General features: G+C 42.6%; 1 protein-coding gene across 1 annotated transcript; it reads left to right on the top strand.

The window, feature by feature from the left end:
* Positions 1-11,650: 11,650 nt before the first annotated feature.
* On the top strand, positions 11,651-67,048 carry GNA15 (G protein subunit alpha 15). The gene is made up of 7 exons (XM_069964438.1): positions 11,651-12,336; positions 30,333-30,517; positions 34,665-34,819; positions 35,521-35,649; positions 37,124-37,253; positions 51,653-51,806; positions 66,694-67,048. The coding sequence occupies exons 1-7, from the start codon at positions 12,192-12,194 to the stop codon at positions 66,921-66,923; spliced, it is 1,128 nt and encodes a 375-aa protein (XP_069820539.1). The 5' UTR covers positions 11,651-12,191; the 3' UTR covers positions 66,924-67,048.
* Positions 67,049-72,089: the final 5,041 nt, after the last annotated feature.

Raw genomic sequence — 72,089 nt, 5'->3', positions numbered from 1 at the left:
GTTTACAAGAAGCAATAAAATCTAAAATCAGATATATGTACCCTTTATTTATATGTACCCTTTATTTATTACTGGGACAAAGGACTCATCTCTGCACAGGGAACAGGAATCAGGATATTTGACGAATATTTGAACTGAATGCTACACTTGGCTATATCCATTTTTATCTAATAGCCATAGTGTGGTATGCAGCTTCTTCAGTAACAGGCTGGAAAACTACTACTCCCATCATGTACAGTCACTTGAGCATCATGGGGATGTAGTTCTGCAACAAATGTAGTTCTGAGAGCCAATATAGGCTATGTGTCCCTCTGTTAATTATATTCATACTGCCTTCTCCCGCTACCCCACTAATACCATGATTACTTTTGTAATGCAATAAACTGATGACAAAGATTTTAAAAACTATGAACTTTTATTAACATAAAGATTTTTTTTATAAACAATGCCAAAAAATATCAAATAAAACTCTGTAATAAATCCCTGGAAAAGGGAGGTATACATGACTTCTCTTCATGCTGGCTAGGTTGTGGGAGTGTGGCTGATGCCGGTGTTGATAGTGTAAATCCTCTCCATTGCCACTTGTGGCTGGGTCCAGAAGAATACCATTCATGGCAACGTACTGACTTGGTGGAGAGGGTATAGTGAGGGGTTGGGAGATTTTGATAGAAGGGAGGGGTGTGTTGGGCTAGTGTCGCAGTGGGAAACACAAAAGTTGGGGTACACAGCAGTTGGGGTGTCACCATATTTGTAGATATCAATGATTCTTGATAGCTGGTTGAGGTCATGATGTTTGGCAAATGTCTCCACCATGGCCGCATAGTTTTTGGCACATTATTTAGCTCAATAGCAAGACTCTGGTGGAAAATCTAATTCAGGGTCTTTCTCCAGAACCTGTAGGTAAGATAACAAGAACAAGATCATCACAAAATAATTTTTCAAATATGCTCTAAAAAACAATTGACATGTCTTATATATAAGACATGTCAAAATATTTTGTCGTTCAAAATTGAAGGGCTCATGCAATGAAACACAGAGAGTACAATTTTTGTGAAAGAACAATATAATGACAATCTATAGGCTTACCCCACATTCTATCTATGTTGTGGTGGACATGCCAGCCCCGCTACAGCATCAATGTCTAGGAGTCAGTGTCAGGTTTGGCAGTTGAGGTGTCTAGGCTGTCATCTGCTTCGCACTCTTCCACCTGTTTTGGCCCCTCACTGGACATAGTTGAAGCCCCCTCTTCTAGCTTTTCATAATCTGGTTGTAGATTATCAGAAATTCTAGAAAAGAGAAAAATTGGTTGAAAAAAAAAATGCAAAAAATAGGGGATGGATTTGACCATGCTAGGCAGCAGATGCTTGCCTGCTGCCTATCATAGTCCCAGTGGCATAGCTACCATGGAGGCAGACCATGCAGCTGCTATGGGGTGCAGGGGGGACCCCCTCAGCAACAACATGTGGCCTGCCTCCTTGTACTATGATACTAGTTACAAGTGGCCCTCTGCAGCACCGCCCCCTAACGTTCCCTCTTCCCCCAGGAAAGAGACAGCATTTTGGTCCACATACTCACATGACCCGTCACAGAGCCTCAGCGTTCCCTGCTCCCAGAATTGAACGTTAAGGGACTGCGATGGGTCATGTGAGTATGAGGGGCCTTGAATAGGATTTATGAGGCCCCATGAATCCTTGCTATGCCCCTGCATAGTCCCATATGCCACAAACAGCCCCTTTGCTTCATCCCATCTATAAACTGATTGTGGTGGATGGGTGCATGCTACTTGGTGCCTATCATGGTCCCATATGCCACAAACAGTTCCTACTCTCCATCCAATCTAAAAAAAAAAATTATTGTGACGGATGAGGCCATGCTACTATCATGTACACAGGATGGATGGATAGATATACAGCAACAACAAAGGAAATTCTCAGCACTCACTTGGCATAACTTGCAATTAAGCTTTATTCCATATGGAGGTGCACGTAACAAACAACATGACGCGTTTCGGCATGGTCCACCTTTCTCAACTGTCTAATACAGTGTTTCTCAACTCCAGTCCTCAAGACCCACCAACAGGTCATGTTTTGCGGATATCCCATACAACAAACAGCTGCGGCAGTTACTGGTGCACTGACTAGAATTATATCACCTGTAAAATCCTCAAAACATGACCTGTTGGTGGGTCTTGAGGACTGGGGTTGAGAAACACTGGTCTAATACAATCTGAACACTTTCTTACTCCTGTACATAGGGATACGGCAAACAATGATGATGTATCACGCGCAGACGTGCGGCGATCTCACTGGGCGTCAGCATCGTCATGGACACAGTAAACAAGTCCCGGACGTCAACGTAGATAGTGTTATGTGCATAGTATCCAGCTGAACCTACATGCAAATGACAAACAGACACAATATAAGTTATTTACAAACAATACAATCAACATTTACAGTGTTAGTAATACATATATAATTAAATATAAACCCACCACCCTTCATGTTTAGTCTATTATGGTAATCTAGACCACATGATACTATAATAAAACATTGAAATATCAAAAGTATCAAAATAATACATATAAATAATCCCTATAAATTAACTACATAGTACTGCATAAACAACGATATGATGATGCTGACACCCAGTGAGAGCGCCGCACGTGTGCGCATAATACATCATCATTGTTTGCCGTATCCCTATGTATATGAGTAAGAAAGTGTTCACATTGTATTAGACAGTTGAGAAAGGTGGACTATCATGGTCACATGCAGCAAGAATAATTAAAAAACATTTTTAAACTTATGTGCTCACATCTATAACTTCTTTCAAAGGGAAATTCAGATAAGGGAAACCTTTTTTCTATTAAAACTTTATATAAATGTGCCTTTATAATGTATTACCATATCTGTGCGGTTCTGCCACACTGGTAGCTGATTGACATCCAGGAAGTGAAGAAAACTGGCTTCTGTGCCGATCTACGTTGTCTCCTGCTCCCACTGCTCTCCCCCTTGGGAGACAAAGATGCCATGCCTCTGTCTGTGTTTGCTGAACACAGAATGATGATGCAGACAGAGGGCAAGGTGTGATGTCACAGGAGGCTTGGCTGGATTCTTCAATCCCGAGTGATTCACCATCTCCGACCAGCCAGAAGCAGCTGCTGCAACTTCACTGATTGTACAAAAGTCTGCAGTGAAACTAGGACTATGTTCACACATGCTGGAGTTTCATTGCAGTACTGCAGCATCTTCACAAAAATGATGCAGTAACACAATTAAAGGGATAGTGCGGTGTTTAACTTTAATTCACTAAATAACACACATTACAAAGTTATACAACTTTGTAATGTGTGTTATTTATTTCCCCGTGTTCCCCCCACCCCGGAAGTTTTGGTGCATTATACTTATGTGTTCGCTGTCGACCCCGGCCGACATCTTGTGTTGACGACATCATCTTCGGGAGGCCCGCCGAACCGCTCCAGCCGTCCCTCATGCCCGGCGCTCCTCTGCCGCGTCATAAGCTGCTAAACCACGATTGGCTGAGCATAACTGCTCAGTGGTCACTACCGTACACTAGTGTCATCATAATTAATCCCAGGTCCAGTCCGCAAAACACTGACCGTGTACGGACGGAATTCTACAGATGTGTGCATGACCCCTTAGTAACTATGTAGTGGTAATGGTGGTGGACACGGTGAGGTAATAATATATGTTTCTTATAAACAGGTATTATTGGTAATATTATTCTTGGTGTACTGAATTTGGTTACAGTGTGACTGTATGGTCAAAATATGGTAACAGCGTAACGGTATTGTGATAATATGGTAACAGTATGACAGTATGGTGATAATATGTTAGTGGTATGTGTTTTTGTTCTATCCCTATTAGTGCTGTTCTGGGGTCACTTCCACCCACTGAGCCCCACCAGAACTGATCTTCCACAAAACATCCAGTGTACTATGCACCTAGGACCCAACTACAACAGCTGCATGTGCTACAACTCCCAGCATTTACCGACAGTATTCAGCTCTCATGATATGCTGGGAGTTGTAGTACAGTGAACACAGATTAACAGACAAACTACAACTCCCAGCATACCCTGAGAGCTTTATAAATGTAGGATGTTCTGAGAGTGTGACTAAAAATGTTGTTCACAAGGGATTTCTCACAGATACAGATGAATCCAGGAAAGGAGCGGGTCAGCATGTCATGTCTCACTTGTTCTATATTGGTGGGCCCAAGGTAGCCCAGTCCGACATTGACTTTAAGCCCCATGATAACATTTTATAATGTCTGAATTCCACTATGTATCTATACAGTATGATGACTGGCTGCATTCCTTGGTAGCTACTATATTGTCTCTAAATATTTAAGGTAGAACAGGCTATTCATAGCATGGCATGATATTGTATAATTGGCAACACCCATATTATGACATAACTGTGATAAAGACATGTATCATAGTTAGATTAGATCGCTGCTGGTGGGAGGATCTGCAGTGTATTTGATGGGTAAATACATGAATTAGCTGTCAGTTTACATATAAATAATTAAGATATCATATTAAAGGAAAACCAGTGGCATAGCTACAGCGGTTGCAAACGCTAACCAGGGCCCCTTGCCACTTCGCTGACTTGTTTCCTGACTTGTTTGTCACAGCTACTTGCATCCATAGGTCAAACAGACCCAAGGGAGAACACAGATTGCATAGGACCTCTGTGCAAAAAAGTGCCTGGGCCCCCATAACCAAAACACACCATCACACTCCTCCCCTACCTCACATTTGAGAGTACTGTTCAAAATGTCCGTTGTTTAAACACTGGTTATCTTCACTTGTATCACACAGCATGGCTTAGATATACTAGTATTACACAGGGTGGCTTACATACACTAGTGCTCCAAATGTTTACTGACTATGGTGGGGACCAACTCCCGAACACACACACACCACTGACACACATAGAGGCTTCATTAACATCTATACAGATACACAACTGACACCCACACATTTACACTGGAATGTGATTACACTAGTGCAGATAGACAGACCATGAATAGATAGCACACAGAGAACCCATCTTCCATGTATATTAAGGACTATTAAACTAGAAACAATATCATCTGCTGCAGAACATCTTTATAATCACATCTGTCAATCACTAGATTATTGGAATGTATAGGCCCCAGACCAAAAGGAGGGGGCTGCATGGGATGACAAGTAAGCTACATTTGACCTCTGCCTCATGGGAGGGAGGAAGAGGAACTTCCCGCTGTTTACTTTTGGGGAGCAGCCCGGGAGAGGAACACTGCTCATTGGTCAGGGCAGCACCAATGAGGAGTGTTAGTAAGGAACCTGGGCCTAGTTTTTACCCAGCAACAGGGTTTTGTTTTGGTTCTGGGGGTCTTGTGACCATGTTGAGGCTTATTTTAGTAAGGGGGCGAGAGGACCAGAGGCAGTCTGAGGGGGCATCTAAAAAAGAAGGATACCTGTTAGTGGAGATGCTCCCTCCTGCCCGCCCATTGGGTTGTTCTTATTTGTGTGTTAAGCCAGCCCTTGGGATTAATGTCACTCCATAGTGGAGGGGACAGTACATGTCAGCTATATCTTTTCCCTGATGGTTATAACTGGTTCTTTTAAGACCAGTAAGGTTGATTTTATTCACCCCTTCAAGAACCAGCACTTTGATGCAAGCATGTCTGAGTAAAATTATTGCAATGCCATGGCGTTTTTATTCTTCCACCTACAGGGCTGGTTGGGGTGTCACTTTTTGCGTCACTTTTTTTTTTTTTTTTTTTTTTTCTGACATATAATTTATAAAATCAGCAATCTTGCTTTTTTTTTTGTTTATGTCATTCACCGTGCGGGAACAATAATGTTATATTCTAATAGATCGTACATTTCCACACGCTACAATATATATGTTTATTTATTTTTATAACAGACAAGGATAGCATAGCATAGATCAGTGTTTTTGGCGATCTATGCATAGAGCCTGCCTGAGAGCAGACTCTTTGCATGGATGGCTGATCCAACAAGCTTGTTCTGTCACTGAGTACCTTAAACGTGCAACTGCTATAGGTCGTGACGTTTAAGGGGTTATGGGCAAGCAGCTGCGGGATCGTACATTCCTACTACACGGAGTATGTGCAGTAGGAATGTATATATACATGTTACTGACGTGAAGGGGTTAATGACATTATTATAAAAAAAAAATTAATAAAGCCTGGGCTGGGCTATTGAATTCACCACCATTCAGGTCACCACCACTGTTTGAGGGTTCCTTTGTAGTACCCATGACAATTGACAACAAGAGAGAAGATATGCGGGGAAGCATTTTCTTTTAGTGGTGGAGCTAAGCATTATTAGATAGAAGCTGCTGCAGAACATTTTTGGGAGCAAGCTTGTCAATCACTTGAGACACCACTGACAGGGACTGGGGAAACTAGAGAATGTGTATACTGGGGAAGGGGGCAGTCTTTGGGGGGTTAGTGGGTGCTGGTGTGTGGGAGGAGGACCAAGGCGGGGTCCAAGTTGACCTCTTACACCAGGGATCATGAGACATTAGCTCGAACCCTGAGTAACCCTATCAGAAGTCAAAAAAATGTTTTATAAATTATAGGGAATGACAGAAAGAAGAATCATGGCAGTGGCGTCTTGCTGGATTATGCTGTACGTGTGTACTTTGATTTAACCTTCCTTTCTGTATGTGTCACTTGAGTCACACATGATTCATTCAGCTATGTACAGTAGGATAATTAAACTCAATCATGAGATTCCAGCCATCTCCTAGTAGAATGCATTAACCATATGGCCTTTTAGAAGATGACAATCATGTCATCTTCAGGAGGCCGGCCGGACCACTCCAGCCCTCCCTTATGCCGGCCCCACTCCAGCGTATCATGAGCTGCTTAGCCGTGATTGACTGAGCATAACAGAGCTCAGCCAATAGACAGTGATTCCGTAAGTATAGTGCATCACACTTCCGGGTCCGCGGTCAGTGGGGGGTGGTTGTGGGACATGGGGAAGGGGGCCATTCACTTAAATAACACACATTACAATGTTGTGTAACTTTGTAATGTGTGTTATTTAGTGAAAAAAATCCTTTAGACCGCACTACCCCTTTAAGATTGGCAGGCAACTTGTTTGGCTGCTGGCTTTGAAGTCCATGCCGTTCCTCCCCGGGTGCTTGAAAAAGCTGGATCCAGTCCCCTGAGAAGTTTACCAGGAATGGAAAGTCTCCCAAACATAGTGGGAGACAAACAAATGTAGCAGGGGTGTTCCACAGGCATTGTATTGTTCCACAGGCATTGTGTATTGATCTTTTTATATTTAGGCACTGTGCTAGTTTTCTATTGAAGGATATACCTTTAGTGTGCTGACTGTGAAGAAAATAACAGTAATGCCATCTTGTTGCATTAGTGACACAAAGAAGAAGAAAAACTGCAGCATTACTAAGAAAAGTAATGGGGAGAATACATTTTATTGTTAGAGATAAGGCAGTAGCTGATCATTTGAATTGCAACTTTTTCTGCTCAGTGTTTTCAGTATGCTAAGCTGTATAGCTAGAGGTATAACCAGTAGGAAGAGAGAGATTATGATCCCGCTGTATAGAGAGCTAGTGAGACCACATCTGTAATACTGGAGACCTCACCTACAAAAAGAGATTGATAAACTATAACGGGTTGAAAGATCAGCGATCCTCCCAAAGAATTGACATGTTTTAAAAAATAACACAAATTTAATTATTGTAAAGTAATTCCTTAGTGTTATTTGTTTATTTACTTAAAGTAGAAGTCCGGCTATTTTTATTTTTGGGCAGCTGGAAGGGGCAGGGGGAACTTACTACAGAACGCTTGCTAAATTCTCCTTGTACCCGCTCCACGCCGCTACAGCAGATCTGGGACCCCCGTCGAAATGCCTTCCTGGCTAATGGATTGCCCACTCCATCAGTGGGCAATTAACTGGGTTGTGACATTGGCTGGGAGAAGATCCCGAAACCCAATGGGGGGGGGAGGGGGGGCATCCGATGCTGGAGAGGCACAAGGAGAGTTAACCCCTTAAAGACAGAGCCAATTTTGATTTTTACATTTCCGTTTTTTTCCTTCTTGTGCCTAAAAGGACATAGCTGTTTTTTACACTTATGCCGCTTACCGTGCAAGATCAGGAATGTGATAAGTTTATAGTTCGGGCGATTACGCACGCGGCGATACCAAACATGTTTATTTAATTTATTTATTTATTTTTATAACATGGGAAAAGGGGGGTGATTCTAACTTTTATTAGGGGAGGGGGCTTTTTATTAATAACACTTTATTTATTTATTTTACACATATACTAGAAGCCCCCTGGGGGACTTTTAGTATATGCACACTGATCTCTCATTGAGATCTATGCTGTATAGTTATACAGCATAGATCAATGAGATAGGCACTGGATTGCTTCCGGCTGCCGGAAGCAATCGAGTGCCGAGCCAGGATCAGGGCCATTATGGCGCAGACCCTGGCCCAAGACAGATGTATGGATCACTCCTCCGGGACAACATTCCGGGGGGCGATCCACTCCACTAGACACCAGGGATGAGGCTGCATAAAGGATTCAGATGCAGCTGTTAAGTTAAGCTTGTTTATTATGTTCCCCCTGCCCGTTTTTTTTGTTTTGTTTATTTAAAAAGTCCCCTCGCCTTTAAAGCGGCAATATCAGCAGGTTCTTCCCAGAACAGTACTTGTATACCTCAGTAGTACACAGCCACTACTTTAACCCCTGCCCTTGTTTAATCGCTAAATTCTCTTCAATCGCTGTAAATCTCTAGCGTAAGAGCATTTAGGGCATTGCTTTGGACCAGAGAGCAACGCTGCGCCCCCTACCGTTCCGCCCACTATGCATATCCATAACTGCATAGTGGACTCTATACGGACGGCTGCGCAGGGATGCATTCTTGCTGGAAAGGTTGCTTCCTGCGCAAGCCCAAACCCGCCGAGCCGCCCTCGATCCTCCCGGAGGTCCCTCAAGACATAAGTATAAAGTTTATCTTATACTTACGTCCTGAGGGACCTCCGGGAGGATTGGTGGTGGCCCAGGGGGTTCGCGCATGCACGGGAAGCAACATGTCTCCGACGGGACTGCTTCCCTGAGCTGCTGTCCTGTATAGAGCCCACTATGCAGTTATGAATATGCATAGTGGGTGGGACGGGAGGGGACGGGCGAGGCGCGGCAATGCTCTCTGGCCCCTAGCAATGCTCTAAATGCTCTTATGCTAGTAATTTGCATAAGAGCATTTAGTGATTTAACAAACAATGCGGGGGAGGACGGGGTTAAAATAGTGGCCGTGTACTACTGAGGTAATCAGCTACTGCGGCATATCAGCAGGTTCTCTGGGAAGAACCTGCAGATACTGCTGATTTAACAATAAAGGATTTTTTTTTTTTAATAAAAAAAAAAAAAAAATGCTTAGGCAGGTGGCAAACCATATAACAAACTTGGGGTATGATTATTTTTCCACGCATGGATGGATTTATCAAATGAATTTAAGATACAGACATGTGTATTCACAGAGGACTAGCCTGCTAGCCTGTCACCATGGAGAAGTATACAGTATATCAGCATAGGAGATTTAAATAGGCACTGTCATGAAAAAACATCTTTTCACATGTCAGAGACAGAACAACAAGAGTAGGAACTCCAACAGCACTGTAGAAATAGTCTAATGGTAGTGTAGCATGGTGGATGCACACTGAATAGCTGACAATCGCAAGTGTGAGCATAATGACATAGAAAAACAAAGAAGTCTCACAATTCAGCAAAAATCATCCAGAGGTGTAACTGCATGTCCAATTAATCCATTGTTGGTCAACATGTTGTTGTCCTTACCCAGATATGCATTAAAACCTTTGGATTTTTGCTGAATTTTGGATGCTTCAGCTTGCCTAGCCAATCAGAGCAATGAGTTGAGTATAAAACATAAAATGGCTGATTTATTGGATAAAATCAGTAAAAATGTACATAAAAGCTTGTTTATATGAGCTGAAAAAAGGTGCCAGTGCCGCCTAGGGGGTGGGGCTAAGCAACAGTAAACAGTGAACAATAGTAACATAATGCATCAGAAGGTCCGAGGTATGGATGGACCAAGAGAAAAAAGAATGTGGTTTACAATATAAATCATGAGTTGTTAGAAATGTATTCATTCATAAACAGGCAGGAAAAGGGGGTTAAAACATAATTAAATAAATGAATGAATGAATGTTTATAGCAGTAACAGTGTAATCAAGCCATATGCAGCTGCAGGCTCCTGCTAGCTGCTAGAGAGAGAGAGAGCGCCCAGTATCCTAGTAACAGGAGGCGGCCCTGAGTGGTGTGCACATAGGTATGGTCACATGATGTGGGCACACCACTCGGGGCCCGCCTCCTGTTACTAGGATACTGAATGCTCACTCTCTCTAGCAGCCAGCAGGAGCCTGCAGCTGCACATGACTTACACTGTTATTACTATAAACATTTATTCATTTTTATTTATGTTTCAAACCCCCTTTTCCTGCCTTTTTATGAATGAATACATCTCTAACAACTCATACTTTACATTGTAAACCACATTCTTTGTTCTTTTGGTCCATCCATACCTCGGACCTTCTGATGCATTATGTTACTATTGTTCACTGTTTACTATTGCTTAGCCCCGCCCCCAAGGCAGACCTGGCGCCTTTTTTCAGCTCATATAAACAAGCTGTTTGGCACATGGCATACATGCAATTTGATGAAGGGAGATGCAACTCCTGAAACGCGTAAATGCTTATTTTATGTACATTTTTATTCATTTTATCCAATAAATCAGCCATTTTATGTTTTATACTTCCTTTGTTGTGAAGGAATTTATGGCAGCGCCAGGATACTTACCCAGGTCCTTTTTCTTTCTCTCCACTGCATGAAACCATGGGTCCCAACACTGGGAGAGTCCCGTTACCTGGATTCTTCGGCCGGCAGCCATCATCCGACGCTACGAGCTATCCCAAAGTGAGGTGATACACATAAAGCCTAAGGGACTAAAAGTTGAGAGACCACCTATACTTTTATTTCACACATTTTCACGTAACAGGATTACATGAGGCGCCATCCTCCCGGATCCTTTTTTTCTCTTGTCTTATTGTCACAAAATGGCTGCCACAGAGCAGCCTGGGGTCAACAGTCATTAGGTAAGAATGAGTTTACTTCACTTCCTGGTGGGGGAAAAACATAGGGAAGGCGGCAGATAGGTGATTAAAGCATATTACAAAGTTATATAACTTTGTAATGCGTTTCAATTACTTGGAAAAAGCTTTTCTACGGAGTTGTCCTTTAAACACAAAGACTATATTTATCAATGACAACTATATTTACCATTTACTATTTGCAAGTGACAACTGTATGAAAAGTTAAAGAATGTTAAAAGACAATGTAGTATTCTTGATCTTTGGTCGTACGTGTTTTATGTTGAATGCTACACCTGCCTAACTAACCACTTAAGGGCACTGAGCATTGTCATCAGTATCACTGGATTGGAAGGTGTAAACTCCCAAATATTGTCCCTGTTTTGTCTTTTATACTCTATTCGTAATAATATCCTCAGTCTACCAGCAGGGAGGGAGGTAGTTATGTGCTCATAACCTGTTTGGCTGGCTTATATGAAGGGGAATACATAGCACAGGTGCGGTCGAGAACTGTCAGCTCGAAAAACTAGTTTCTCTATCCAGTCTCCACTTTTTTCTGGCTTCAGTCTCTGAAACACTTCAAGTATCTCTCTTGTAGGCAGCCAACTGGTCATAAGGACAAGTTTAAGTGGATTACTGGGTAAACAGCAACTGTACCTTTCCTCAACTATGCAATGATCTATCCATACATTTGTTCCTGAGCCTTTCTAAGAAAACAACATGTCTGGATTCTTCTTTGGATAGAACCTGAACTCAGCAACAATCTGGGATACTCATCATTCTATTCACTTTTGAATTTAAAGAGAAAAGGTATAAGCTATGTAATTCTGGCTTTGGAAACCCAGTGTGGACCCTAAGGCTCATTTATCGTAACAGGTCAAAGAAAACTTGAAATCCTAATGATGACACAGAAATAACAGAAAAATAACCTTAGTAAGAAATGGACATGTGATGAGGTTGACTGAGTCTTGACGTGGAGTCCTGGGATAAGAATTTTCAAGTGTTGGTACTGATATGCCGTGGTGGTGTGGCTGGTGCCTCTGTCCTCCCTGCTTGTCTGAGGATGACAAAATGGCATTGGCTGTCAACAGAGAGATTGATAGAATGCTTAAAATACACAAAAGAACAGACAGGAAAGAGCTGAAACTCCTGCTTTTAGGTAAGTGATACTAGTGGTGATATTTATTTGTCAATAGCACAATGAAATCCAAACATAGTTCTTCTTACATAAAATTGCACACATTGGAGATCTATGCTTGGGGGATATGCAGGGAGTGTATATGCTGAACATACATCCTGAGTGGGGTGTGACCAGAGTCTAAAAAACAAATACACAGATTTTGGTAGAGGGCTTCAAAATCACCAGTACCAAAGACAAAAATGTATGTCTTTTAGGGAAAGTGTCAAAAGAACCTTTCAAACATTGCATAATAGTATCACCACCACTTATTGTTACCATAAAATATAAGGATAAAATCTGAATCCCCACAAAGGAGAAATGAATGGTTGCAGCAGCACTCACTAACTTGATAGATGTGATTTAACTTCTTCTAGGCCAGACACACATTGTGAGCCCCACTCCCCTTAAATAGCCTTAGTACAACTTTATTAGAACATACAATTATATCCCCATTATTAAAAAAACAAAAAAAAAAAAACAATAATAATAATAATAATAATAATAATAAAAAAAAAGTCTTCCAGAAGGTGTAATACCTATTTACATGCAACAATGAAATAGACATGTATAATTACCAGAACTATGTCTGGTACAGTACAGTACAGAATTCAAGTTGCTATGCTTTTGTGCCTAATAGTCCTTGCTCCTCTATCTAAAGAATATAGTATGTCGCCCTTCCCATGAGTTTGCTGTTTCTGTTCCTACCATATCTGGCAACCCAAATATGCTGCACTCTCACAAAATGCCTAGATCTCACATCTCCTTCACATGTTGAATTAAATGGGGGACCCCATGCCTATTCATGTGGAGCGCACATGCTCCTTGAATCTCTGATACACCACTCTTCCCTATATAATAATGTCCACAGCTGCATTTTACTGGGTATACCACATAGGGTGTATAGCAAGTCATGAAATCCTTGATTCATATATCATAACCACCTAATTTAACAATACAGGTTGGAATGTATGAATCACACCACTCGCAATGGCCACATTTATGTGTGCTTTCTGGTTATGATCCTACTAACCAATTCACAGAATCTGTCCCTTCTCAGTATATCTCTTCACTAGCAAATCCCTCAGGTTTTTACAACCATACCAGTGGGCTTTCCTATGCACTTGTTTGTTAGATAAAATCCTTGAATCCTTTGATAGCATCTGACAGTTTTTTTTTTAAATTGCAGACTTTATAATTTCACCCATATGGCTATGTGTAAATGTAAAAACATAGCAGTGATTTTTTTATTTATTCTTCTCCTGTCCCTTACATTATACATCATATGTTCATTTCTTGTAGATTGTAAGCCCTCACTGGCTTACAGTTCTCTATCCCTATGTACCAGTCTGCCATTTAGATTATTCATGGAACAGGTTCTGTTTGTCACCCCCTATCACTTGTACAGCGCTCTGGAATCAAGGGCACTTTAAAAATAAATAATAATAATAATTATAATAATCTCTCTGCTGTTTTGGCCACTCCTTCAACTACTCCTTCTGGTTAACTGCATTAAACATACTATTAATGCTTCAGCCTGTGTTCAATATGTATCCCTATCTGAATTAAGCCTTCTCAATCATATGCCTTATACATAAGTTCTGTGTTTCATGGACATGTTGTACGTGGAAGCCCTGAACCTGTGTATGAGGCTTAACAATTGACCAAAAGCGAAAATTTCTTTTACATATTTGGAGTGATAGCTGTTGTATCTAAGGAAAGAAATAGTTGCCCTTGACTTTTTATACACTGCTGTCACAACTATTGGGTATATTTAATTCCACATCTAAAAAGATAAAGACTTTGTCACTACAAATGCTGGTAAAACACATGTTGTAAATAGAGATGAGCGAACCTCGAGCATGCTCAAGTCCATCCGAACCCGATCGTTCGGCATTTGATTAGCGGTGGCTGCTGAAGTTGGATAAGCCCTAAGGCTTTTATTCCATTTATTCCTTCAGCTCTACTAAGAATAAATATGCAAAATTTGGTGCGTCAGGTATACCCATCTCGTTGCCCACTGTCTACTGGTACCAGCAATCAGTGAACTTAAAGGAATTATGGTTAAGTACAAAATGTTAAGCCTGGCTGATATATTCAATAAAACTTTTGTCCTACGTATTTCTGCAACATCTCTCATAGTAGCTTGTGGTGAATTTACTTCTAAACTATATATCAGATATGTCAGCCATCAATGTGAAATTTATAATCACATGATTTATTAGTTTTTTTTTTGTCAAATCTCTTTTTATTAGAAAAGAAATAATATACATACAATGCTATGAAGGGTAAAAACTTTTTCAGATTATTTTCGGGATAAGGTAATACAAACATGTGTCTCGTACAAGTACAGGTATCAAAACAGAAAAGAGAAGGATGAATGTAAAATCTCCAGTTAAGGCCCTATTCCACCGAACGATTAACGTTCATTAACTCGCTCCAACGACCGCTCATTAACCATAATCGTTCCGTGGAATAGCTGTAGAGCGAATGACAACTGCAAAATCATTGGTGAGTTGTTCAAAATTGTTTTTCAGCATGTCGAAAAAAAAATCATTGGTCTTTGAAAGATAAATCGCTAATCGGTTCGTAAAATTAGAAATCTTTCAGTCGTTCATAAAAACGTTTAGTCGAACAATGCATAACTTTGAAACCAGGAACCGAGGGAGAGACACGGATGGGAGGGTATGGGCGGGGGGGCGGGGGGGAGGGTATTGTCTTTGGAATACCAGCTATTAGTAGAGTAATTAAAGTAACAGAGCTTACTAAGTATCCATTGACCTCTTATGACTGGCTATTCTACTGAATAGCGCTCCAGGGAGACCATACTTTCAGGTGTGCCTTGTGTATCATGTTTTGCCAATTTAGGATTTCTTCTAGCCCCTAGACGACCCTGGGCGTACATCTAGCGATCGCCTAGGAGGGTTCAGAGCGGGGCCGCGCTGGTCCCAGGTGCTGCATGTAGCCCAGGACCGCGGCTATTAGCGGGCACGGTCCGATCACCATGCCCGCTAATTAAGTAATCAGATGCAGTTGTCAAAGTTGACAGCTGCATCTGAATACTTGCAGTAAGCCAATTCCCTGGTGTCTAGTGGGTTGGATGCCCCCCCGCCCCCCCCTTCCCCCCCCCCCCCCCCCCCCCCCCGGGCGACATAGTCATGGAGGAGCGATCCCCGTGTCCGGTACCTGCCGGGGTCTGTGCCATTATGGCGCTGATCCCGGCTCGACACTTGATTGCTTTCGGCTGCAGCAGCCAAAAGCAATCCAGTGCCTATCTCATTGATCTATGTAGTATAACTATACTGCATAGATCTCAATGAGAGATCAATGTGGCTATACTAGGGGGACTTCTAGTATAAGGGTAAAAAAATGAAAAAAATAAAAAAAGGGTTATTATTAATAAAAAGCCCCTCCCCTAATAAAAGTTTGAATCACCCCCCCCTTTTCCGATGTCATAAATAAAAATAAATAACTAAACAAACATGTTTGGTATCGCCGCGTGCATAATTGCCCAAACTATTACATTCCTGATCTCACACGGTAAATGGCGTAAGCGCAAAAAAATCCCAAAGTGCATTTTTGGTCGCACCAAATCCAGAAAAATTGTAATAAAAACCGATCAAAAAGTTGCATATGCGCAATCAAGGAACCGATAGAAAGAACACATCATGGCGAAAAAAATGACACCTCACACAGCCCCATAGACCAAAGGATAAAAGCGCTATAAGCACAGGAATAGAGCGATTTTAAGGAACATATATTTGTTAACAATGGTTTGAATTTTTTACAAGCCATCACATAAAATAAAAGTTATACATGTTACATATTGTTGTAATCATAACATATATAACAAGTCAGTTTAACCCGAGGGCAAATGGCGTAAAAACAAAAACGGTGTTGTTTTTTTTCAATTTCACCACACATTTAATTTTTCCTGGTTATGCAGTGTACTTTATGCAAAAAATTCATCCTGTCATTGCAAAGTACAATTAGTGGTGCAAAAAATAAGGGCTCATGTGGGTTTCTAGGTGAAAAAATGCAAGTGCTATGGCCTTTTAAGCACAAGGAGGGAAAAACGGAAGTGCAAAAATGCAAATTGGCCCGGTCCTCTAAGGGCTAGTCTGCAAATTTCTTCTACCTTATCTTTCTACTGTGTTATAGTTAGTGGATTGCCAGCACAGGGGAATGAGTTGTTTTGCAGCAGTTTTAAGATCCATGCTCAGTGAGCCCTTATCAGGGTAGTAGGGGGAAGAAAGGGCCCATAGTAGGTAGTGGTTTGGAAAGCTGCTGTATTGTCCTAATAATTTTTTTCCTAGTAAGGGCGAATTATGAGACAGGTCCACCAGATATCATATAGTGTGCCCCTTTCCTTCCTGCAACGCCAACATTCATCTGTTGATATTGTTTGATAAAAAGCAATGCTGGTTTCCTGTACCATTTTGAGTAAAGTTTTAACGAAGACTCTTGAGTGTAAACATATAAATCTATTTTGCTCTTCTAAGAAAGTGGTATTCAGCTCTAGTTCCCATAGGTGGAGGCAATGGAGATTTTTTTGGGAAGGAGGGGAAGACAGATAATTTTTCAAGCCAGTTAGTAATGCGTACTTCTTTATGTGTTTTGAGAAATGACTGGCATAGATTGTGGATATGTTGGGCATTAAATTCTGTGGGGTATTAACAAATTTAAATCAGGTAAATTTTAGGGGTTAAGCATATCTCTGAGTTTTAGGTGCGAGAGTGCCAATCAGGAGGGAGGGGTTGAGAGAGGTTTCCCCACCATGAGGGTTGGCAGCAAGTGGACTGGTTGGATAAGAGAGGGTACCGAAAACTTAGAGTCACTATTGACCAGCTCTTTCAAAACAGATATGGTAGCCTAGAGCATGGGTCTCCGAACTGCTGCCCTTCCAGCTGTTGCGAAACCACAACTCCCATCATGCCTGGACAGCTAAAGCTTGGGATTTGGCTGCCCAGGCATAATGGGAAATGTAGTTTTGCAACAGCTGGAGGGCCGCAGTTTGGAGACCCATGGCCTAGAGTAATGAACCCTTAGAGTAGGGTTACATAAGAGTATTTCATGTGATTTCTGAAGTGTCGCTAATTAAATTTTCACATGCAGCAGCATTGTTAAAGGGCCAGCTCTAATCAAAGAAAGCCATCTAGTAAGATGAACAGCTTTGTAGTAAGAAGCTAAGTCTGGAAGACGGAATCCTCCATACAATTTTGGTAATGTAAGCTGCTTGAAAGAAATGCGCGGCTTTTTGTCCCGCCAGAGGAATTTTGAAAATGCTTTTTGAGCTAGCCTGAAAAAATGCTTGGGCACATGGATAGTGGCACATTGCAGTAGATATAGATATTGGGACAGGGTTTATGGTTTGATATAATTCTTCCTACCTACCCAAGACATATATGGTAATTTAAATCTAGCAAAATGGGAGTTGGTATTGGATAATAGGGGAGTAAAGTTTGCCTTAAAAAATTAGGGGTTAGGGAGAGTGGAGTACCCAGGTACTTTATTCCCTGGCCAGACCAAAGAGAAGAGTAGCTGGCTTTTAGATGAGAGACCAAATTGGCAGGGGCTGTTAATAGTTTTTTTTTTCAGTGGAATGAGAGGAAAGTACTTGATTCCAACACAGTGCAAGAAAACAGTTCCCTAAAGGAACATGTCTTAAAGCTAGTCTTATATTGGTCTGAAGCTAAACAGCAAGATAATTACTCACTTTGCTATTACTGTGAATAACCAGTTCTCCTCGGCTGTTTCTTAGATTTCCACAGTGGCCTCTTGGTACTGCAATGAAGATGACCTTATAGCATCTTAAAAAAAAAAAAAAAAACTGCCTAATTAGTCAATGTGATTCGCCTATCATCTCATGAGTATAGTGGCCAGCTGACTATCCCCCAATGCCAGATGATGAAAAACAAAATAATTATTGGGCAAGTTTCATTCTTTGTTCCAGTCAAAGGGTCCTAGGAAGTGTCTAAGTGCCTTCTCCCTAGTGTTCATTCTTGTAGTGGGATCAGCAGAAATAGCTCATAAATGTTTAGCCACCTCTAAACCATAAGAAGTCATACTTTCAGTAGTGAAACCTAGTGTGCATTCTTCTTCTTCTTTTTTTAATACTGAAAATCAAAACAAAAATCCTTTTCAGGCTGGATTCACACTAGCCTTATATGAAAGTATTTTTATGTTGGTATTATAACTGCAGGTCATGGTTGGACAGTTTGGGTCTTAATACTCACTAAAACAACACGGTTGTTAATGTTTTACATTTACAACCTGCTTTACTGGCAGATCAATTCAACTTCTGTTGATCTCCAGTGTCTAGTGCTGCTGCTCCATTCCTGGAGCTAATGTGCCCGTATACGCTGTAGTCAATTACTGGCCCCAGCAGTAGAGGGCACAATCCTTGAAGCCAGTGACTGGGCAGGGAATCTCTGCTGGGAAGTAAACAAGTGGGGCATGGAATACCACAGCAGCAGCTTTGGTGATAAAATTGGTGGGGACTGTCCCCTCTAATGTACTGCACAGCTGTCCTTTCCAATGTACTGTGCAACTATCCACTAATCATTGTTTCCCAATCTTGGCATTCAAGCGGTTGCAGAACTACAGCTCCCACCATTAACTGTCAGTAGGATATGATGGGGTTGTAGTTGTGCAACGTGAAGAGCCACAGGCTGCAAAACTATAACTCCCATCATGAACTGTCATCAGAACATGATTGGGGGTTGTAGTTCTGCAACCTGGAGAGCCACAGGTTGGTGAACACTGCCCATATTGCCCCCTCCCCAACCCGGTAAGACTAACCTCTACAGGCTCCTGTTATGCTCTGGTGTTCTGACCTTCTGGTCTGACTGCTGTGTAATGCAGGTTGAACTTATCATACTGTTCTTCATTACACAGGAGGAAGTGCTGAGTGGCAGGACAAGGAGCACGCTAGTGAATGGGCCTGGTCACAGTGACGACTATTAATTAGTGAACATGTTTGTAAATGTTCGTATGTTGGTACGAACATGCCGCTAAAAATACAGAAGGTGCAACTGCAAGCCACAGGTGCAAGGGCTTATCTTATATACTCCTCCTAGTGTATGCACAGTAAACACCTGCTCTGTAGGTTGCTGTTGCACCTTCTGTTTTTTTGTCTGTACTTAAGCCACAAGCAGCGTGCAACCTGCAGTGTGAACAGAGTCATAGATGTGCTGCCAATTTTTCCTTTTTTTTCTGTTGAATGTGGGGGATGTGGCTACCTCCTGTTGGCTTGTACTCCACCCATGTCCCAAGGGTGTTATAAAAGAGAATATTTGGCTCCTATCTGCCCAGTTGTAGGCTTATTCAGCCCAGGAGAGGCCATTGCTAGTGTGAAAATGCTAGAGTAGGGACCATGTCTCGAGGAAGCCTTAACGTGGCGACATGGTACACTCTGTTTGATCAAATAGTTTGCTAAGATCCTCACTTTTTAATATCTACAGAGCAGGTGTTTACCGTGTGTACGCTGGGAGGAGTATATATGGTAAGCCCTTGCACCTGTGGGTTGCTGTTGCACCTTCTGTTTTTTTGACTGTTCCAAAACATGTCAGAAGTTATTTGTTCATCTTTAGTACCTATCTACTAACAGTGAGATCATTCCAACTACAAGCAGAAGTGTGGTGTGTGCTACTGGCCGGAGTCTGTGCCCACATCTCCAGACTTCCTGGCAATTCAGCTGCATTGACTGCCTTCACCTACAGTTTGGTGAAGCAGCTGGGACTTGTGTAATATTAGAAGTAATTTCTTGTTTTTTTATTGATTCATAAACTAATACACTTTGGATCTGACTCGGACTAACTTAGCAGCTGCAGGCCATCTCCACTCACTCAGTCTTCAGGACTACTACCCTATTTACCCAGGAATTAGGCTTTCAATGTACACTGGCTTTCATCATCGTTTCATCATGTTTTTTAGTTATTTTTCCATTCATAGACAGATAATGCTTTAATTGATACCCAATTTCTCAGAAATGTTAACCGGGCAGCAAATGTTATCTTATATAGCACTCCAGTTTTAGTTTTATCTACCTGGGTTGTCCCATGGCCCCCAATAATGCACAAATATATTTTTGCTCAACCATCAGGCCATTTATTTTTTCCACCACATCAAATATTTGTATCCAAAACTCCTGGGTCCCTACACCCCCCCCCCCACCACCAGTAGTGGTCTAGATCCACCTTTTCTGCCCCACATCTTCCACATGCCTGTGTTAACTCTTTCGCCATCTTCCAATATCTACTATGGTGTAATAAAACCTATGTGTGACAAAAGAAATTGAATCATCTTATGTCTACCTACTGTGAGATTGTCATTCGACAGTTTATACACTATCTCCCAAAAACATTGCTGCTGTACCCCAATAACTTTTTCCCATTTCTTCTGTGACTTTATGTATTTTTTATATCTAACAGCAATTTATATATTTTTTTTATCTCCCCGCTATGATTTCCATTCAACTCTACTATTTGTGTGATTATTTTTGGGTGCTCTGCGCTCAACTTCGTGCTACCCCTAACTTCTAATTCCTTAATAGCACTATAAATTTGATTACTATAGGCTGACCTGGCTGACAGGTTTTCTTTAGATGCCTATAGTCAGTATAAGGCTATACTCCCATAAGGGGAAAATGATGGTTGCCTTCCTGGACACAAGATTGCTTGGCAGTGCCAAATGCCTCTGTATGGGGAGGATGGGAGCCAGTCGGGAGAGATAACTGATGGCCGAACTTATTTAGCTATCAGTTGTTGAAGATGTATGGAAAAAAAGAAACCTAGAGTCCACCCTAACTTCAAAGTTACACATATTTAGTCCCCATTCCTTTAAAGGGGTACTCCAGCGGGGGGCACTTTTTCGCTGGGACCGGGTCCCACATCGCGGCGCTCCGGTGCCCGGTTCCCGGCCGCTTCCTGGTGTCTGACGCGGGCCCGAGACTTGACGTCTCAGGTCCGCTCAGCCAGTCAGTGAAGGAGGCGGGATCTGAGCGGACTTGAAACGGATCCCGCCTCCTTCACTGACTGGCTGAGCGGACCTGAGACGTCACGTCTCGGGCCTGCGTCAGACACCAGGAAGCAGCCAGGAACCGGGGACCGGAGCGCCGCGAAAAAGTGCCCCCCCCCCCCCGCTGGAGTACCCCTTTAAAGTTTCACTAAACCACTTCTGCAGTCTGGTGAAGTTCTCGGAAAACCCTAGAATGATGTGTCTGGCAATCTGTTCATGAAGGTTACTTTTCCCAAATGTTTCTGGATAAACAGGCATCTTAGTATTACTTTAAAGTGAGTCATTTCACTTCAGGCAAAATCTAGATTTTACGTTTATGACCAGACAGATAATCACATTTGTGAATCCAGTGTAAATCCAGTTTCACACAACACACAGTGCTGTTTTATGTTGCTGTAATTGTAAATGGTAAAAGGTGACCATATCAAGCTTGTGTGAAAGTATGTGTAACAGCATCATTTTTACATGATAAAGTCAGGGGACTTGTCTATAGTGTGGCATATAATTTATGACATAATCCAGTTGGTGGGAAAACCCTTTAAATTTCCTCACCTCATCCATCTTATAATCAACAAGGAAGTGCCATTGGGGATTTTTTCAGTGACAGTTAAGAAACTGTCAAAAGTGAAACAAGAGTAAGATGTTCTATGAGGAAATGGAGAAATGGAATGTAAAAAGACACTTATAAAATCAGACTGCATAATAGAACAAGGAGGATACAGTGTCTCTTGTACAAGAACAATGCAAGTTTGGAGGCCCTAAGCTCACAGGTTCTCCTACAGTATGTCCAGTGGCTTTGCACAGCAGACCTTAGTGGCCAGTGGTTGAGAGTGTTAGGACTTGGGCCGTGTGTTCGGCTCAGTGTCCATAGCAACCAGAATACTTTGGTTTTTGCTATACTCTGCTCTGCTGCTCCTGGTTGTAGCAGTGTCCAGTGTTGCACGCCACCTGCTGATCAGCACTAGCTGTTTGCTATCACAGTCAGCTGTCAGTATCTGGGTTGGGCTGGGACTTCTAGTCCTATAAATCTTCCAGTCTGTCTCATGTTCTCTGCCTGTGATAGCGCCTAGTTCCTAGTGCCTTAACCTAGTATCTCCTGACCGTGTGTATTCTCTTTTTCTGACCTTTGGATTTTGTGACCTCGCCCTCGCTTTTTGGATTCTGATTTTGTACCTTGCTGCCCGTTTGTTGCCAACCCTGACTGCTGACTATCCTATTATTGTGTGAGTTTGTCTTGTCTTGTTTTGTGTTGCACTTGTTACAGCATAGGGAACGTCGCTCAGTTGTCCGCAGTTGTTTAGAGCTGTTGAGGCAAGTAGGTAAGGCCAGCTGGGGGCGGGTGCCAGTTTCAGGGCTGCACTCATCTTTTTTTCCTAGACCCCTACCTGACAGAGAGCTTCTGTTTCTAGTATTCAATCAGTCCTCTAAATCTTGTACAGTAGTTTACACTCCTGTCCTTTCCTAGAACCAACTGTTAGCTTTTAAAACTTTTTACTTTCTAGTTTATTTATCTCTGTGAACTGAGTGTCACTGTCGCTATAACTCTCAAGTAGGGTGGAGAAATTCCATGAGAATAATATTAAGCCCCTGTTGAAAAACTTGAAGCAAAAGGATGAGATATGGAGTGATTTAGTCTATGTTAGAGCAGATAGATTTATGTTGGTCAAATTTGTAATACTCCCGAAATTGTTATATTTATTCAACGCTTCCCCGTTATGGATTGATAAGAAGTACATTCAAAAGGATAGAGGGGATTATAAATAGACTTATTTGGGGAAGGAAAAGGGTGAGAATAAGGTTGGAATATTTTTGCCAGACGGCTAGTAAAGGAGGGATGGCTCTTCCGGATGTTGGTCTTTATTTTTTGGCAACACAGATGGAATTATTAGTGAAAAGAGAAGTGGATTTCTTTAAGTTTATAATGGGAAATGTGGAGGGGAGATTTGAGTCATTTTTGGAAGTATTGGAATCAGGCCAATTAAGGGGGAAAAATGGGAGAAAAAAATTGTGGAAGTGAGGAGAAGTTGAAATAGAATTGTGCCAAAAAATTTGTGGAAGTGAGGAGAAAGTTAAAGGTGATGGGAAAAGTGGACACTGCAGTAGAGTTTACTCCAGTATGGAACAACAGAGGGTTGGTTAAGTTTAATAAGTTAGATTATGTGCAAGAGCAGGTATAAGGAGAGTGACCTCTTCCAAGACGGAGAGATTGATATTGAAGTTGGCAATGTTTAAAAACAGAAGATGATGAGAATGATAAAAATGGAGAGCCAAAAAAGAATAGTATCAAGATTATATATTAAGTTAAAAGAAGAGAAATATAAGGAGTTGCTGCCAGGAGGTAGAAGAGGGTGGGAGCAAGAACTGGGAGAGTTTACAGAAGAGAAGTGGGGTAAAATATTAGGGAATATAAGCAAAATCTCACCTAACATGAGTCATAGATTAGTACAGTTTAATATTATACATAGACTATGCTATACAAAATTTCTCCATAAAATAAATGGCGGGAGACAGCAGAATGTGCAAGATGCGGAACAGGCAGGTTGGCTCCATATGATCTGGGCATGTAATAAAAGAAGGGAATATTGGGATAAAGTAATTGAGGGGATAGAAGTAGATACGGGAGTAAAAGTACCAAATGATCCGAAGGTGTTGATATTGGTAGAACTTTTTGAGTTGAGAACAAAGAAGAAATGGAGGTCGGTTAACAATCTTTTGTTTACAGCAAGGCTCCAAATAGTAACAAAATGGATATCAGTTGAGGGCCCAAGTATAGTGGGGTGGAAAGAGCAGGTATGTCTCTATAATATAAGGTATAGATAGACGGGGGAGGAGATTAAGCTAAGTTAATTTATAATAGGTTTTTTTTTGTTCTTTTTTCCTCGCTAGCCTTGGGGAAAGGGTGAGAGGGTAGAGGGGTAGATATGGGTTTTGAAATTATGCTAAAAATTGTTGTTGGAAAATATGTGAAGGAATTTGAAGGTTGCTTTTTCTGTATTTGCTAAATGGAAAAAAAGAAGAGAAAAAAAAAAAAGATGGCACCAGCTGGTAAACTACATTTCCCAGCATGCATTGCACCTTAGAGCCAACTGCCAAGTATCCACCTCATCTTGTAGTATCTGCCTATCGCTGGCTTGATCTGCTTCTGCCTTACACTGTAAACAAAATATCAATCTATCTATCCATCCATCCACAGTATGAATTTGATCTTATTACCAACATATACTTTGTATCTATATGGCTGCCGGATATGCAACATTTTACAAGCGGTCAATAATTTTAATTATCACAGACACTGTAATTCACGAAATGTTTTCACAGTGGGCGTCACTGCATTTAGTCACATGACTGAACTGCACCTATATGGATCTACACGCCTGCCTTTGGGCAGTGATTGTTGTGCCAACCAATGATTTTGATATTGTCACGTGTGTTAAATTGCAATCACTATGTACCTATCATTTTGTTACACGTATATATTTAAACTCTGTATGGGTTTCACTTGTTGCGCTTGAAAATGGTAGTGTGAGGCTGCCAAAACATTGTGCCTTATGATGTGCTGCACTATGTTGTCTGAATAAACCTACGATTATTTCACTGTTAACCCTTCGAGTGCCGTGGACTGTTTACTATATGAATATGGTTGGAGTCGAAACCTTGGCCCGCTGGCACCAACCCTTTGCCACCGCAGTGCTGCTTTTTCTCTTATTACCATCCATCCACATAAATAGAGTAGAAAGAGTGAGAGAGAGATTAAACAACTGTGTTTTCCCCCTATACTGCTCTGAAGGCTGTCACTGTTTTGTTGTTTTCCTGCCCCTTGGCCAGGTGCTCACTGATTGGTGTGATGTCAGTTATGGGTGGGGTTACAGATTAGGTATTACAGCTTGCCTGGCAACAGAAGACATAGAGATCATGTGACTTTGGTCTCAGGAGGGAGGGGAGGATAGAGAAGCTGAGACAGAGTGAACCAGGAAGTTAGGATTTTCTACAGCTTCAGCATGTGAGTCAAGATGTCTCAACTAGAGATGAGCAAACCTCGAGCATGCTCGAGTCCATCCGAACCTGAACATTCGGCATTTGATGCTGCAGAAGTTGGATAAAGCCCTAAGGCTATGTGGAAAAGATGGATATAGTCATTGGCTGTATCCATGTTTTTCAGACAACCTTACAGCTTTATCCAACTTCAGCAGCCACCGCTAATCAGATGCCGAACGATCGGGTTCGGATGGACTGGAGCATGCTCGATCTTGGCTCATTTCTAGTCTCAATTCATGTAATAGAAACCTATTACAAAAAAGCTTAGATTATAGGTGGGGATTTAACGGGGTAATTATTTCTTAAAGCGACACTGTATCCACCAACCATAAACAGCTGGTACCATCCTTTTAATGAGAGTCCTTGCCGACCGTGTCTTTCAAAATGTGCTTGGTGCCTTGGTTAGGGGAAAAAAAATGATCTTTTAATCTGAAGCAGTCAAGTCATTAGGCACTCCCCTGGGCATTTCTCCTATTTATCACTTGTCTAAACAGTGCACATGTGCACCAATCCAGAGCAGCACATGTGCACTGTTTAGACAAGCAATGAATAAGAGTAATCCTCCCAGGTGCATTCCCAATGATGAAGAGGGTGGATAGGAAGAAAGAAGAGGCATTGCAGGCCCAGGGCACAGACACTCTAGGCCATGCCACATTGACTTGGCTGCTGCAGATTAAAAGATAATTTTTTACCCTAAAGCAAGAAACACTCCGGTCTGTGAAAAAGTGACAGCAATCAGCTGAAGACAGGCAAAACACCTGATCTTTGGCTGATTGTATATTTAGGGCAGGCTTTAAAATTTATCCGCATCAGCCACACATCTCCCTGTGTGAACAGGCAATGTGAGGCTGATGGGTGGTGTCCCACCACTGGTGTTTTTTCCTCTTCTTCTGTGCACCTGTCAAAAAGCTTTTTTCTCTCAGGTTAGGTGGTGGATGAGGTATTTGTAGTTTCCTTACTAGGTGTCAGTATTTCTTATGTACTTATTTATACGCACAGCTGAAGTAAGTCATGGGTTAATGTTTTATGTGCACCACAAAAGCAACCAGTCCCTGCAGAAGTTAAGCCAGAGCCTGGCTGATGCTAGGACCCCTGTCAGGGACAGGAGTTGAGTCTAATCACGAGTGCACAGATACAGTTAGAGACCAGCGCTTCTTTTACTAAAACCACTATATCTACTATGCAGTGCTAAGCACACAACAAGGGAGAGTAGTCACCAAGGGACACCCTGACCCATGCCAGGAACACGTCAGAAAAGAGCAGGGCAGTATCCTGAACGAGATAGAAACTAGCCTCAGTAGTACAATGCAACCGGTATAAAGGTCTACGTATCCTACTGCCCAGTGCAGGTAACTGGGACACCCAGCTACACCCAGAAAACCCTGGCTGGAGCACATACTACTCTACTGGGATGGGTTCTACGCTACCAGAGAACAGAAGGCGGTCAGACATTGTCTATACGTGAGTAAGAGTAACACTTTACTATTGAAGATACATCTACTAAAGGTTCCAGCAGAGTACACAGCTACAGTAAGTTGGGGCTCCTCTGGCAAACTCCTTTCCGCTGCTCTACTCTTCACTCTACAAGCACCACTACAACTACCTCTCTTGCTTCTATCAAGCACCTCCTCCAAGCACTAAGGTCAAGCACTCCAGTGTTTCAAGATTATTCTCTGAAAATGTGTACTGTTATACTAAAAAGTTTTATAGTAAAGCTGTTATATTTTTATACTAACGGCACTCTGTCATCCTCTGTTTGCACCAGAACCTGTACACACACAACCACACACCTTGGGTTATTTTTCCCCCTCCTGTGGGTGGCAATACTAACAGGCCAGTTGGGTCAGTTGCCACTCAGGACTGCCATGACAAGAGCCCAAGGGACCTGCAACAACTCAGCAGGTTACCGACCATTTGGGGAACACGGCCAGCCATACTATAAAAAGCAGGTATTAACATCACACCTTGGTGCTGGACTATCACTGCCGTCACGGCACTTACATCACTGGCTGAGCTGACACAAACACCAGACCAACCACCACAGATGACAATAAAGGGGAACTGAAAGCACAGATATACAGTATATATATCCATATTGTCAGTTTCCATATCAGACAGCCATACATACTTACTGCTGTTGCAGTGATTAAAGGAGAAGGCGAAAATTTTTATTAATGTATTGTATTGCCCTCCCCAAAAGTTAAACAAATCACCTATATACACTTATTACGGGAAATGCTCATAAAGTGCTTTTTTCCCTGCACTTACTACTGCATCAAGGTTTCACTTCCTGGATAAAATGGTGATGTCACGACCCGACTTCCAGAGCTGTGCGGGCTGTGGCTGCTGGAGAGGATGATGGCAGAGGGATGCTCAGTGTCCCTCCAGTGCCCTGTGTCCCTCAGTGTCCCTCTGCCATCATCCTCTCCAGCAGCCACAGCCCGCACATCTCTGGGAGTCGGGTTGTGACATCACCATGTTATCCAGGAAGTGACATCACCATTTTATCCAGGAAGTGACATCTCCATGTTATCCAGGAAGTGAAGCCTTGATGCAGTAGTAAGTGCAGGGAAAAAAGCACTTTATAAGCATTTCCCATAATAAGTGTATATTGGTAATTTGTATAACTTTTGGGGGGCAATACAATACTAAATAAAAATTTTGCCGGACTTCTCCTTTAAAGGGGTTATCCAGCACTAGAAAAACATGGCCACTTTCTTCCAGAGACAGCCCCACTCTTGTCTCCAGCATGGACGGGGTTTTTGCTGCTTAGTTCCAGTAAAGTGAATGGAGCTTAATTGCAAACCGCACCTAAACTGGGGACAAGAGTCCTGTTGTCTCTGTCTATGTTGTGATAACATAATTAGAAGAAACATTTGATATTTTAATTAAAGTAAAGTGATGATTAGTACAGAATGCTCTATTGCTGGCAATATGAATTAACGGCTTACTGGAGCTTCCTGTACTAATTAATATTTAATTAATAAAACACATTTTCGTTGAAATAAAATCAGTTTAGTTGTTCAATAATTTAATTTAAACGAATCCATCATTGTGCAATTAAATATACTGTACAAAAATAAATATATATATAAATATACATTTATTTATATATATATTTATTTTAACAGTATATTTAATTGCACAATGATGGATTCGTTAGAATTAAATTATTGAACAACGAAAGGGACTTTATTATAAAGAAAATGTGTTTTATTAATTTAATATATTAACTATTAGAGGCATCGACATTTGGCATCATTGCCGGCTATTTTTGAAGTACTCCATACGGACCGCCTGTCAATCCACGGCCGCATTTCCAGCCGCAAACAATGGTCTTGTTCATTTTTTACAGGTCCGTTTACAATCGGGCCGTAGATTCATACATAGTGTGCACTGTGCAGCCGTATATCGTATACTTTCCAGCGTACGCATGAACCGGAAAAATCCGGCCGATGATTTACCGCCCGCAATACAGCCGCACAGATACAGAGTGTGAACCTAGCCTCAAGGTAGACCTGGACTTCCATGAGTACGGTTGAGCAGACTTGCCGAACTGTTTGGGCATGTGAATCTAGGGAGTCTTGAAAGACATGGATACACCTGAATGCTCGGCATTTGACTCCAGGTGACTGTAGAAGTTGAATGCCACCTAGGCTGTATGCATGTTCCTGGCAACTCTAGGGCGGCATCCAACTTCTCTAGCAGCCGGGAGTCAAATGAGAAACATTTAGGTTTGGAGAATGCTGCTGAACCTGAAAAGTTTGGCAAGTCTGCCCACCACTATCCTTGAGTAGTTGTTCCTCCGCCCACTGCCTGTTGATTGACACGTATAGTGTGTATAAATTGAAAGTTATCAACAAGCAGCAGATAAACAGAGTGCAGAGCTTTGATTCAGAAAGACCAATTTAAAAGAACTTCTAATGGTCCGTTTACACGGAGCGATTAAAGTTCTAATTTCCGATAACGATCGCATTTGAGCGATAAACTGCTCGTGTAAACACAGCAAACGATCAAGCGACGAGCGAGAAATCTTTCATCGTGATCTTTCAACATATTCCCAAATTGTTGTTGATCGTTCGCTAAAAATTTGCAGATCGCTTCGTCTTTCACAGATTCAACCTATTGTGTGAGAAGGGCTTAAGCAATCTTAAAACGATCGCAAGAACGATTTTTTCAAACGATTTATCTCTTCATCTAAACGCTGATTGTTATAAAAATCGAATTGTTGCTTTAAAATCGTTAAACGATCGATTGGGTGAATTGTCGCTCCGTGTAATCGGACCATAAAATGAATACATTTCTGTAACCAGCACCTCTGTGCCTAGATTAAGCATCCCAAAAATAGGCCTGCCTAAACCTAGTGATGTGTCGCATTATCACTTGTACATTCTATAGAACAGATCAAGACAACAATAAAGAATGGGTTGCTATGTACAGTATAGTCATAGTTTGTTTCAGAATTTCACCATGCTATGCACATTGCATCAACATTGTTTTTAGCCCTCCATTTAGCAGTTAATTTTCTCCCGTCTATATACTATGGGTGTGATCTAGTTACTTTTATATTTCTGAAGTTATTGGCATTGTTTTTCTACGTGCTGGCTATGGTATTGGCCTTTCCTGTAGTTGTTAGCTCATATATTTTGGGTTGCTCAATCAATAATACCTACTAAATTACAGTTCATGGAAAGTCTGAAAGGCTCTGTTTACAATACCATTATGTTTTCTGTTCTTAACAGAACCAAGATGATGGATTATGATGGATCCATTGCAATTGCTAGTATATTTCTTGGCAAAGGCATTGTAACTGCAATAGAATGGAACCCTGCACAATTGTAAACAAAATCTCAAGTTTGCTTTCTAGTAAGGAAAATATGAAATTTAGAAAAAGACATATTTATCACATGTGTGTATCCTTACAGGAACAGGAGAAAGTGGGAAAAGCACATTTATTAAGCAGATGAAAATCATCCACGGATCTGGTTTCTCAGAACAAGACCGTAAAATTTATGCAAGTCTTATACATCAGAATATTGTAACCTGTGCCCAGTCTCTGGTGGGAGCTATGGAGACCCTCAGGGTACCTTATGTTTGGGAAGAAAATAAGGTAACCGTGTTTTAAATACTAATCTGTCTAAATACAAATGCAATCTTAATAGTCAATACATTTGTCTTTCTCAACTATGACAAGATATCATCAAGTCTTTACTGTGCTCCAGTGGCTCAAACCTGGTTATCTCATGCATTTCAATGTAGAAACCTGTTATGTCATTTAGCGACACACAATGCATGTACATACTCTGCGTTTTAACCTTTCACACTGCATAGCATGGGTGTCAAGCATGAGTCAAGCATGAGTCAACCAAAGTCACTAAGAAAAAAATCTGGAAGTTAAATTTAAAAAATAAATAAATCCCAGAATACAATCAAATTAGCAAATTACACATTAGTTTGAAAGAAGACACTCAAATGTGTGTGTTGAGTACAACCCTCCACCCTCAAAGAGCATGTTTATCCAAATTAAAATTATGTTACTAATGAATTATCGGGGTTAAAGGGGTACTTTTAAAAAAAAAACCTAAACCTCAAGACTTCCAGTACTTATCAGCTGCTGTATGCCCTAAAGCAAGTGGTATATTCTTTTCAGTCTGACACAGTTCTCTCTGTTGCCACTTCCATCCATGACACAAGCAACTCCTCATAGAAAACATCTACTGCTCTTGACAGTTCCTGAGAGCACCATGTCATACAGAAAAAGTAAACCACTTTCAGCAGGACATCAAGCAACTGATCCGCATACCTTCCTGACACCAGCTGCTTTAAAAACTATTTTTCTTCTCCAGAGTACGCCTGTACGCAAAGTCTTCTAGGAGTCATGAGTGCCCTAAATGGAAAAAAAAAAACATTGGCTATAGAATAATCATTGCAAAACATTTTTTGCAACATCACTGGGGGACCCTGTTTAATCGATTATATTTTAGGGGCCTCCAAAATGAAAAGAAGTTGTCCTAAGTAGTTATCCCCTTTCAATAAATATTAGCTTATCGTGTGGCAAGTAACTAGTATTGTGTTCTTCAGACGTTTGGATAATAAAAATATGATATGCAACACTTGATTGGTGCTCCTTGGGCCCAGAAAAGGAAATTATTTTCGGCGCCTCTTACAGGGTGGCCAGACTTATTTAGATTCACTAGGGGTTATCTAGTTTCCCTCTCTTCCACTCTACTATTGCCTTGCAACTACCCTTTACTATATCAAGATGTATGCAGTGATCTATAACACTTTGTATATGACAAAGTTATCAACTAACAATTCTATACACAGTAAATTACTAACAAGGTGTCAGGGACGGGAAGGCAGGGACAAGACACGACAGTGAGCCCTGATGCTGAACTACCTGCCTCAAACGGCCCTAGATGGCCGTGGACAACCACAAAGATGTTCCCTGTGCTAGATACGTGCACACAGAACAAGACAGACAAACAAACACAATATGGGATAGTCAAACAGGCATGGTCAGAACCAAATGGGCATTGTAGTACAGAATCAAATCGGATAGTCAAAGGTCAAGCCAGAGGTCAGGTAACAAAGTCGAGCAAGCAAAGGGAGTTAGGACGCGGATCGCAGGAATAGACAGGGGGAGCTGGGACCAGGGTATGAAACCTAATAGCCAGCCCTGGGGGACTGCCTTAGCTTTCTTCTTTAATGCTGACGAAGAGCCCGGTCCGTATCCCCATTGGACCGGCGCTTTGATCATCCAGGTTCCAGATAGGCAGAGAAACCAGTCAGTCTAAAGACCTACTCAGCTGCATAAATCAAGTCCCGCAGTGATCAGCTTAACTCCTGCATTGCCAGGAAGCTGAAAAGCAAGTGGGCGTGTCACAAAAAAGTAAAAACAAGCCCAGTTCACACCAGGCTACTGCACATTCCTGACACAAAAAATGTCAATCAGCCAGTCAATCATCCATTTTCCGCCATTCCTATTCCTATATAACTCTGTTAGTCTCTCCCTGCTCTGCTCTAACTGCCTGCTGTGATCCTGCTCTCTCCTCCACACACAGCTGACTGGCCACCTCCGTTAACGAACCACCTTATATGAAGGGTGAGGTGCTGACATCACCCACAATCAGCCCTCCTATCCTCTCCTCTCTTTTCCTAAATCGCTGTTAGTCTCTCCTAGCTCTGCTGTAACTGCCTGCTGCGATCCTGCTGTCTCCTCCACACACAGCCGACTGGCCACCGCCTTAACAAACCTCCTTAAGGAACTGCCTTATATAGAATGTGAGGGGGAGGTGCTGACACCACAGAGGGGCCTGCAGCTGATTGGTTAACCCCTTTCTCCCGCCCATTGACAGCATGTGCGGCTGCCATATATATATTTTTTTTTCCGAATTTCCCTAATAAATGCAATTGACAGAGCGATTCACAGCGAAACTTGATTTGCTTCGCTCATCTCTAATCAAGACCAACTCACCCAACCATGTGTTTATTGAATGTTCTTTGTGCACTGCAGCACCATCATGCTGGAATAGAAAAGGGCTAAACCCAAACTGTTTCCACAAAGTTGGAAGCATACAATTGTCCAAAATATCTTGGAATGCTGAAGCATTCATTTTAAAGGAGAAGTCCGGCCATTTGAAAAAATTTCCGTCAGAGTCAGGGAGAACATAACAAACTCACCTCTCCCCGTGCCTCTCTAGCGCTGGATTGCCACTTCGAGACCCCTGCCAGGCTCTGGGATCTCCTGCAGAGCTGACATCATGACCCAGTTGATTAACTTCCCACTTAGTCAGTTACTGGGGTGGGACACCGCTGCAGTCACTGATTGGATGAGTGTGGAGTCCATCAGCCAGGACAGGCATTTTCCCTTGAGTCATGACGTTATTAGGACTTGGGTTGAAAATGCCTTCCGGCAGGGGTCCCAGGCCTGTGAACCGGCGCTTTGCAGGCACAGGGAGAGGTAAGTTATGATTGATATGTTCTCCCCTGCCCTTGCCGACTGTGAGATTTTTCAAATGGCCGGAGTTCTCCTGTAAGATGTGCTTTCTGTGTACTTCCTCTGCCAACTACATTCTGCGTTTGTGCTACTCTTGAGTCTCCTATCTGGTCCAGTCCTTTAGACTTGCTCACAATAGAATCTCTGTTCTGGTATGTGCTTTGATTAAATCATAAACATCATATGTTCCTATACTAACCAGTTGTTTGAGATGGGAATAAATAGGTAGGACAGGCCCACGGTGTTCACTCTCCTTGACTAAGCTGGGTTTAGAGCTAAATGTACATTTGCAATCGGAGCTGCAGTGTGGGTATTTTATTTGGTATGATTTGTACTGTTGAGGGAATCTTGTACATTCTTGTATTTGTACCAGTATTAAAATTATTTCAAGTTTTGCATATAGCCTATAATACTAATGATCATTTGTTTGTAATACTAATTATCAGCACATCAGCCCTTACCAAAGTTTTTGTACCCATTGCATATATGATTTAGTGTAGTTTTTTTATTCCACACAATTTTATTGATCTTCAAAATGGACTAATAAAACAGAAATATTGTATGCTCTTGTGCTCAATTGTTTATTGTGGATGTCCTATTTTAATTGGTCAGGGTGTGGGTATTCAGACCACTCCAGCCGAGTTGGGGAGAAGCTCTCATTAAGCACTTTACTCCCCAGCTCACTACTATTTCTGTCTTGCTGCAGAAGATGGTCTCTATTGTAAATCTATAGAGTCTCCTGCAGTGAGAGGTATATCGCAGTGAGCCTGGGAAAGAAGCTCTCAGCCCAGTGCTTCTCCCAACTATAACTGAAGACCCAGAGCCAACGGATCCAAACATTTTACCTGTCTCTAGGATATAGGAAAGATTTTTTAAAGTGACAGTTAACATTGCTAAAACGTCTGTAAATGTTCTATTGATGCAAATATTGTTGAAAATTTAGCAACAAAACTGCCATGTTTGAACATATACATAAGAAAGTCATTGGAATATGCATACCCATAGGTAATACTCTTATTTGATATCTTGCAAGAAATGTTGGTAATATCACAAGAGAAATAGCAGGACATGCATTATTCATTCATACACTTGAATAAAGGGACAGAAATAACCCTTTGGTTGTGTCTGAAACCCTTATGTATAATACAACATCTATTTTCAATGCCCCAGTTCAATGCTGAGGATGAACTCCCACCAAACAGTACAATGTAAATAATTTTAAGGTTATTAAAATGCATACCATATGTCCTCCTTTTAGGTGAATGGGAAAATGATCAGCTCCTTGGATGCATATAGTATACAGCACCTAGAAAGGTATCAAGCTTTAGCCATCAAGAAATTATGGAGTGATCCAGGAATTCGTAAATGTTATGAGAAGAGAAGAGAATTCCAGCTTCTTGACTCAGCCAACTAGTAAGTGTATGAGAAACTGTAGCGTGGCTCAGGTCTTCTACAGCAGGCCGCGCGCAATGACGTAATTTAATCACTCCAGTTGAGCAGACCCAGAGCACAGGAGGGATAAGAAGAAGGCTGCGCTCAGCACTGGAGCAGAGGGAGATGAGGGGATTTTTTTTAATTGCTGGTACCTTCTGGGGATATCTACTTAACTGAATGGATTAACTACCTACTAGGGGCATCTACTTAATTAGGGGGGTTAACTACCTAGTGGGGGCATCTACATAATTGGGGGGTAAACTAAATACTGGGGGCAACTGTTTAATTTGGAAGTTAAAGGGGTACTCTGGTCATGGAAAGCTTTTAATATATTGCTGTCCTTGCTATTTTTACTTAACCAATGTTCTGCAATGACCTTTTGCTCTGTTTTTGGGTCTTGTCTTGTCTAATTAAGACAGGATAGCTGATTTTATGACAAAGTTGTGAATTTGCCAAATTGCTTATATCTTCAGAAAAAAAAATCAAAAAGGTTTATTTATCTGGAGATATAGTGAAGATGTCCTTCTTTTTTGAGCATATTCCAGTGGTGGATGACAAGTGGGACTCTTATCTTCCTGCACAGCTCTGTACTACTAGGGTTGATGCACAGCGGGGCATGTGGTGCTAGATTAAATCATAGTTTTCTTTTTCACTGTTGACAATACTTTCCTTTCTTGCAGTTTTTTAACCAATCTAGAGAGGCTCACTCAGGATGGTTATCAGCCAACAAATGAGGATATTGTGAGGATTCGAATGCCAACTACAGGGATCAACGAGTATTCTTTCAGAGTGGATGGCATTAATCTTAGGTGAAATATAAACTTACATCTGTTATCATCTTATAACAATGATAGCCTCTGTGTGTACTTCCGTGGGACAATATGCAGCTTTAAGGTCATGTGGTATAAAATATGCCCAGGAATAGGAAACAAAGTCTTAAAAGCAAAAATGCGTTAACATATTGTATTTATTTTTAACTCGATACCTGCAAATAATAAAAGCACTTGATTTTATATTTATATAAAGAAACCGATCAAACCATCTTTGAGCCCGAGGCTGGGGTTTAAGAATATGCACTGCCCCCTTTACCATTACAGACATTGCTGTCTCCAGTGGTAAATTTAAGGGGTTATCCAGTGCCACAAAAACATGGCCACTTTCTTTCAGAGACAGCACTACTCGTGTCTCCAGCTTGGGCGGGGTTTTGGTAACTACTAACTCAATTTCATTGAAGTGAATGGAGCTTACTTGCAAACCACACCTGGACTGGAGACCAGAGTGGTGCTGTGTCTGGAAGAAAGTGGCCATGTTTTTGTGGCACTGCATAACTCCTTTAAAGGGATTATCCAGCGCTACAAAAACATGGCCACTTTTCCCCCTACTGTTGTCTCCAGTTCAGGTGCAGTTTGCAATTAAGCTCCATTTACTTTTTTACTTCAATGGAACTAAGTTTCAAAACCCCACCCAAACTGGAGACAACAGTAGGGGGAAAGTGGCCATGTTTTTGTAGCCCTGGATAACCCCTTTAAGTAAACCATAGACATTGGACTATTTCCCAAATTTGATTTGTTTTACTCCGCCTTACCTCCAACTCCAATAATACACTGACCACACAACTCAATAAGAAGGACAGTAGCTAATTCAGCCCTCCCTTAGTTTCAGCTGGATTACTGCACAATTCTGTGCTGAACATGGAATGACCACTATGCAGCAAATCATATTTTGAGAAGATCCAAGGTACCAAAGTGCACCATAAAAATGTGTATTTAGCCTACTTTAAAATAAAGCAACATTTCAGGCACATAAGTTCTCTACAAGATACATTAGTACTGACTGAGCGTGACAAAGGGGAGGGAGTCCCCCCTCCACGCGCGCGCGCGCACGCACACACACACACACACACACATATATTATGAAGGGGTTTTACCTGACACACCTTTTCACCATGTTTTCTGTACTGAACTATGCTCTCTAAGAATGGGTCACCCCATAGTCATAATATCAATAATAATATTTTAAAAACAGCACCACCCCTATCTTCATTTTGTGTGTGGTATTGCAATTTAGCCCCCTTCATTTCTGAGCTGCAAAACCACACCTAAATTGGGGACAAGAATGGCACTGTTTTTGGAAGGAAGATGACATGTTTTTCTAAGCCTAGAAAACCCATTTGATTTGATTTTCCATCATGGCAAACTGGACCTTGCAGATAACTACAGGACAAATCTTTGAAATATTGACTTTAATATTCCTTATAATGATATGAATATCTTACTAATTTAGGCTGGTGGATGTTGGGGGTCAGAAATCTGAGAGAAAGAAGTGGCTCCATTGCTTTGAAAATGTGAATTGTCTTATCTATCTGGCTTCACTCAGTGAATATGACCAACAGCTGGAGGAGAACAGGCAAGAGGTAAGGAATTAGTCAGACATGAAAAGCGGAGACCTACAATAGTAAGGAGATGTTGTGCCTGGCAGCATGTACTAATACTTTTCATTGATTAGATGTGTTAGGCTAGGTCCACACTTATGACGGGGCTCCACAAAATTGATCTTGGCAATCTGCGTAAAAATGGATACCTGACAGACCCCATTGACTTCAATGGGTTCCCTCAGGTTTCCATCTTCTGTCCATTTATTTTAAAGGATCCGAGAGAACAAAAATGACTGCTTGTAGGTTTTTTTTTTGTCTGCTCAGAACCTGAAAAAGTAATGTAAGTAATAGAGCTTCCTGAGATTCCAGATTAAATACCCTATCTGTGGCTGCTGAAAATTACCATACATATAAGGGTGCCTTTACACAGAGAGAATTATCTGACAGATTTTTTAAACCAAAGCCAGGAATGCATTTGAAGAAAGGAGAAATCTCAGTCTTTCCTTTATGACCTGTTCTCTGTTTATAGTCTGTTCCTGGCTTTGGCTTCAAAAATTTGTGAGATAAATTTCTCTGTGTAAAGGCACCCTTAGGATTTGAAAACTATTTTCTTTAAACCCAATGCTGCAAAATTTATCAGAAAAGCATCCCTACAGCTGGGTTCACACGGGGGGGGGGGGCGGGGGTTACATTTATTAAGTCTGACGTTTTTATGCCGGGCTTAAAAGTGTCCCCGCAGTGTCGACAGTACCCCAGATTTATGTAGAGACGTACTGCCTCTAAATAGATCCTGTGTGCACCAGTGTGCGCACGGAGGGAAACCTACGCCAGCTCAGAGCGTAGGTTTCCTTATCACTTTTCCAATGGAAAAGTTATGAATTTAGTGGACCCAGAGTCTGCCTCCCCCTCCCCAGTTTTTCATTGATAAATCCCCCCATAGTGTTCTGGTTAGTGTTTTTAGCTAACACCTGGAGTGGGTCCAAAGAACAGGAAAAGGTACAAATCTTTCAGTTATAGATTCCCTCTGTGTTGGCTAAAAATGCTGATCTACACTGAATACTGACCAAAATGCAATGTGTGAACCCAACCAGAACGATTTCACGTGGTTATAACAAAATATATTTTATAACAATTTGAGAGCTGGCTTCTGAATTTACGGTTAAATATTGCCCCAAGTCATATAAGTTTTTCTTTGTTAAATGTTTTATTGACTAATACGTAAAAACATACTTCAACTCTGGTGTCATACATGGAACTTCTGCCTGTATACCTAATGCTTAGAATCTTAAGTTATATACTAATTGTACACTGAATTCAATACATTTTGAAGCTGCTCACAGCACCTGAAACATCTTTGAAATCAGGAAGTGGCAAGGGTGAGGTTTGTTATTCACAGATGAAAGAGACATTATAAATGTTACAGTAAAGTAAAGCACGTGTACATGTTAGATTAGTGTCAGTTTAATGCTCCAATTTTACCAGGATTGTCTAAATGGCTTTATGTGTATGGCTATGTTCACACAATGTTTTATATGCAAATAATGGTCATCATTTGCATAAAACAGAAGTGTTTTGGCACCAAAATGATGGCTTTCAAAAATAATGGCCGCAAAAGGGCCAAAAAAAAAAAAAAAGACCTGTATAAAAAAAACACCTGTCCACAAAGTCAATCAATCAATCACACTCCAACCTCTCCATCATAGCCAAGACCAAAGAGCTGTTTAAGGACACTGTGGACAAAATTGTAGACCTGCAAAAGGCTGGGATGGCTACAGGACAATAGGCAAGCTGCTTGGTGCGAAGGCAGGAACTATTGATGTAATTATTAGACAATGGACAAAATACAGGATGATTGTCAATCTTCTTTGGTCTGAGGCTCTATGCAAGATCTCACCTTGTGGAGTATGAATGATTCTGAAAAAGGATAGAAATCAGCCCAGAACTACACAGAAAGACATAGTCAATCACCTGAAGGAAGCTGGGATCACAATCTCAGATTACCATTACCAAGATTACCATTAGTAACACACATTCTGAAGGGCCCCCCCTGCTTATGCCAGCACATGTCCAGGCCCATTTGAATATAAATTACAGACCCCACCATACTTGGAGTTTATCAAGTACTTATTTCCCCCCACTGTGTGTGCAATCCAAGATATGTGATGAGATGTTAGATATCTATTTCACATTGGATCTAGTTATATATCACATATCTCTTACTCTCATATATCTCTTTATAGTCTATCTATCTAATATATATCGAGCAGTATAAGGATCGTGCTATAGCAGTTATGCCTAGCATGCGGCATGTCTGATTCAGAGGCTTAAAGGGAATCTGTCACTAGGTTTATGCTGCCTCAAATGAATATAATATATAAATCGGTGTATGACTTACATCATTCTGTTTAGCCATTCTCCTAATATGCAGGAGAAGAGAATAGAATTCTTGCCATATTGCTTCCCCCGCCCTCCAGCTGCTGATTGATAGGTGACTGCCTATACACAGTATGGATAGATAACGGCCAACCAGCTGCTGGTGGGCAGAGTTTTCTGCTTCTCATAAAGTTAGGTCTCTCTGTGTCTCCATATACTGTGCTTCTCCTAAAATAAGACCTACCCTGAAAATAAGGCCTACCCCAGGGGCGGACACAGACTGCAAAGGACCCCTGTGCAGAAATGTGTTTGGGCTCCCATAACCTATTCGTATCGCCATCTTTCTGCCACACACATATGAACACCCGGGGAATCCGGTACATGTGTCCTGGTTTCTCGGGAGGGCCCTATAGTGCAGCACAGATGGCAGATCCCACTAAAGGACTCTACTGCAGTCTGTGCAGGCCCCAGTGTGGGACTGGGGTACCTGTGGCCAACCAATAGAACTGATCATGGGGGGCTCCCAAATAAAGAACCCATCAAAAGCGACATGCTGACCTGGTCCCATCCTGTACTGATGTATCTGTGACCACAACTCCCTGAATAACAATAACTACAACTCTCAGAATGCCTTACACTTATGAAGCTCTGAGAGAATGCTGGGAGTTATAGTTTCCAAAGGGACAACCCCTTGAGTTGTCTATTCATTTGTACATTAAATCCCAGCATATCATGAGGGCTGCAGACTGCAGTAAATGCTGGGAGTTGTAGTGTATACATCAGGTTACCCAGGAGATGTTGGGTGCAGTAGTGTATATTGCATGTCATCTACAGCAAGTTATCCTGGAGATGTTGGGTGCAGTAGTGTATATTACATGTTATATACAGCAGGTTATCCTGGAGATGTTGGGTGCAGTAGTGTATATTACATGTTATATACAGCAGGTTATCCTGGAGATGTTGGGTGCAGTAGTGTATATGATATGGTATATAAGGCATGTTACCTGATGTTGGGTGGAGTAGTGAATATGATATGGTATATACAGCAGGTTACCTGATGTTGGGTGCAGTAGTGTACATGATATGGTATATACAGCAGGTTACCTGATGTTGGGTGCAGAAGTGTATATGATATGGTCAGTGGCGTAGCTACCACGGTCGCAGCGGTTGCCGCAGCGACCAGGCCGCTACCAAGGGGGGGCCCGCGAGGGGCCACTGCACTGCCCCCCTATCACTCCCTCTTGTGACCGCAAGCAATGTTTTGCTTGCAATCACAAGAGGCAGGCTGGGACGGGGCCCGGCTGACTTGCGGGGCTGGGAGCATCAGGTAGGCAAAAAAAAAAAAACAGGTCCCGCGAAGCTCCGCCCCCTCCACTGGAAGCACCGCCCCCTGCCGAGGGAAGCCCGCCAGCGCGCGTGACTGAGACTGAGACTGAGACTAAGACTAAGACTAAGACTAAGAATGAGACTAAGACTAGAGGTCACAATCATATAAAAATCAAACTGGGACAGCACTGGAAAAAATGGAAAAAAATGATAAGAATATTTAGATGGAGTGCACGTCTTACCGCACAGGACCCTTCCGTTCGGCTTCAATCCAATAGTAAACGTAGGAGACAGCACTTCTTGTGAAAAAACGTGATTTTTTATTCACATCAGACGCGACGTTTCGGCTGGTACTTCTGCCTTTCGGCTGGTACGTCACGCTTGAGAAAGGCTGAAGTACCAGCCAAAACGTCGCGTCAGGGAGGGCGCGAACGGGCGCAGCCTAGTGGCAGCCCGGACATGACTGTGAGGGCAGTAGGGGGTGATGGAGGCAGCTGGAGGTTAAGGGGTTAAGGGCCAGGGCAGGGGCACGTGGCGGAATAACAGTTGGGATAGGGAGGGGGTTAAAGTCGGGTGGTTAGATGGGGGGTAGCCAATTAGAGGAGACAGGGGGAGGGTTTTTTGGATGGGATGTAAAAGGAGGGGAGGGGAGGAGTTACTCACTTGCTCCTTATCCGGACCAGCGAACGGACGTCAGGCTGCTGCAATCTTCTCCTGATGGGATGGAGCGAGACCAGGTGTTGGCCTTCTTCAGGGAGGCAGTGGCGCAACACGGGGCGGCTTGGCTGCAGGAGCAGCTAGGTACAGTAATGGGGGAAGCGGGGGGGGAGGCAGGCCCCTCTCAGGCTCGCCCGCCCGCACACCGCCGGCGCCCGCCGGAGCGGCTCAGCCCCGGTATGCCCCGCCGCTCCCGCCGTGTAGGGAGCCCTTCCCAGGACCCTCCAGCGTCTCCCGGCCGGTCCTCACCTCCTCGGCCTGGGGGGGCGGCTGGGAGGAATCCCGCAGCGCAGCGTGGGTCCGGAGCGGGAGGGGAGGCCCCAACTGCAGCTTCCTCCTCCTCCTGCCCGGCGGCCGGAACCGGAAGTGATGCGGCCGGCCCCTCATCCCGGCAACAGCGGGGGGCGGCCCGGCGCGTGATGCCTGGGGTTCGGCCCCAAAAGAGGATGGAAGATCGGGGGAGAGAGTACAGGGCCCGCCGCGGGCCTGGAGCGCGGTCCCGCGCTGCGGGGGCCGAGGGGGTGACGTCGAGAGTCCAGCGGGGGGAGGCCAGACTGTCCCGGGCCCAGGGCAGTCCTGCACACAAGCCATCTGCGGCCAGCTCCTCTCACTCTTTTCGCATTGGCGCAGCAACTGAGGCGGTCCGGTGGGGGTTGGGGGAGCAGATGGTGCGTCAGATTGGGAGGTGGGAGTCTGAGAGGTTCAGATCTTATGTGCGTTTGGAGTTGTTGTGAGTTTCTGTGTTGCCTGGGCGGTGGGTCATTGTTATGTGTTTTGCCTTCCTTTTTTGTTTTTAAGATGCCTGCTTGGTGTGGATCCTGGGCCATTCCTACGTCCGTCGGGGGGCAGCCAGAGCGGAGGTTAGGCCCGAAGGCAGGCAGTTGGGTTTCCCTCGGGGGGACGTGAGTGTCCGATGGATGGGAATCGGGGGCTTGTTATGGAGCGGCGTTATGCCAGAAATTCATTTTTACTCCCGATTGGACAGGTCGCCTGACGTGTTGGTGTTGCACATTGGGGGTAATGATGTCGGTGTGCGTTCCTCACGGGACCTGATCAGGGATATTAAATATGACCTGCTCCGTCTATGGTCAATGTTCCCGGGCCTGATAGTATTGTGGTCGGAGATGGTGGCTCGATTTGTATGGAGGCACGCTCGGTCTGTGGACAGACTGAATAGAGCTCGGGGGAGAGTGAACCGGGAGGTGTCTCGGTTTGTCGCACGCAATGGGGGCATTGTGGTGCGGCACAGGGAACTCGAAGTGCCGGGCTGGGGTTTCATGGACAGTGATGGCGTTCACCTGAATGGGGTGGGTTTTGATTTATGGGCTTCCGATCTGCAAGATGGGATCGAGAAAGCAGTCAAGGTGTGGCGGGACTCGCAAGCTCAAGGTGTCAGGCTTGCTCGCTGTGGCGGAGGGGAGGTCGGGGATGGCGCAGATTAAGGAGGAGTTTGGATGTAACTTGGAGGAGTAGCAACCCCTTGTTGGTTACAGGGCGTGGAAGCGGGGAGGGGTTGCTACTGGTTACTGCTCAGGCAGTGGTTATCACATGGTCCTTGGAACGGGGTTGGCAGTATTGTGGCACATTTGCCCCTCCCTGAGTCGGCGCGTTGCGACATGGGAACTTGTTTTCATACTGCCAGAAGTGCCATCCTCTACCTCCCAGGGTATGGTTATAGTTATATATATGTTATACATATAAAGTTTTAGTTTTATTGTTAATTGTTCTGGTTGGATATTTGTATATTTAATAAAGAGGCTGCTGTGGCCAATTTTCCAATTTAATGGGTGTCAGTGTCTGTTTTCGGTGGAGGGCGGGAGCTACCTTAGGTATGGGGTGTATGGGGTAAGTTTACACCCCCGTAATCTGCAATACACCAGTTCAAGGGAGGGCGCGAACGGGCGCAGCCTAGTGGCAGCCCGGACATGACTGTGAGGGCAGTAGGGGGTGATGGAGGCAGCTGGAGGTTAAGGGGTTAATGGCCAGGGCAGGGGCATGTGGCGGAATAACAGTTGGGATAGGGAGGGGGTTAAAGTCGGGTGGTTAGATGGGGGGTAGCCAATTAGAGGAGACAGGGGGAGGGTTTTTTGGATGGAATGTAAAAGGAGGGGAGGGGAGGAGTTACTCCAATTTAATGGGTGTCAGTGTCTGTTTTCGGTGGAGGGCTGGAGCTACCTTAGGTATGGGGTGTATGGGGTAAGTTTACACCCCCGTAATCTGCAATACACCAGTTCATGATGTGAATAAAAAATCAAGTTTTTTCACAAGAAGTGCTGTCTCCTACGTTTACTATTGGAAGACTAGAGGAACCATTCAGGTGAGTATAGATTTTTTTGTTTTAAAGGGCATGATAAGGGGTGTAGTGGTATGAGGATGAAGGAACAAGAGGATGATGGGGGGTGTAGTAGTATGATGATGATGAAGGAACAAGAGGATGATGGGGGGTGTAGTGGTATGATGATGAAGGAACAAGATGATGATGAGGGGTTTAGTGGTATGATGATGATGGAACAAGAGGATGATGAGGGGTGTAGTGGTATGATGATGATGGAACAAGAGGATGATGGGGGGTGTAGTGGTATGATGATGATGGAACAAGAGGATGATGAGGGGTGTAGTGGTATGATGATGATGGAACAAGAGGATGATGGGGGGTGTAGTGGTATGATGATGGAACAAGAGGATGATGAGGGGTGTAGTGGTATGATGATGAGGGTGGTGTAGTGGTATGATGATGGAACAAGAGGATGATGGGGGGTGTAGTGGTATGATGATGGAACAAGAGGATGATGAGGGGTGTAGTGGTATGATGATGGGGGGTGGTGTAGTGGTATGATGATGGAACAAGAGGATGATGAGGGGTGTTGTGGTATGATGATGAAAGGGCAGGAGGATGAAGGGGGTGGAAGTATTAGGATGGAGGTGTTTGTAGTATGATTATGAAAGGGCAGGAGGATGAAAGGGTAGTAGTATGGTGATGAAGGTGCAGGAGGAGGGGAGAACATGGGGGGCATCTATATGGGGGATAACATGGGGGGCATCTATAAGAGGGACAACACAGGGGGGCCATCTATAAGGGGGAAACATTGGGGGGCCATCTATAAGGTGGACTACATGGGGGGTGTATACAATAGGGCATGCACAGAGGGGGGCATGTACTGTAAGGGGGGTCACATAGTGTCAGGGCTAGCTACTAAATGAGGGTGTAAAGGGGCCAATACAGATGTGCAGTTTGTAGAGAGATGAGGATGGTGTCAGTGTGAGGAGCCTCATATGTTTGTCTGGCAGATTCTGTGGATTCGTGGCTCGGAGAAGTTCTCATAACGGCCCAGGACAGATGGAGAATGAAAATGAAAAGGGAAGAACTCCGATCAGAGAAGACGTCCCCTGTGAGTCACTTGATTTAACTGCACTGTAATGTATATGGTGTACAGAGCCTGTGTACAGTGCGTCTACCTCTATATGACTGTATGAAGTGATATTGGTTTATGTACAGAGGATTATATTCAGTAGCAGTGGTGGTGTTAGTCAGTATGCGGTGGTATTATTTGTTACTTGTTATCTGGTACTGGGTTTTATTGGATTTAGTATACTGGATTTGGTCAGTAACAATATAGTGGTGATGGTTGTGGTGTGGCGGTAATATTTCCTTGTGTACTGGTAATATTGGCAATATTGGTCTCAGTAAACAGGATTTGTTTAGAAACAGTATGGCGGTAATATGTATGGTGATAATATTTCCTGTATACTGGTATTATTGGTAATATCAGTCTTGAGATATATATATATATATATATATATATATATATACCAATAGCATCGAGAAAGGGGGGGCCCAAGTTGACCTCTTGCACCAGGGCCCAAGAGACATTAGCTACGCCCCTGGATATGGTATATACAGCGGGTTACCTGATGTTGGGTGCAGTAGTGTATATGATATGGTATATACAGCGGGTTACCTGATGTTGGGTGCAGTAGTGTATATGATATGGTATATACAGCTGGCTACCTGATGTCGGGTGTAGTATTATATATGATACGGTATATACAGCGGGTTACCTGATGTTGGGTGCAGTAGTGTATATGATACGGTATATACAGCAGGTAACCTGATGTTGGGTGCAGTAGTGTACATGATATGGTATATACAGCAGATTACTTGATGTTGGGTGCAGTAGTGTACATGATATGGTATATACAGCAGGTTACCTGTTGTTGTGTGCAGTAGTGTATATGATATGGTATATACAGCAGGTTACCTTATGTTGGGTGCAGTAGTGTATACGATATGGTATAAACAGTGGGTTCCCTGATGTTGGGTGCAGTAGTGTATATGATATGGTATATACAGCAGGTTACCTGATGTTGGGTGCAGTAGTGTATACGATATGGTATATACAGCGGGTTACCTGATGTTGGGTGCAGTAGTGTATATGATATGGTATATACAGCAGGTTACCTGATGTTGGGTGCAGTAGTGTATATGATATGGTATATACAGCAGGTTACCTGATGTTGGGTGCAGTAGTGTATATGATATGGTATATACAGCAGGTTACCTGATGTTGGGTGCAGTAGTGTATATGATATGGTATATACAGCAGGTTACCTGATGTTGGGTGCAGTAGTGTACATGATATGGTATATACAGCAGGTTACCTGATGTTGGGTGCAGTAGTGTACATGATATGGTATATACAGTTACCTGATGTTGGGTGCAGTAGTGTATATGATATGGTATATACAGCAGGTTACCTGATGTTGGGTGCAGTAGTGTATATGATATGGTATATACAGCGGGTGAGCAGCAATGCATTAAAACCATTGCCTACTGCTGAGTACTGTACCGTCTAAACACCAGGTGACAAGTCCTTGGAGGTGAAGGATGCACTATGTACAATGTCCCAATGTGAAGTCCCGGCTACTCCAACCCTTCTAATAGCAGGATATACAGCAGCCGCAAAGGTGCAATCTCTTACAGTTCAGACGCTGGACCCAGTGATGCACAGATAAGGCTGGCGGTGGGATATTCAAATTTGGTGTCATTAGAATTAGGCTTCGTTCCCACTGAGCAAAACTAGGGGAATTCCGCGGCAGACAATGCCGTTAGCCTCCCTGTCATAATGGGAGTCTATGGGAGGCGCGCGCCCCTGCTCTGTCCGCACTGCAGAATGAACATGTTCATTCTTCAGTGCGGACAGAGCAGGAGCGCGCGCCTCCCATAGACTCTCATTATGAGAGGTAGGCTAACGGCATTCCGCGGCGGAATTGTCCACCGCGGAATGCTGTTAGCCTCCCTCTCATAATGGGAGTCTATGGGAGGCGCAGAATTCCACAAGTTTTGCTCAATGGGAACAAAGCCATAGACATCTTAATGCCCGTACCCTGCCCCCAGGCTTTTTTGTGCATCACTGGGTCCAATGGCATTGGCCACCGGTGTATGCACTATGAGAGTCGCTAAATTTGACTATCCTGCCGCCAGTCTTTTCCGCGTATCTCTAGGTCTGGAACCTGTACTGCAAAAAATTCCACAACTACGACTGCTGTATATCCTGCTATTGGGGAGATCGGATGGGTTGTAGGTGCCAGGACTTAACATTGTGGCACTGTGCATAACTTAGCCTTCACCTCCATGACCTTGTCACCTGAGTGTGGTGGCTGGGGAGGGCTCGGGGACCTCAATCGCGCTAGGATCAGCCACCAATGGATGTTAGTGTGCTGCCAGAAGAGATTGCTTCATATCCCCAGAGGGGTGGACTACAAATCCCAGCATACCTGGACAGCATTGTAGCCCGCTAACAGCTGTGCTGTCATCTATTCCCCTCACGTGACATCCCATACAGAGTGTTATTATTATCACAACATTTTTTTTACATGTTGAGGCTATGTTCACACTACGTATATTTGAGGCTGTATAGCAACCAAAACAAGGAGTGGATTGAAAACACAGAAAGGCTCTGTTCACATAATGTTGTAATTGAGTGGATGGCCGTCATTTAATAGCAAATATGTGCTGTTATTTTAAAACAACGGCTGTTGTATTGAAATAATGGAAGTTATTTACCGTTATATGGCGGCCATCCACTCAATTACAACATTATGTGAACAGAGCCTTTCAATCCACTCCTGGTTTTGGTTGCTATGAGGACCTGACATGAGGACCAAATACAGCCTCAAATATACATAGTGTGAACCCAGCCTTAATGTACGTAACATATACCATTTTTCTCCAAAAAGACCTGCCCTAAAAATAAGCTTATTTTAGGGGAAACAAGGCCTGCCCCTGCTCATGTCTGAGAAGAAACAAGGTTAAAGGGGTTGTCCGGCGATAAAAAATTATTCACAGAATAACACACATTACAAAGTTATACAACTTTGTAATGTATGTTATGTCTGTGAATGGCCCCCTTCCCCGTGTCCCACCACCCCCACCCGTGTACCCGGAAGTGTGGTGCGCTATACATTACCTGTCGCGTGCCGACCACGGTCTCCGATCGTCAGCAGTGACGTCTTCTTCGGGAGCTTGGCGGATCTTCCCGAGTGCCGGCCGCCCTCTGCAGCGTCATCCGAAGCTCAGCCGCGATTGGCTGAGCATAACTGTGCTCAGCCAATCGCGACTGAGCAGCTGATGACGTGGCCGCGTCATCAGCCGCTCAGCCGCGATTGGCTGAGCACAGTTATGCTCAGCCAATCGCGGCTGAGCTTCGGATGACGCTGCAGAGGGTGGCCGGCACTCGGGAAGATCCGCCAAGCTCCCGAAGAAGACGTCACTGCTGACGATCGGAGACCGTGGACGACACGATATGCGGTGAGTATAATGCACCACACTTCCGGGTCTAGCGTGGGTGGGGGGAAACACGGGGAAGGGGGCCATTCACAGACATAACATACATTACAAAGTTGTATAACTTTGTAATGTGTGTTATTCTGTGAATAATTTTTTATCGCCGGACAACCCCTTTAAGTTGTAAACTAGTTTCACACAGCCACTGCAGTTTATGAGCCAAGGCCAGGCGTGGATCTACACAGCAGTAAGCAGAAGTATACGTCCTTCCTTTATATTTCCCATTCCTTTTTAATCCACATCTGGCTTTGGTACAAAAACTGCAGTATGTGAAACTAGCCTGAATATCTATAAGGCCGGGTTTACACTAAGTAAAAAAACACGGCCGTATTTCATAACAACAGCCGCAATTGCTCAAACAATTGCACAAATTGTGAAATAACGGCCGTGTTTTTTACGTAGTGTGAACATAGCCTAAGGGATAAATACTAGTACCAAATCACTCAATGGTAAGGTGCAATTTCTTATAGGGAACCTATCATTTAAATAAACTTCTGATATGTCATAGTGACATGTCAGAGGTTTGTCTTGGTTGGAGTGCAGGTGCTGAGACCCCCACCAATTTTTAGAATAAAGGAGCAGAAACATGCAGCAGCGCTCGCTCTGCCTCTTCATCTCTGTCTTACTGCTAAAGTAGCAGTCAACAGAATTATAATGCAGCCCTATGGAAATTCCTGTACTGAAAGTTCCATAGAGCGCCATTATAATTCCATCAACTGTTACTTTAGTAATGAGATGGAGATGAAGAGACAGAGTGCCATAGTAACAATTATAAGAGCTGAACCAGCTAGGCCACTCAGGTGACTTCAGATGTGAACTCTTTTCTGCTCTACATGTATAGAATTTTGTATTTAACATAAAATTTTCTGCAAGCGGGAGATACAAATACAACTTTCATGAATTGTAATGCAACCATCTTAAAGTGTTAAAGGGGTAGTTCATTGAATTTTTTTTTGTCAAATCAACTGGTATCAGAAAGTGTGAGAGATTTGTAATTTACTTCTATTAAAAATTCTCCAGTCTTTCAGTAATTATCAGCTGCTGTATGTCCTGCAGAACGTGGTATTTTCTTTCCAGTCTGACACAGCCCTCTCTGCTGACACCTCTGTCCGTAGCAGGAACTGTCCAGAGCAGCAGCAAATCCCCATAGAAAACCTCTCCTGCTCTCTAGACTGAAAAGAATACATCACTTCCCGCAGGACATGCAGCAGCTGATAAGTACTAGAAGGTATTTGGTACATATTGAGATTACCGTGTACACTTGATTTATCCTAGCATAAATATTCAAGGGGGGTGTGGGGGAGATACCTGTTCACTAGAGATTAGCAGATTTACAGAAAAACAAAGTGAATCGCTACGTTGGCTTATCAGCTGCCTTTGAAGTTAATGCCGTTCCCCCGGGTGCCTGAATAAACTGGATCTAGTCCTGGGAAACTTCTCCCAGTTTCCCAGGACTGGGTCCAGCTTTTCCAAGCATCTTAAGTGGAGTGGCATGGACCTCAAAGCCAGCCGTCTGCTGAGCTAACATAGTGATTCACTTTGATTTTACAGTAAATTCACTCATCCCTACTGTCCACTATAGAAAATTATATGTCATGTTTATGGCTGGTTATAGACTGTAGTGCATGCTGCTAATCTATTTTTAAACACCCACAGGTATGTTATAATATGTATATGCTGTATTTTACTATATTTCAAGCTTTTTACATGTAGGATTTTCTGTTGATTATTACAGTGTATATGCATTACAGTATGATATTATGGAGAAAAAAATTATACACATTGCTATAGAAAAGTTATTCACAATGAAGAGAAACAACAGTGGCCAGCACAACAATTCCTTAAAGGTGATCTGTCAGCTGCAATTTTGGATCCAAACTGCAGCCCCTATGAGATAGCTATTAGGAGACACGCCTGTACTTCCAGAACATAGAACAATGTCTCTTTTCTTGAATGCAAAGAGTCAAATAGGCTTTCCCAATCTCTTATTCTGCTGCGGACTGTAACAACTCCTCACTCCCCCTTCCATACCTGACCCTGTCTGGGACTCTGCTTCCAGCTGTCAAGATAAGGATTGGAGGGGGAGAGAGGAGGTATTCAAGCTTGTGGCTCCTCAGTGGCTTGGGAAAGCCTCTTTGACTCTGCATTAGGAAATCAAAGCATTTTTCTACATTCTGGAGGTGCAGAAAGATAAGTGAAAAGTATCATGTGTCTCCTTCACCTCATGGTTTTCCGAAATGCAGCTGACAGATTCACAAGCATAGCAATTTTAAGGTCCATCCAGCTAGCAAATGTGGTGCTCAGTCAATGGAATGAGAAAGCAGTTCTCCTTTAATAACTGAAAGCCATGGTCGAGAACAAGGGGCCAGATGAAGCAACAAGTCTGTTACTGCTAGCGTTCCTGACCATGACTTCAGTCAGTAGAGAAACTGGTTTACTGCACATTTGGCGAGTACCATGTACTTTTTACTTTGTTGTTTGTTTGTTGTTTTCTATGCTGGATTTTCATAATTCTACTTTGTAATATAACTTTATAATAAATGTATCTTTTTTGTATTGCTTTTATATGTTGGGTGGCCCCAGTAAGGGTCGTCACAGAGCTCTCTCTCTCTGCCCCCAGCAGAGGTAGTGGTATTTGCTAGTAATGACTGCTCAGTCTGTTAGAGACTGCCCAGCAAACACAGCTTCTGACAGAGAGCATCCGTCGATAGCACAAACTTATTCTGCAGCACTTTACATAGCTTGTTATCACCTAAAGCAGTCCCTTTCCCCATTAGGGCAGACAATCTAAATAAAAGTAAAAACAAAACATTCAATTACATTTGTGTCTATTTTGTATATTTTTTTCCCCTGCAGTATAGCCCTTTGAAGGACAACTCCAGCAGGGGGCGCACTATATATAGAATTCAATGAGTACCATTGACTTCTATATATAGCGCACCCCTGCTGGACACTCTGTGGAATCAATGGCTGTCAATGTAAAACTGTATGCACTGTTATATATATGCATTTCCCATAATTAATGTACGTTAGAAATTTTTGTCTAACTTTCCATAAGTAATAATGGCTGAACTTCTTCTTTAAGCTCTGTACACACATTGCCATGCAGTTTCTTACCACAACAACAAAAAGCCTATATATGATTTATTTGCCTGATGTTCTCCTTTTTTTGCCATAGAATCGCATGCGGGAGAGTTTGGCTCTTTTTAAGAGTATAATGGAGCTGCCCTGGTTTAGAAACACTCCCATCATTTTGTTTCTTAATAAGACTGACTTGCTTTCTGAAAAAATCTGCTTCTCTGACTTGGCTACATATTTCCCCAAGTTCAAAGGTTAGTGTACTATTTTCCAAAACCAATATGCATGACTGTATGACATATAATAAGGGTATCAATAAGGGTATATATATATATATATATATATATATATATATATATATATATATATATATATATACTGTAGTAAATAGGAAACTGTCTGTAAAAGTAGTAAATACATAACTAACTTCTTTCAAAAATAACAGAAAATTCTATTTTTAGGCTATGTTCACACTACGTTAAAGTACGGCCGTTGTTGCGCCTGTGAACACTGCCTCTACTTCAATGGGATCCCGGCCGGAGCATATACACATCGTATACGCTCCGGCCAGTATCCCGTGCGGCACCTCAAAAAACTGACATCATTCACTGAATTGCGGTCGTAGAAACCCATGTCAGTTCACACAATGAAGCAAGCGGCTCCGGCCGCTTGCTTCATTGTGTGCAGTGGCTAGTATTGATGCGGGCGCGTGCTGATGCACCCGCATCAAAACACTACGGCCAGAAAGATCATCCGGCCGGTACTACTGTAGTACCGGCAGGGATGATCCGGTCAGAGACCAGCCGACATAGCCTCAATATAAAAAAACACAAGGCCTATAGAAATTGGATGGCTAAATATTTTAAATTAGTAACCAACAATTTACAACACACAATAGTATGGTGACCATTTATTAGAGATGAGCGAATCACTCTGTAATTCTTTTTTTTGAATATTCATGCAAATTAATGAATATTCGCCAATCACATATAGATGAATTTTTGTTTAAAACAGGCAAACTATAATACAATAGTGGGACTATTACAGAGTAGTGATCTTTTTTCAACAGATGTTGCTGTGACAGTGTCAGTGTCAAAATGGGAAAATGGCAATTTTTTTGTTCTGTCAATCAGCCTGTCAATCATTCAATTTCTGCTATGGACAGTAGTGGACATTGGTGAATCAGCGTTGTAATATCAATGTTCTCCGAGGACAGCAGTGGACATTGGTAAATGAGAACCCCGTGAGGAATTGAGATGGACACTGTGTTCACTGTGTTCACTTCCTATAATGCACAACCAGCACCCAGTGACATGGTATAATGAACAACAACCAGTTACTTGGTGTACTGGACAATGGCTTCACTGCTCCCATAGAAAAGCACACACAATCCACCCTCCTATTCTTTCCTATCTCTATGTATTTGTGCCTACACTACAGAATTTGTGCAGAGATTCCGCATGGAATCTCTGCCCGCAGACTCCCCGACAAATTTCGCCATCTATCTCTTTTAATTAGAGTTTTGCGTGCCTCTGCTTTCCGCACAAAGAATTGACATGTCAACTCTGTGAGCGGAAAGGCGTGGAGAGCGGAGGCATGCGAGACCTCCCATTGAAAGAGATAGCTGGAAGCATTCAGCAGGAAGTCCGCACATGGGGATTACGTGCGGAATCTCTGCACCAATTCTGTAGTGTGAACGGGCCCTTTCTCTCCTTGCACTAACTGCCTGCTGTAACCTGCTCTCCACTATACACAGCCGACTGGCCGCCTCTAGGAAGCCAATCACCTTATATAGCGGGTGAGGTTAAGGTACTGATATCACAGAGGAGTTTGCAGTTGCATAATCCCTTGCTCATGCCAAAAGACAGTACTGTAAGGTAACATGTGTGTCTGCCGTTGCGGCCGCCATGTTTACCGAATTTGTGAAGTGAATCTGGCAAATCACATGATTTGTAGTGTTAAAAACACCACTGTAAAAAAGACAAGAAAAAACGTGTACTAAAACACAGTAATAAAGGGGGGAAAACTGCATCATGAAATACAAAATAATTTCTCTGATTTTTTTATGCAAATGCCACAAAAAGGAGTGTGTGAAGGAGGCCTTTAACATTCTTTTAATAAGTGGGGGAGACATTCTTAAACATTGGCAATATATAGAAACTCCAAGCAGGTGTAGTGGCATTCAGATCAAGTCACAACAGCATTGCTGCAGGACAGCAGTGCTTAAAGGGGTTATCCAGCGCTACAAGAACATGGCCACTTTCTTCCAGAGACAGCCTCACTCTTGTCTCCAGCTTGGGTTTTGCTGCTCAGTTCCATTGAAGTGAATGGAGCTTAATTGCAAACTGCACCTGAACTGGAGACAAGAGTGGTGCAAAAGTGGTCATGTTCTTGTAGCGCTGGATAACCCCTTTAACCTCTTAGGGACATATGACGTACCCGTACGTCATATGTCCCCAAGAGGTGTTCACACCGCTCTGAACCACTGCGGTCCCGGGTGCCGCGGTCTGATCGCCGTGCCCGCTAATACAGTAATCAGGTGCAGCTGTCAAAGATGACAGCTGCATCCGATTACCGGATCCAGCACTTCCCTGGTGTCTAGTGGGGTGGATCGCTCCTCCGGGACATTGTCCCAGAAGAGCGATCCCCACATCTGTACCGGCCGGGTGTCAGCTCCAAAATGGCGCTGATCCCGGCTCGGCACTCGGAAGCTTTCGGCTGTAGCAGCCGAAAGCATCCAAGTGCCGATCTCATTGATCTTTGCTGTATAACTATACAGCAAAGATCTCAATGAGAGATCAATGCACTTATCTATATCATAAAAATCAAAGTCTGTCTGTCTGTCTGTCCTTCTGTCTGTCTGTCTGTCCTCTATAGACTTCCAAACGCCTGAACCATTTGACCCCAAATTTGGCACACAGGTACATTGGGTGCCCGGGAAGGTTATTGCGAAGGTCCCGTCCCCGCCAGATGTACAGGAGGGGAGGGGGAGGGGAAAGAGAGGTGCCCCATAGAGATGAATGGGAAAATCTCCTCACTGCAAACACAGGTGATATAATTAGCTGCAGCAGACACGGCAGTTGGAGCCTTAGCAACCAATAGGATTACTGCTTTCATTTTCACAGGGAGCAATGGTTGCTAGGGAAGCTGCCTCACAACATCCACAGTAATAACTGGTAGACCCCCTACTCCATCTATACAGTACATGTATATACAGGACCCCCTACTCCATCTATACAGTACATGTATATACAGGACCCCCTACTCCATCTATACAGTACATGTATATACAGGACCCCCTACTCCATCTATACAGTACATGTATACAGGACCCCCTACTCCATCTATACAGTACATATATATACAGGACCCCCTACTCCATCTATACAGTACATGTATATACAGGACCCCCTACTCCATCTATACAGTACATGTATATACAGGACCCCCTACTCCATCTATACAGTACATGTATATACAGGACCCCCTACTCCATCCATACAGTATATGTATATACAGGGCCCCCTACTCTATCTATACAGTACATGTATACAGAACCCCCTACTCCATCCATACAGTACATGTATATACAGGACCCCCTACTCCATCTATACAGTACATGTATATACAGGACCCCCTACTTCATCTATACAGTACATGTATACAGGACCCCCTACTCCATCTATACAGTACATGTATATACAGGACCCCCTACTCCATCTATACAGTACATGTATATACAGGACCCCCTACTTCATCTATACAGTACATGTATACAGGACCCCCTACTCCATCTATACAGTACATGTATATACAGGACCCCCTACTCCATCTATACAGTACATGTATATACTGGACCCCCTACTCCAACTATACAGTACATATATATACAGAACCCCCTACTCCATCTATACAGTACATATATATACAGAACCCCCTACTCCATCTATACAGTACATGTATATACAGGACCCCCTACTCCATCTATACAGTACATGTATATACAGGGCCCCCTACTCCATCTATACAGTACATGTATATACAGGACCCCCTACTCCATCTATACAGTACATGTATATACAGGACCCCCTACTCCATCTATACAGTACATGTATATACAGGACCCCCTACTCCATCTATACAGTACATGTATACAGGACCCCCTACTCCATCTATACAGTACATGTATATACAGGACCCCCTACTCCAACTATACAGTACATGTATATACAGGACCCCCTACTGCATCTATACAGTACATGTATATACAGGGCCCCCTACTCCATCTATACAGTACATGTATATACAGGACCCCCTACTCCATCCATACAGTACATGTATATACAGGGCACAACAGGTATACCAAACTGTGACTGGGTAACACTGCTACACCAGACCTGCTCCATACCAGAACTGACCAATACCGCCATACTGTGACTGGATAACACTATCAGACCTGACCAATTCCGCCATACTGTGACTGGATAACACCTCCATACCAGACCTGACCAATACCGCCATACTGTGACTGGGTAACACTGCCACACCAGACCTGACCAATACCGCCATACTGTGACTGGATAACACCACCACACCAGACCTGACCAATACCGCTATACTGTGCTGGATAACACTGTCATACCAGACCTGACCAATACCGCCATACTGTGACTGGATAACACCGCCATACCAGACCTGACCAATACCGCCATACTGTGCTGGATAACACTGTCATACCAGACCTGACCAATACCGCCATACTGTGACTGGATAACACTGCCATATCAGACCTGACCAATACCGGCAAACTGTGACTGGGTAACACCGCCACACCAGACCTGACCAATACCGCCATACTGTGACTGGATAACACCATCATGTCAGACCTGACCAATACTGCCATACTGTGACTGAATAACACCGCTATACCAGACCTGACCAATACCACCATACCGTGGCTGGATAACACCGCCACACCAGACCTGACCAATACCGCCATACTGTGACTGGATAACACCCCCATACCAGACATGACCAATACCGACACACTGTGACTGAATAACACTGCCATACGGGTAAATACAACCCTGCAGGTATACAGGACACTACAGGTATACAGGACCCCAAAACTATACACTACAGGTGCACGGGACCTCCACAAAACTATATACTACAGGTATACAGGATCCCAAACTTTACACTACAGGTATACAGGACCCCAAAACTATATACTACAGGTATACAGGACCTCCACCAACTGTATACTACAGGTATACAGGACCCCAAACTATACACTACAGGTATACAGGACCCCAAAACTATACACTACAGGTATACAGGAACTCCACCAACTATATACTACAGGTATATAGGACCCCAAACTATACACTACAGGTATACAGGACCTCAAAACCATACACTACAGGTATACAGGACCTACACCAACTCTATAATACAGGTATACAGCACCTTCACCAACTCTATACTACAAGTATACAGGACCCCAAATATACTACAGGTATACAGGAACTCCACCAGCTATATACTACAGGTATATAGGACCCCAAACTATACACTACAGGTATACAGGACCTCCACCAACTCTATACTATAGTTATACAGGACCCTCAAACTATTTACTACAGATATACAGGACCCCCGAACTATATACTACAGGTATACAAGACCTCCACCAATTATACACTACAGGTATCCAGGACCCTCAAACTATAAACTACAGGTATACAAGACCTCCACCAACTATACATTACAGGTATACAGCACCAACTATATACTACAGGTATACAGGACCCCCGAACTATACAGTACAGGTATACAGGACCTTCACCAACTGTACACTGCAGGTATACAGGACCTCCCTCAACTATACACTATAGGTATACAGCCCCCCCCAACTATGCACTACAGATATGCAAGACCCCTAAAAACTATACATTGTGGGTATACAGAACCCCTCTAACTATGCACTACAGGTATACACTAATTCCACTGATTAACTCAGATGAAACAATACCTTTAGCTTGGCCTCCTGGGCACCTTAGAACAAATCTAATTAACACACTGACACTTTATACTCGGGCAGTCCCGGGTACATTTTCTAGTACTAGATAAAAGCGCTATAAGCCTGGGAATGGAGCGATTTTAAGGAACATATATTTGTTAACAATGGTTTGAATTTTTTACAGGCCATCAGATACAATAAAAGTTATACATGTTACCTATTGTTGTTATCATAACGACTTGAGGAACATCCATAACAAGTCAGTTTTACCCCAGTGCGAATGGCGTAAAAACAAAAAACCCCTAAATAAAAAAAATGTGTTTTTTTGTTCAATTTCACCCCAACTTTTAATTTTTTCCTGGTTTCGCAGTGTACTTTATGCAAAAATTCAGCCTGTCATTGCAAAGTACAATTAGTGACGCAAAAAATAAGGGCTCATGTGGGTCTCTAGGTGGAAAAATGCAAGTGCTATGGTCTTTTAAACACAAGGAGGAAAAAACGAAAACACAAAAACGAAAATTGGCTCCATCCTTAAGGGGTTAAAGCGATACTGTATTCCCCAACCCACTCCCCCCAAACCAGTGGTACTGTCTGTATGATGAGAGTAAGCCCTTCCCAGTCCTGTCTTATAATATGTGCCCAGTGCCTAGGTTAGGGTAAAAAGCAATATTTTAATCTGCAGCAGCCAAGTGTGGCGTGTGACGTGTGGCGTGGCCTAGAGTGTCTGTGCCCTAGACCTCTGACGCCTCTTTTCCCTCTCTTCCTCCCCTCACTCCTCAACATTAGGAACGTTTCTGGGCAGGATTTCTTCTATTCATCGCTTGTCTAAACAGTGCACATGTGCATTAACAATCCGAAGCAGCCCATTCGCACTGTTTAGATAAGCAATGAATAGGAGAAATCCTGCTAGGGCTGTTCCTAATAATGAGGAGGATGGTAAGAAAGAAAGGAGAAGCATCGACACATTGACTCGGCTGCTGCAGACGTAAGATTAAAAGAACATTTTTTACCCTAACTAAGGCACTGTGCGCATTTTAAAAGACACGACCGGAAAATAATTACTCTCATTAAGCGGACGGTCCTAGTGATTTTGAGGGATGGGTTTGTGAATAAAGTATCGCTTTAACACTATGTCCCTTGAGTATATACAGTGGAGAAAAAAAAGTATTTAATACACTGACGATTTTGGAAGTTTTCCCACCGACAAAAAATCAGGTATGTAATTTTTATCTTAGGTACACTTCAATTGTGAGAGATAGAATCTCTTTTTTTTTAAAATCCAGAAAACCACAGTTTGATTTTAAATATTTTTTTTTTTTTTTTAGCATTTTATTGCATGAAATAAGTGTTTGGTACAACAAAAAACGAATAACATTTGGTACAGAAATCTTTGTTTGCAGTTATAGAGGTCAGACGTTTCCTGTAGTATTTGACCTAGTTTGCACACACTGCATACAGATCTTCTCCAATTTCAGGTTTTGTGGCTGTCTCTGGGCAACATTGAGTTTCTGCTCCCTCCAAAAATATTCTTTTGGTTTAGTTCTGGGGACTGGTTAGGCCACTTCAGGAACTTGAAATGCTTCTTATGGAGCCACTTAGTTGTCCTAGCGGTGTGTTTCGGGTCATTGTCATAATATAAGACCCAGCCACGACCCATCTTCAATGCTCTTACTAAAGGAAGGAGGTTGTTGGCCAAACTCTTGTAATACATGGCCCCATTCACTCTCCTTTCAATGTGGTGAAAGTACCCCAAAAGTATGATGTTTCTACCCCATTCTTCCCAGGTTTTGAGGTTGTACTCATCCTTCTTTTTCCTCCAAACCTGGCAAGTGGAGTTGATACCAAAAAAAATTCTATTTTGTTCTCATCTCATTTTCATTCAATAAAATGAACATTATTATTTAAAAATTAAATATTTAAGTGTGACTTTCACACTTTGTGTACCTATGATAAAAATTACAGACCTCTCCATTCTTTGTAAATGGAAAAACATGCAAAATCGGCAGTGTATCAAATACTGATCTTTTTCCCACTGCATATACATCTTTGAATTTTGAATCTTGTGAAATCTTAAAAAAGAAACTGAATCTTTTTAGAACATTTTTAGTCAAGGCCTAAAGGACATAACATCCATAGCAGAAAAGACACAAAGCATAGCAGAGCTCTGTGGACCACTTCATTCTCATGGTGGGGGTTGTCCTAGATAACACATCTATTGATTCTATCTCCTGACACAATAATAAGTTAGAAGTTTAATGAGTTTCATAACCGAACAAACAACTAGATAGTTATCAAAATCTAGATAAAGATATCAATCAAACCTTTTTTAACGTTCTTGGCCATGACTTTATATAAAAAATCTGATACTACTAACTGATGGGCAGTAAAGTGTGATTAATATCCCCTATCTATTTAAGATATGCATTTTCCCCACTAAATGGACATGATAAGTATAATTATAATAGGCATGAGTGTTTTTGCAAACAGAGGAGTCACTTGTAGAAAATACTGCAGCAAAGTGGGAGTACGTTATACAGCTAATGGCCCTATTTCACGGGTCATTTAGAGGAGCAAACGAGCGCTCTCAGCGCTCGTTTGCTCCTCGTTCCCTGCTCGCTGCCGCCGCTATTCAACACGGCTGCAGCGAGAGGGTGAGTGCGGGAGGGGCGGCGGGGAGCTGCGGGGGGGCTGCCCAGGTGATCGCTGATCGTCCGGGCAGCCCATAGGATACAGCAGCGTCTGCTGCCGATGCTCCTATTCAACGGAGCGACGGCAGCAGATCGTTGCTGTATTAGTCGCTTGTTTTTCAACATGTTGAAAAACAAGCGACTGCAACGATCAGCCGACATGAACAATGTCGGCTGATCGTTGCATTCTATTCCACGGGACGATTATCGTCCGTAGCGGCCGATATCGGCTGAATACGGACGATAATCGTTCCGTGGAATAGGGCCTTAACTGAAACAGCGAGTGTAGGAGGGTGCAAGTGTTTTGGATCTAAATTGTGTTTTTGTCTTAAAGGGGTTATCAGTAGAGATGAACAAATTTTTCAAATGGTTCATGAATTTTTGGTGTAAAATTCTGAACTGAACCATGCAAAAACAGCAGCTACACTAGTGGGACTATTAGGGCTCTTGTGCAGCGAAAACTGTACAAAACATGCATTCTTTTGCTGCAAAAAGGTGATTTTTAATGTCACATTAATTTCTATGGGTGAAGCGGGTGTTTCAAGTGTTTCTGCGTGTGATTTTGCGGCATAACTCCACAACACACACAAATAAATGCATCAAAAGCGACACCAGAAAAGCCTGCTAAACTCCAATAGAAAGCTGCATCTACATCTCTGTTTCTGCCCCTAGGAGCTGTGTCTGCCCCTGTGTTTCCTCCCCTGGAGAAAAGTCAAACTAGAGTAGGGGAATGTATGGTGGCAGGTTCGCAGAATGGTGCAGTTGTTTGTCAGCGAGGTGCTTGCCAGGAGTATGGCCATCCACAAGTCCTAATGGGGGTGGCTTGAGGAAGAGGAGGATATGCCACCATATTTCCACTACCAAGCAGCTACTGGGAGGCTATTGAGTCTGGCTGGGATGTGAAGGCAGTTCCAAACAATCCACCACCACTACCATCATATTGGGAGTCCTAGTGGTGCATAGAGGCCACCTGGCTTTCCGGAATGTGCAGCAGTTCCACTAAGGCTGTTCAGCTTTCCTGAGCGTGCAGCAGTCCCACTGAGGCTGTTATGCTGTCTTCAGCCTTCTTAAATAACCCTTAGAGGCCGATCCACAACTACTCTAGCATTATCTTCCCCCAGTCCAACTTAATCTCATGGGATAGGGTACCAGGACAGGAGTGGTATGTCAAAATATGTCTGGAGTATCCGAACCCAGTGTATTGTGTCCTCTGCAGTAATAGGCATCTATATAGGGGTTTGACAAAGGTAAAGGCTATGGCTTTTTAGGGGACATCCTAGATGTCCTACTTTGTTTGTGAACAGGAGGTCCATAAAAAGGACAACCTCCTGAAGTACCTGCATAACCTGAACCCAGTGAAGAGGTGGAGTATACCCCTATGACCTCAAACGGGTGGGTTGCCTCTGGAGCCTTTGGCTGTCCCCACAGAGTCAGAGGAGTATGACGAGAAATATCCCCTGCCCCAATGTCAAGGCCTGATTGACACACCTAAGTGCCTGAGCCTGAAACAAGAATATGGAAGCCACTCTTGAGGCCTTTGCACTGGGCCCACCAGTGTATTAAAATGGCCCTGACAGCAGGTCCAGGATTGTGGAGAATAGAAGTGCATGGCAGGGCAGACAGGTTCTGGTAATTAAATAGTTAATAAGGTTGAAAAAAGACAAGAGTCAATCAAGTTCAACCTGCAGAAACTCCACTGTGCAGATCTAGAGGAAGGCAAAACCCCCATGAGGCAGATGCCAATTGACCCATCACAGAGAAAAGAATTCCTTCCAGACTCCAAAATGGCAATCGGTGGAGAACTCCATTATTACAGGGACAGACAGGATGATTTGCCACAAAGACTGAGATTGTCAAACAGTGTGTTGCCTTCCTAGTACTAGATTTCAACACATTGTGGATAGTGTGGGGTATTTAATGTGGACATGTAGTCAAACCCCAAAAATAAGATGATAAAAAAGTTCCTTCCCGACTCCGAAATGGCAATCAGAATAATACCTGGATCAGCGTATCACCAGGAATCTAATGCCCATAACTTGTTATATTATATTTTTCAAGAAAAGCATCCAGGCCACCAATGAACTTATTTTAAGAATCAGCCATGACAACCTCATGTGGCAGAGAGTTCCACAGTCTCACTGCTCTCATAGTAAAGAATCTGGGAGACGTTTCCCAGGAGTGGATCAAGCTTTTCCCAGCACCCGGGGAGAACCGGCATGGTTCGGCAGTGAGTTACAAGGAAGCAGGCTGATGATGAGCGGATTGCAGAGATAAAAAAAGTGCTGCACTTTGTTATTACTGTAAATTTGCTCATCTGTAATCACACCCATCATCTGATGCTATCACTATTGGTATTCAAATTAAGTTTATGCCTATGTGACTATAAACTTAATTGTCAGACAAATTATAACCCCACATATCTCAGGAATGGAAAGTGTATGAAGGATATCAAGGTGTACCTCAGCTATTTTATAATAGTAACTTATCATTTTTGGAGGTTGGCTATAGGTCTTCTTTAAGATACTAATATAGAAAGACAGTGAAGAGGCATTAAAAGCTACAAAGAAAAAAAAATATGGTAAAAAAGCTAAAACCATTAAAGCTGGAGAAAGTGAGAAAAAAGTGAAGACGGAGGGTGGAATTGAAGAAAAAAACAACTATACTAACCAGGTTTTTTTCCCAGTGTAATATAATACTATGTAAAATGCAGAGGGATTTGGTAAACTCTCCATTACATGTCTCCTGTCTAACTTAGATTAAAGTGTAGCACCGCTTAAAGCGACTCTGTACCCATAATCTGCCCTCCCCAAACCACTTGTACTTTTAGATAGCTGTTTTTAATCCAAGATCTGTCCTGCGGTCCGTTCGGCAGGTGATGCAGTTATTGTCCTAAAAATCAACTTTTAAACTTGCAGCCCTGTGTCAAATTGCTGTGGCCTAGAGTGTCTATGCCCTAACCTTGTACCACCCCTCCATCACTTCTCCCTGCCCTCTTAACCATTAGGAAGCCCTTGGCAAAACTTTTCCTATTCCTCACTTGTCTGAACACTGCACAGGTGCTTAACGAGCCAACTCATGTGCATTGTTCACACAGGTGTTGAATAGTAGAAAACCTGCCTGGAGCATTCCTAATGATCAAGAGAAGGGACAGAGAGGTTGTGCAAGGTTAGTGCCACGCCACTCTAGGCCACGTCAGTTTGACACAGGGCTGCAAGTTTAAAAGTTGTTTTTTAGGACAATAACTGCATCATCTGCCAAAGGACCCCAGGACAGATTTTAGATTAAAAGCAGCTATCCGAAGGTACAAGCGGTTTGGGGAGGGCAGATTGTGGGTAAAACCTGAAACACCAGGTCCAGATTGCATACATCCCTGTGTTGTAAGGGAGTTAAGTATTTTGATAAACAGACCCTTATTTCTAACATTTAAGGACTCTATGATAACAAGGTCTGTTCCCTCACGTACCCAATAGTAACAGTGACCTATTCAGAGTATGTACCATTAGTAACCATTTTCTGTTTCCTATCAACAATAATAACATTGTCATATAGAGCCAACAAGTCCGTTCTTAATTCCCTCAACATTTACCATTGAGGGGCATTTGTCTAAATGGGTGGGTTCAGCTTACTTTTATCCTATGCGTATGGCTTTACTCAGACTGCTAACAAGTATTGGAAACATTTCTCAGATTGTACTATGAAAGGCAAACGGAAAATGATACTTTATAGTAGTTAAATATAATAGATTGTGCTATTGCCTTAAATACGTGTGTGCAACTCCACCCATACCAGGAGCAATGTAACATAATGATAGCATATTAAATATAGAGGAAGGTCATTCTCACATGAGATTTTTATACACTGCCCTAAAAGACCTCCTTTACACATACAGAGGAGCCTGTGGAGAAATATGGGTTGACAAATAGTCAACCCATAGAGCATGCAGCTTTTGGAAAAAAAAAGCCTTGCTGCCTAAAACAAAGCAAATATAAAACAAAGTCGTAGGTAATGTTAAACACTGGCCGTTCATGGCAGAATGGCTGTTGTTTGTAGTGTGTGACAATAGCCTACGTGTGACCTTACCAGTTTTATTACAGTGCTTTCAGAGCCTACTCACTTGTGATACTTACTACATGGTGTTCTATTGTCTCAAAGGGGTTATTTAGGCATCAGTTTTTCTTTATTCTACTCTCTTGGGTGAGGATTAGAAAACAAAAAAAACATATACTTATCATCAGGACTGTGGAGTTGGAGTCGTGAGTTGGAGCTAGTTTGGGCTGGTGTTAGAGTCAGAAAAAATGTACCAACTCCGACTCCAGCTTTAGAAAAATCTTTCTAAATTTTATAATTGAGTCTTCATATGAATTTTATAAAAGTTCCTCATCAATTTTATGTTCTATCAATCTAAGGAGCTTAGTAATTAAAACCAGAAAAACACTTTCTTACATACATGTAGTTAGAAAGGATGAAGCATTTCCTCCATATATCAGTGATAAAGCACTAGCCTTATTAGATAAGGTGGTCCAAGTAATATATTCATAATAAAGCAGTGGCCTTAATACATAAGGGTGGTTGGGGAAAAGTTGGTGGGCAGTAATTGGCAGTTTGTTTCTGAGCTGGAAGAGTCCATTGTGTGGGGGTAATTCTGTGCTGTTTCCTTTCTGAAAGCTGGATGATTGTATATGAGCAGCAGTGTAATATAAAGACATCATGTGTAATAAAGAGAAGGAGAAGCCATAAGTAGTGTAGTAGTAACCTCTGATCTCAGTGTAGTATGTTCTCTCTGGAAGAAGATTGTGTTTTTCTTCAGTGTGCTATGGCTGCAGAAGGCTGCATGTGTTTGAGAAAGAGAGAGAGGCAGAAATTAAAGGGGTATTCTTGGCAACAGGGAAAAATCCAGGGGGGATAGGGGATGGTGGAATCATAATGAAGAAGTTCTATTTACCCATCCCCATGTCCCCGCAGTGCAGCAGCATGTCATGTCCCAACTCAGAAATGTCCACTCAGCCAGTCAGTGAGTGAGGTGGGACACAGCTGTAGCCACTGATTGGCTGAGCAGGTAGTTTATGTGGGGCTGCAATGATTCAGGAGTGCGGACACTGACAAAGAGATGATAAATCTGGGCCTATGTCTAACCTCTATATCAAAGGTATCTGGCATTGTTAGCTGTTTTCCTTCGTATATGGTGAATATTTAGTTAGAAACAGAAGATTAGTTAGAAACGGAAGATTTTCAGCAGGAAAGACCACCTGCTCCATCTAGTCTAGTTTTGAGTTCTTCAGGAGATGGAGGCTGGAGACTGGCTGCATCCACTGCACACATAGAGGAAAATCTGCTTTACATCTTTGCAGTATTCTTCCGGAGGTTGCTTCAGGATCATGTAGGACATTATAAAGAAGCTGCTGAGCCAGTTCTACTTCTACAGTTCTACACTGATTTGATAAATACTACTTTATGCTAGTTTTTTTTATATTTTTAGTGTGACAAAAAGTATTTTTATATATTTTATATATATATTTTTACATTAATAAAGAAAAATGATTTTAGACAATGTCCCTCATTCTTTCAGTAATATATATAAATATATATATTTCCCATATGCATCCAAAACCACGCCCTAATGAGGTTACCATTTCGTGATGTTGCTGATAATCCCACACTCCACCAATCTACAGAAAGATTGCATACAAATGGAAGAAATCAAAGATCATTGTTCCTCTTCCTAGAGATGATCATCCAACAAAAATGACGCCAAGAGCAAGGCACTTAATAGTCCGCAAAATCACAAAGAAACCCAAGTTAACCTCTATGTAAATTAACACCTTTCTCACATTGGCTGATGTTAATGTTCATAACTCCACCAACAGAACTGAAAGGAGAAACTGCCTGTCTGTAGTTTACTTAAGATACTATACCATTAGTAAAACATGGTGGTGGTGGTGGGGGGGGGGTAGTAACATGGTTTGGACCTGTTTTGCTGCTGGGCCAGGGCAGCTTGCCATCATTGATGGAATAATGAATTCTGCATTATGCCAGCAAATTCTAAAGGAAACTGTCAGGACATGTGTCATTCGTGAGCTGAATGTCAATAGAACATGGGTTTCTGACCTAATCTAATAGCACTTAAGGAACTGGAAATGTTTGGTTCATAAGACACTGAAAGGAAAGGGTCACATACTTTTGCTACTTATAAATATAAAATATTGTATCTTTTTCCTGAATAAATAAAGGATTACGTGTAATATGTTTGACTTATTTGTTTGATTTAGTTCTATTTATTTACTTTGTATTAAAATCTGATGTACTTTACGGTCAAATTTTTGCAGAAATGTAGGAAATTCTGAATGTTTCACAACACCACTGTAACTGCAGAACTGAATGATACATATCAATTATTTCCTGTAAAGTTTTCGCATCTTTTTCTCTCTTATCTAGGGCCTCGTCAGGATGCTAAAGCTGCTAAAGATTTTATTGAATCAGCCTATAAAGAAATTTTTGAAAAGACAAAGGTCCGAGATATTTTTGAGAAGGAGAAACTGAAAACCGATCGCATCCTATATCCTCATGAGACCTGTGCCACAGAAACAGAAAACATCCGTAAAGTATTTAATGACATAAAGGACGATGTACTGAGGAAGTTCCTAATAGACTTTGGAATTGTATGACGAATGTCCATGATCATTTACTCTTCTCTACTGCATCTGAACAGTGTCCCCAGCCAATTTGGACTATCCAATGTGTAAAGCAAAAGAGGACATCATTAATATGCATTAAATTTTTTTGACCAACATCTTGGAACTTGCATGCACATTTCACTAACAAAACAAGGGCGGATACATTCTTCATGAAACTCAGAATGGACTTCAAATAAGGAAATAAACTTGCTGGCTAGTCATTTATTTAGGCATTTATCAATATATTAACAATTGCACAAACCAGGCAGCTGCTTATGGGTTGTTATTCTTTTTACTCAAAAATAAGAAACAGTGTCAACTCTCCACGTGCTGTGTCTGATTTTGGAGCAAAGCAACATTTTGTGGGGGATAAACTACATAATTAGACACAGCTTAGAGAGAGGACTGGTTTTGTTCCTGGGAAAAAAAAACTTTTCTCATCCTAGACAACCATAGTTAAAGGGAATCTGTCAGCTCCTGTGCCCTACCTGAGGTGCTGACAGTGTGCTGTAGCTGGCAGTCTTCTAGTGAGCATAGGGCCTTTTTGGTAATTTTCCGTGCAGCGGATTATGTGCAATCTTACGTCTCCTGCTGCACTAAAGAGTCACAGAGCAGTTGTTCGTGCCACACTCTGGCATGCATCTTCCTCCCTCTTCATGAATAATCAATGCTGCCCGGCCTCCTGCTCGCTCAGCTGTCAGATTGCAGATCAGTCCTCTGTAGGCAGTTTATGTCTGAAAGAAACACTCAAATATAATTGAATTTCTTCTCCCTAATGTGTTGGAGCTATGTGTCTAGAGACCTGCCAGCAGTTCATTTTCTGGTTTGAACCCCCTGATGGAAATTCAATAGACGTCTTTTTTTTCTCATTATTGTATTATTTTTAAGGCTATGTTCACAGTATTTTTGCTCAGTATTTTGCAACCAAAACCAGAAGTGGATTCAAAACACAGAAAGGCTATGTTCACACACTGTCGAAATTGAGTAGATGGCTGCCATTTAATAGCAAATAATTGCTGTTATTTTAAAACAACATCCAATATTTGCCATTAAATGACGGCCATCCGCACAATTTCAACAGTGTGTGAACATAGCCTTTCTGTGTTCTCAATTCACTCCTGGTTTTGGTTGCAAAATAATAACAAAAATACTGAGCAAAAATAATGTGTGTGAACATAGCCTAAAAATGATACAATAATGAGAAAAAAAAGACATCTATTTAATTTCCATCAGGGGATTCAAACCAGAGAATGAACTGCTGGCAGGTCTCTAGACAGGGGAGTTACCCCTAGACCACAGCTCCAACACATTAGGAGCTGAGGGTTTCTTTCAGACATATGCAAAACAAGAGTCCGTGGAGCCTCGGTTGTGAGTTTAAAAACACGGGATAGCCAGATATCTCTAGCCCGTTGCCACGGGGCGCCTCCATGATGGGGAGAGCACCACACCACCCTAAAAGATAGCCCCTTAAGTCCCACTCGGTTGCGAGTATTGGAACATAAATAGGGAAACAACAGGGTGGCCGCTTTTTGTCAATGTCTAATTCAAGGTGCGAGTCTTGCAATCATGACAAGGGCTTGCCAAGGCAGGCATCCATCCACAGACAGCCGTTTCGGTGTTTTTGCCCCTCGTCAGTGTGGAGCAGGATTCTGGCTAGTTGGGGCAATGGCAAATCGACCAACAAAACACAGTAATCACTGAACTCAAGGAGATCAGTAAAAAAATTTGATTTGTCACTGCCCCAACTAGCCAGAATCCTGCTCCACACTGACGAGGGGCAAATACCCCGAAACGGCCGTCTGTGGATAGATGCCTGCCTTGGCAAGCCCCTGTCATGATCGCAATACTCGCACCTTGAGTGGGACTTAAGAGGATATCTTTTAGTGCTGTGGTGCTCTCCCCATCATGGAGGCACCCTGTGGCAACAGGCTAGAGATATCTGGCTATCCCGTGTTTTGAGACTCGCAACCGAGGCTCCACGGACTCTTGTTTTGCATATTTACATTTTTGGGGGCATCAGTGGAGATCCATCAATGGAGTGAGTAATTTTTTCACTGATCTCCTTGAGTTCAGTGATTACTGTGTTTTCTTTCAGACATAACCTGCCTACATAGGACTGCCTACATCTGCAATCTGACAGCTGAGCGAGCAGGAGGCCGGGCAGCATTGATTATTCATGAAAAGGGAGGAGGGGGCGTGCACGGAAAATTACCAAAAAGGCACCATGCCCACTGGGGCCGTGAGCTACAGCACACTGTCAGCACCTTAGGTAGGACCCAGGACCTGACAGATTCCCTTTAAACAAGTTTAAGGCTATGTTCCAACACAGTATTTTTGCTCAGTATTTTGCAACCAAAACCGGGAGTGGATTGAAAATACAGAAAGGCTATGTTCACACACTGTTAAAATTGAGTGGAGGGCAGCCATTTAAAGGCAAATAATTGCCATAATTTTAAAAAGTTATTTTGTTTTGAAATAATAGTCATTTTTTGCCATTAAATGGCGGCCACCCCTTCAATTTCAACAGTTTGAAGATACTGGAGCCTTTCTGTGTTTTCAATCCACTCAGTTGGTTTCAGTTGCAAAATACTGAGCAAAAATACTGTTTACTCCCTTATTTGATCCTGCACTGATCCCTCTTCAGGCTCTTATTGGTATCCCGGTCAGCAGCCTCAGCAGTGATTGGCCATACTACTGGCATCATGGCGCTTATAACTAAACGGTGAGGTCAGCACTACAGCATGTGACTGCTGAGGCGTTCATGTGCTGTCCGCTCCAAAAGGAAAAGTGGGTACTGATCAATACTGAATCAGAGTGCTGAAAAACTATTGGATTGTTATTTCAGTTTGTTTGGGGTCCTGAATTTTTTTACAACCTGGACAACCCATGTGAAGTGAAAGTCGCCCAATACACATGTAGTAAGTAATTTATTAAATGGCTAAAATGTCTTTTTAGGCTATGTTCACACTAGGTAAAACAACGGCCGTAGTTTTCACCGCCGTTGTTTCAGTCCGATTAAAAACATGCTAGGAGGCAATGTTAAACAACGGCCGTAGTTTCACGTCTATCCCGTACGGTCGTAATTCTACGGCCGATGTTTTGGCCTCGAAATAATGGCTGTTGAAAATAACGGCCGTTGTTTTACGTAGTGTGAACATAGCCTTAAGGCGCATATGAACTTAAAAACGTAAAATCAATGCAGCAAATAGTGTTTTTGCGCATATTTTATTTCCATTGGGCCTTTCTGTACCTTTTGCGCCAGAGGGACAGGCAGGGAGTATAATGGGGGGGTGCAGCAGCACGCAGAGGGGGAGTGCACAGCATTTATCATTTTTCCTAAGGAAAGGGGCTCTGGTGCTGGTGCTCACTGGATTTATGTAGAGGCAGTGCACCTCTACATAAATCCTTAGAACTCTGGCGCCGCAGGGATATTTTAAAGCCTGGCGCAAAAAAACAAATAAATGACACCCGTTATGTTAATACCTAGCAGTTAAGAATTTCTGCAAGAATTTTTTATTTTTTTTGCCTCTGCAATAAGATAAATACTTGCCTGCCTACTGCAGTAATTTCTTTTGGTTTCCTATGCATAAGTCTGCCAGCAGTTCATGCTTTGTAAGGCGTGAATACCTATACATTTTTTCCTGTCCTCTTCTCCTCGCCCTACAATCCCTGGACTAGATTGTTTTGTCATGCACATTTTTGTCCTTCCTCTTCTATCCAGCTGGGGGAATGAATGGGGAAAGCAAAAGTGAATAAAGCTGGGACATTTTTTGATTTTGGCCGCAGATTGCAATTATGCTGCATGGTTTTTCTTACAAGTTTCACAAATATCAGTGTTAATAAAGGACAACATGTGCTCCCTGCCACTGTTATACCCCCTTATAGGAATTCATGTACATCCGCCACAAAATTAGATTGAAAGTTGGGATGAAATTATATCACTTTGACACAAACTGTTCTGTCATCTGGCGGAAAGAAACCAAGCAAAGACTTGCATGCACAATAAAGACATCTATAGGTTGTCAGCTGATGATTAAAAAGTCTTTATTGTCTCTATTGCCCATAGAAACCAATCATAGCTCATCTTTCATTTTACCACAGCAGAAATAAAAGCTGAGCTATGATTGGTCGCAATAAAGAATGCTTTTCTGATTTTAACACCAGGGTCTTCTTGCTATACTGTACCTGCAAGGTACATCCTACAGATTGTACTCAATCTCAACAAATATAGATAATTTTGTAGGGCTTGTCAGGTAAAATATTTTTGCAATTACAATTATTTAATAATTTTGTTTCCTTAACAGATGGTGTAGTTCATGGCTAGCTGGGTGCAGTAGTGCATACGCCTGTGCAGCATACTCACTCAATGATCTGCTTCAGTGATACAACGTGCACGAGAATGACTTCTGACATTAAGATACAACTTATCTAGGGAGCAAGAATGTTTGATCACTTTACTTTTATTGTCATTGCAAATAGCAGGTTAACTGAAGAATTAGAGTTTAAAGGGGAACTCCAGGTAGAGGTTAAAAAAAATGAAACTTCTGCAGAAGCATAATGCATTACTTACCTATCTATTCCAGTTTTGAAACTACCAAAAATCCATTTGTTTGGAGGGTTTTTGTTCTGTATTGTGTTTCTGTACTTTCTGGTTAAGCAGTTCCCAGAATGCAGTACTAGTTCCAGAATGCAATGCTTTCCCTCAGGTGTTCATCACAGTCCTCCACCCTGCCCATTCCCCACCCAAATCTGTTGCAGAACATCTAGGCTGTGTTCACACATTGCATTGCAGTTTCATTGTGTTACTGAATTATTGGCAGTACTTTATCATTTCATTGTGGTCCCACCCACACAGCACACTGTATTCTCTACCTGTAGCACCACACAGCACACTGTATTCTCTACCTGTAACACCACACAGCAGGCTGTATTCTCTACCTGTAACACCACAGCACACTGTATTCTCTACCTATAACACCACACAGCACACTGTATTCTCTACCTGTAACACCACACAGCACACTGTATTCTCTACCTGTAACACCACACAGTACACTGTATTCTCTACCTGTAACACCACAAACCATGCTGTATTCTCTACCTGTAAACACCACACAGCACACTGTATTCTCTACCTGTAACACCACACAGCATGCC

Source organism: Dendropsophus ebraccatus, chromosome 3 (assembly GCF_027789765.1).
Source record: "Dendropsophus ebraccatus isolate aDenEbr1 chromosome 3, aDenEbr1.pat, whole genome shotgun sequence".
NCBI lineage: Eukaryota > Metazoa > Chordata > Amphibia > Anura > Hylidae > Dendropsophus > Dendropsophus ebraccatus.
This window is presented reverse-complemented; position numbering and strand designations above follow the sequence as displayed.

Excerpts from the sequence above, each read along its gene's own strand:
- GNA15 (XM_069964438.1), top strand. The coding sequence starts at position 12,192 with ATGCCGTGGTGGTGTGGCTGGTGCCTCTGTCCTCCCTGCTTGTCTGAG. Across the intron at positions 30,518-34,664 it reads ATGTTTGGGAAGAAAATAAG|GTGAATGGGAAAATGATCAG; the intron begins GTAACCGTGTTT and ends TCCTCCTTTTAG. Across the intron at positions 34,820-35,520 it reads CTTCTTGACTCAGCCAACTA|TTTTTTAACCAATCTAGAGA; the intron begins GTAAGTGTATGA and ends CCTTTCTTGCAG.